This window comes from Glycine soja, chromosome 16 (assembly GCF_004193775.1).
Source record: "Glycine soja cultivar W05 chromosome 16, ASM419377v2, whole genome shotgun sequence".
Lineage (NCBI taxonomy): Eukaryota > Viridiplantae > Streptophyta > Magnoliopsida > Fabales > Fabaceae > Glycine > Glycine soja.
Genome location: NC_041017.1, coordinates 21,266,154 through 21,328,258, shown reverse-complemented (window position 1 = coordinate 21,328,258; position 62,105 = coordinate 21,266,154). Strand labels below are relative to the sequence as shown.

The 62,105-nt window shown below is 31.8% G+C and overlaps 3 protein-coding genes, 1 long non-coding RNA gene and 1 other non-coding gene across 5 annotated transcripts; 4 read left to right on the top strand and 1 right to left on the bottom strand.

The window, feature by feature from the left end:
* The first annotated feature begins 10,307 nt into the window (after nucleotides 1-10,307).
* LOC114389852 lies at nucleotides 10,308-12,629 on the top strand. The gene is made up of 2 exons (XM_028350578.1): nucleotides 10,308-10,445; nucleotides 12,156-12,629. The coding sequence occupies exons 1-2, from the start codon at nucleotides 10,308-10,310 to the stop codon at nucleotides 12,627-12,629; spliced, it is 612 nt and encodes a 203-aa protein (XP_028206379.1).
* Nucleotides 12,630-17,791: 5,162 nt separating this feature from the next.
* Nucleotides 17,792-19,977, top strand: LOC114390192 (probable polyamine transporter At1g31830). The gene has a single exon (XM_028350888.1). It carries the CDS (start codon nucleotides 18,308-18,310, stop codon nucleotides 19,727-19,729), a length of 1,422 nt encoding a protein of 473 aa, XP_028206689.1. The 5' UTR covers nucleotides 17,792-18,307; the 3' UTR covers nucleotides 19,730-19,977.
* A 6,590-nt stretch (nucleotides 19,978-26,567) lies between these two features.
* LOC114389505 (protein NPG1-like) lies at nucleotides 26,568-33,370 on the top strand. The gene is made up of 6 exons (XM_028350192.1): nucleotides 26,568-26,837; nucleotides 27,182-27,352; nucleotides 28,345-28,597; nucleotides 28,821-30,031; nucleotides 31,828-31,975; nucleotides 32,587-33,370. Exons 2-6 carry the CDS (start codon nucleotides 27,200-27,202, stop codon nucleotides 32,904-32,906), a joined length of 2,085 nt encoding a protein of 694 aa, XP_028205993.1. The 5' UTR covers nucleotides 26,568-26,837; nucleotides 27,182-27,199; the 3' UTR covers nucleotides 32,907-33,370.
* A 19,304-nt stretch (nucleotides 33,371-52,674) lies between these two features.
* On the top strand, nucleotides 52,675-52,846 carry LOC114391316. The gene has a single exon (XR_003662108.1). It is a non-coding gene; the product is annotated as a small nucleolar RNA snoR143 (small nucleolar RNA).
* A 655-nt stretch (nucleotides 52,847-53,501) lies between these two features.
* Nucleotides 53,502-54,761, bottom strand: LOC114390468. The gene is made up of 2 exons (XR_003661918.1): nucleotides 54,529-54,761; nucleotides 53,502-54,001 (listed from the first exon to the last, which is right to left on the bottom strand). It is a non-coding gene; the product is annotated as an uncharacterized LOC114390468 (long non-coding RNA).
* Nucleotides 54,762-62,105: the final 7,344 nt, after the last annotated feature.

Below are 62,105 nucleotides of genomic sequence, written 5' to 3'. Positions count from 1 at the left end.
GAGAAGCTTGGTTCAAATTTAATTGCGACTTGCGTAGTAGGTACGTTTTTTATGTTCATATTATCCTACTTTTGTGTTATTTGTTATTTTAATTTGTAATTTGATTTTATTATTTGAATTACAGGCATGATCAGAGAAGATCCATCAATAAAAATTTCTTTGATTCAAGAAAGGATAAATAGTGAATTTTCCTATAAGGTTTCATACAGAAAAGCATGAATGGCCAAACAAAAGGCGATTGCAATTGAATATGGCGATTGGGAAGAGTCGTATGCGAAACTCTCGTCATGGCTAACACACATGCAAAATCATTCTCCTGGGTCTTACTTTCAAATACTACATGACGATTTTATTGTTGGTAATAGGGTAAGTCGCGAACATCGTCAGTTTCATCGAGTATTTTGGACATTTGGTCAATGCAAAGAGGCTTTTAAGTACTGTAAGCCAATCATACAAGTTGACGGCACACATTTATACGGCAAATACCGTGGGACCCTGTTAATGGCCACATCGCAAGATGGAAATGGTGGTGTTCTTCCTCTAGCATTCGCCGTGGTCGAAGACGAGACGCTAACAGCATGGTCATGGTTTTTTGCCCACTTGCGTGAACACGTCACAGATAAGAATGGAATTTGTCTAATATCTGATCGTCACGCGAGTATAAAGTCTGTTGTCGCTAACGAACATCTTGGTTGGCAACCTCCCCACGGTTATCATGTGTACTGCGTCCGACACATAGCCAGCAATTTCAATCGCAAATTCAACAACGCGAAAAAGAAAGAGATGTTCAAGAAATTGGGTAAGGTTTATTTTATACATTAATTTAATTTGAGTTTGATGTCTACGTACAACTTTTGATGATAACAAATTTGATGCAGCGTACACTCCTTGCAAGCATGTGTTTGATCAAAACTTAGAAAAATTTCGTCAACTGAGTCCAGCCATAGCAAGATGGATTGATCGCATTTCAAAGGAAAAATGGAGCATGGCTTACGATACATCTGGACGACGATATGGTCACATGACAACCAACCTATCAGAATGTGTGAATAAGGTGTTGAAAGATTGTCGCAGCATTCCAATAACAGTGTTGGTCAATTCAACATATAGTAGGTGCCGAAAGTACTTTGTTGATCGTGGTCGCCAAGCCCAAAGACAATTAAGAGAAGGCCAAGTTTATTGTTCTAAGCTTGTTACAGAACTTAGGAAAAATCAAGAACAAGCTTGTTTGCACATCGTTCGCGTGTATGATATCCACTCGACAAGGTTTGAAGTAGAGGAGACCTTCAATCCTATAACGCAACGTGGCGGACAAAAATGGGCAGTTAACTTGAATGGCCATTATTGTCAATGCGGAAGGTATTCTGCGCTTCACTATCCATGTTCACACATTATTGCAGCTTGTGGTTACGTGAGCATGAACTACTACAAATATATAGATGTTGTTTACACCAATGAACACATCTTAAAAGCATACTCCGCACAATGGTGGCCTCTTGGGAATGAAGCGGCAATTCCTCCTTCTGATGAGGCATGGACACTAATCCCTGACCCAACTACAATTCGTGCGAAAGGTCGGCCAAAATCAACAAGGATAAGGAATGAGATGGATTGGGTCGAACCATCTGACCACCGACAAAAATGTAGTAGATGTGGAGCTGAAGGGCACAATAGGCGTCGATGTCCAATGCAATCTGACCGTGGGAGTAATTCATTTAATTGATTTATGTATGTTACATGACTGACTTGTATTGCTTTAGGTTTTGTTCAATGTATTTACTTGTTGGTCTTCAATGAAATCGTCAGTTACTTTTTGTTGAATGTGTGCTTCTAATGAAATAAAATTACATTTAGAAGTTGAAATAAATAGAGTGGATCAATCGAGGTTGAGTGACATTGGTGTTGATCGTTAGTTAGAAACGTTAGTGTCTAAGTATTTTGTCTACCTTAGTTTTTTTTAACTATCTACAATGACAAACTATGGACTTAGTCATTATGGTTTAGTGTCTAAGTATTTTGGTTTAGTGTTTAGGGTCTAAGCCTTAGGTTTTAGTGTTTAGAACTATGGGATTAGGGTTTATGCTTTATGTTTTAAGTGTTAAGGTTTAGTTTTTTTATTTTAAGGGTTAGGGTTTAGTTTTTTTATTTTAGGGGTATGGGTAGGGCTAAGTTTTTTTATTTGAAGGGTTAGGGTTAGTTCTTATTTTTTAGGGGTTAGGGGTTAGTTCTTATTTGTTAGGGGTTAGGGCTAAGTTTTTTTTTATTTTAGGGTTGGGGTTAATTTTTTTATTTGAAGGGTTAGGGTTAGTTCTTATTTTTTTAGGGGTTAGGGGTTAGTTCTTATTTTTTAGGGGTTAGGGCTAAGTTTTTTTTATTTAAGGATTGGGGTTAATTTTTTTATTTGAAGGGTTAGGGTTAGTTCTTATGTTTTTTTAGGGGTTAGGGGTTAGTTCTTATTTGTTAGGGGTTAGGGCTAAGTTTTTTTTATTTTAGGGTTGGGGTTAATTTTTTTATTTGAAGGGTTAGGGTTAATTCTTATTTTTTTAGGGGTTAGGGGTTATTTCTTATTTGTTAGGGGTTAGGGCTAAGTTTTTTTTATTTTAGGGTTGGGGTTAATTTTGTTATTTGAAGGGTTAGGGTTAGTTCTTATTTTTTTAGGGGTTAGGGGTTAGTTCTTATTTGTTAGGGGTTAGGGCTAAGTTTTTTAGGGGTTAGGGTTTAGTTCTTATTTTTTATTTTAGGGTTTAGTGCTTATTTTTTAGGGGTTAGTGTTAAGTTCTTTTTATTTTAGGGTTTAGGGTTACTGCTTTTTATTTTAGTGGTTAGGGCTAACGTTTTTATAAGTGTTAGGGTTTAGTTCTTAATTTTGAGGGGTTAGGGTTGTGTGCTTATTTTGTAAGGGTTAGGGCTAAGTTTTTTAGTTGAAGTGGTAGGGTTTAGTTCTTAATTTTGAGGGGTTAGGGTTTAGTTCTTAATTATTAGGGGTTAGGGTTGAGTGCTTATTTTGTAGGGGTTAGGGCTAAGTTTTTTTATTTTAGGGTTTAGGGGTAATTTTTTTATTTTAGGGGTTAGGGTTAAGTTTTTTATTTGAAGGGTTAGGGTTAGTTCTTATTTTTTAGGGGTTAGGGTTAGTTCTTATTTGTTAGGGGTTGGGGCTATGTTTTTTTATTTTAGGGGTTAGGGTTAAGTTTTTAATTTGAAGGGTTGGGGTTAGTTCTTATTTTTTACGGGTTAGGGTTTAGTTCTTATTTTTTAGGGGTTGGGGCTATGTTTTTTTTATTTTAGGGTTAGGGTTAATTTTTTTATTTAGGGGTTAGGGTTAGGTTTTTTATTTTAAGGGTTAGGGTTTAGTTCTTATTTTTTAGGGAAATAAAATTACATTTAGAAGTTGAAATAAAATTACTTTTTTTTGAATGTGTACTTCTAATGAAATAAAATTACATTTAGAAGTTGAAATAAAATTACTTTTTTTAAGGGTAAGGGTTTAGTTCTTATTTTTTAGGGTTAGGCTTAGTTTTTTATTTTAGGGTTAGGGTTTACTTATGAAAATTTTAGGGGTTAGGGTTAGGTTTTTTATTTTAGGGTTTAGGGTTTAGTTCTGAACATTTTTGGCTTAGGTCTAATGTTTAGGGGTTAGGGTTAGGTTTTTCTATCTTACGGTTAGGGTTTAGCTTTGAACATTTTAGGGGTATGGCTAATTTTTAAGGGTTAGGGTTAGGTTTTTCTATTTTAGGGTTAGGGTTTAGGGCTGAACATTTTAGGGTCAGGGCTAATTTTTAGGGGTTAGGGTTATGTTTTTTATTTTAGGGTTAGGGTTTAGTTCGGAACAGTTTAGGGCTAAGTGCTTATATTTTACAGCTTAGGGTTAGTGTTTCTATTTTAAGGGTTATGGGTTACTTGTTATGTTTTATGGGTTAGGGTTTAGTTCACATTGAAGTTCATCGTTACTTAGAAACATTAGTTTTTTCCTTTTGGCTACCTTTGTTATTTGGTTTAGGGTTCATTGATTATTATAGTTTGATACGCGACATAAATTCTATCCATAAGTAAGCCTTAATAAACTGAATATCATACATTACGCCATGAATGTCAAATTACAAAGATACAACAAAGCCTTAATAAACGGAGACATGCAAATCATTCATTTTGGTGTCCGTGATGCCGTGAGGATGTGTCACATGGCTGATCCCATCTTCGTGCTTGGCGATCAGGATTTCTTCTGCCCCGATGCCTCCCCGCTTCTTCTTCGTCAGCCTCCGCAGAAAATGCGTGATGCAAATCAACACCGAATAAGTCACCCGTATTAGGTATTTGTCCCGGTACATTCCATTGTGTTCCTAACGGGGCATTAGGTGTTGGAATTGGGCCATGATATTGCTGTGAAGGGGTCATTGTGGGCCATGAAAAATGAGCTTGTGTTTCCGCAAAACCACCGAACAATTGCTGGCTTGCAGAAGTATCAGTGTGATGACCCTGAAAAGGATACTGATACATCTGTGTCGGATACTCAGCAAATGTTTGTGGCGTGTAATACATTCCATGGCCACGCTCCGCCATTTGTTGGGAATATTCTTCCGCTTCAACAGTGTCCCTTCTTCTGTCTATCCCCTGAGTTTCAATACTTGACTGAAGCATGTGAAACTGTTGTGCGGGAAATTGATGCTCTGATGTGGGACCATGTGACACTGGCTCAGTGACTCTCTCTTGCTCTTCGGATAAAATTGTAATTTTTTCCACATAAGGCACGAGATCATCAATTGTCCATGTATTCCTCCCTTGAGGAGACACCATGTATTGTAATGTCTCCGCAACTTCAGCCTGCATTTATAAGGGTAAGAAAATTAATGGCCATCATTAAATAAAAGTTCAAGTTAAAATTTGAAAAAAATTAAAAAATATCAATGTAGCCGTCTTTGCATTTTCTGAACATCTTTGTCTTTCGCCTATACCAGACCATGTAGTCCGAGTTAAAACTCAATAGGCCTTCTTGTCGGGGATAAGCATCGACCCTAAATGCATGGCGATTATTCCACTGCTGAATCATTGGGGCGAACAATTGCCCCCAATTTTTGTCATGTTTCCCTTTTAATGTTATGCCATGAATGTTTAAGGGTTGTGAAGGAGACTCTGGAACTGGTTGTTGCATCCCAAATTGTCTCAACACTCTGTCCGGTTGGTGCCACTCAATAACTTGGAAACAAATTAGTGGCACCACCGCATACCACGCGAGACTTCCGACTAAACAAACGGGAGGCAACAATGATATAACGGTTGATGGGTAAGGCTCCCACACAAACTGCATATAACAACATAGTTGTGAACATTGTAGTAAAATAAGACATATAATTTTGTATTTTACAAATACAGTAGCATGGTTCTTACCTCATGACGTTTCATAATATCCAACTTGCGACGAAAAACTTTCACAGCATCATTGCCGATATGTTGGTTTCCACGTCGCAGCCACCTACAAAGAATAAAATTTAATATACCCTAAAACCATTTATTCTATTGAAATGAAAGACGCTGTTAAAAATGACTGACCTGTGCCCTAGTGGTATATTTTCTATTTGGGAAGGAGTCCTCTTTGGAGCCAAGGTTGGACATCGTTCCCATGCCCACAATTGTAGTAAGATGCACATACCTCCGATTAATTTAGTTTTATAATCGGTGGCACTGCACATCTCTCTGTATAGAAAACCAAGTACAGCAGCTCCCCATGCATATTTGCTACATTCTTCAAAGTCACGTAAAAATTGAAGGTACCTTAGCGAAACTCTGTTACTGGTTTTGTCAACGAACAAGACACCTCCAATAAATCTCAGTATCCATGCACGGGCAAACCTTCGTACTTGTTCTTCATCGTCGTCATTATTAATTTGATCAAAATGGTGAGCCAACCAACTTAATTTAACCACACTACCTTTAATTTCACCTTCTTGTGGTCTGACTCCCAATAATTCCTCACATAAATCAGCCCAATCAAGATTTGTTGGACCGATTAATGGTAAATCATTTCACTTATACCTAACAACACAGAGACGTCTTGTAGAGTGATAGTACACTCTCCGCATCTCATGTGAAACGTATGTGTTTCTGGCCTCCATCTTTCTATCAGAGCACTAATTAGTGAGACATTTATTTTTAAGTATCCCATCTTGATAATCCACCCGAAACCAGATTATTGAAGAAAAGGAAAAATTTGTTCTGGAATTTGTTCTTCCCCTTGATACGTGGGGACAGCTCGTCTGATATGTAATTTCCTTTCTTCTTCCCCGTTCCATTCCAAACATGTTCTGAAACATGCTTAGGTTGCATCCATAATACATCAGTATCGATGGTGCCAGATTTAATGTTAATATGTGATGAAGATCATGATGAAGATGTCATTGCTACTGCAAAATAAAATATAATACATGTGAAGCTTTAATTTATTAGTAAACTTTAAATATATAACAATAAATTTGTAAAAAATCAAACTGGACAATTTTTAATATATTCTATACATAAATTAAAATACATGTGAAGAAAACTTTAATTTATTAGTAATTTTTTTTCTACAATTAGCAAATAAATAATTGAATAAAATATGGACTAACAAATTATTTATAATACAAACAAATATTGAAATGCAAAAAATCATTTCAATAATATATATACAAAAATAATAATAATGTACAATGTATCATATATTTAATCACTTAAATTTTGTAAAACAAATAATATTAACGTACAAATTAAAACTAACAAATAATATATATACCATTCTAACTAAAAAATAATTAACTCAAATAATATTAAATTATCAACTCATTTATTTAAAATACAAAATTATAATACTAAAAAGATAAATTTACATGTGTCAAGTGTCTAATATTACAATTATTTATTTAAGTGTCAAATATTTAATATTACAAAAACTAAAAATTTACGTGTGTCTAAAATTTATAAATATATATCTAAAGCTAATATTAACTTGTGCCTAATACTAAAAAATCTAATATTACTTATGTCATCCTAAAGTATCATGCATGTATATATATTTATTAGACTAAACTATCATCCGTCTAAATATATACCTAATACTACAAAAGCTAATATCACATATATAAAATTTAAGAATATACACAACAACTAAATATATATACACGTAATATTTTTATACTAACTAAACAAATATATAATATTCTTTTCAATTATACTTACTCATACAATTTTTTTGACGAGAGATTAAGTTATAAAATAATTTCTTATTTAAAACTCATAAGAATAATTAGTTTGTCAACCCCCCTACAAAAGTACATCATATATTTTAATTCTACGAATAATTAAGAATACAATTAATTTAGATTCTATACAACATATGTAGTATACAAATAAAATAAATTTAGAAAAATAATTGAAACAAGTTGATAAGAAAGAATAATTATTTTAGAAAACTTTATATTTCTTGAGTTAGAATATATTTTATTTTACAGATATTTCTAGAATTCATAATAAAATTCTCATTCTTTGATAAAAAAATTAATAATAATATTCTATGCTATGCTGTAATTACTACTAATACTAAAATATTATATACAATAACCAAATAACATCTAACAATATATACAATAACAATAACTAAATAAAATTTTAATTCTAACTAACCAAATAATATTTTCATACTAACTAACCTAACCAAATAATATTTTCATACTAACTAACCTAACATTGGAATATCTATTAATAAGTAAAAAATAATAACACAATAGCTACTCATACGAACTAATTTAAACTTAGAACTTTTGTTAATAATAACTAACCTACTATTTACATACTAACTAACTTAGAATATTTGTTAATACTAATACTAACTAACTTAAACTTATAATATATATTAACATATTTACTTTGAAAATACTTACCAGGAATTTAAGGGCACTTGAAGGATGAAAGCACAACACAAACACAATAATCTCTCACACTCAAGAAGAAAGAAAGAAAGAGAAAGCAAACTCAGTAAGCTGTGTAAGCGTAAAGAATGAGTTCAACATTTTTTTTTATAGCTGAAAACTTAAACCCCAACGTTCAAAATTTTTTAACGTTCACATGCTATATAGTATAGGCTTTTCAGAACTGAAAACTAAACATTGCAAGGTGCAGACCGTGAAAGCCTTCAACGTGAACCCTAGGTGCTGGCTTAGGCTTTTCAGAACTGAAACACAGACGTGAAAGCCTGAACACGTGAACCTTAGGTGCAGTCCCATCAAGCCTATCCCGCAGAAGCCAGTGGCGGTACCTCTCTCTCCCCCTATCCGGCAGAAGCAACTAGCGGTACCCCCTCTCTCCCCCTATCCCGCAGAAGCTACTGGCGGTACCCCCTCTCTCCCCCTATCCCGCCATTGCTGTTGGCGGTACCCCCTCTCCCCCTCTCTCCTAGTCAGCCTATCCCGCCATTGCCACTGGCGGTTCAAGCTTCCCGCCATTGCCACTGGCGGTTCAAGCTTCCCGCCAGTGTCGATGGCGGCACCCACGTCCAGAAGTGACCCCCCCCCCCGTAATATGTTTTAAAAGAAACCCTCATCCGTAAATAGTTTTCAAAAGCAACCCCCTTGTGTAAATTTGCCTGACCTACAATATATTTAGTTTTAAATGGATACGTCAACAATTTCCTAAATTTGACATATTGATTAAACATTACAAAGATTTAAATGTAACGTTAACATGAAATTGAAAATAAATAGATTTAAAACTTAATTGAAATTTTTGCGCATTCCTCACAGCCCATGCATTCGCACAAAATATTCAATAACTCATTCAACATTAAAAAAAATAGAAAAAGAAAAGGAAGTGACTTCAGCTCGAAAATGGAAAAACCAAAATAAATAATGGAGATACATTAGCATAAGGACTTACTCTCTCCCTCCCTACCCCCCCTCTCTCTCTCTCTTTCTCTCTCTCTCTCTCTCTCTCTCTCTCTCTCTCTCTCTCTCTCTCTCTATATATATATATATATATATATATATATATAACTCACTCTCCAACTCACATACATGCATTATGTTCATCTAAGTACCAACTCTCTTCCCTTGCACTCTTTCGTTTCCAACCCACTTATGTTTTCTTAGCACTTTAGCAATCCAAAAAGATACAAACCCAAAACTTTAGGGTGTGTTGGGTTTGTATTTCCATTTTTTGTTTTCATTTTTTGTTTTTATTTTTTGAAAATTATTTTCATTTTTAAAATATTAAAATTCTTAAAATATGTTTAGTTTGACTTCTTATTTTCTGCTTTCAAGAAATAAAAACAATAAAAATGCATTTTCAAAAGGAAATATATTTTTAGATTTGCTTAAAATTACATTCTCTGTCATCGCGTTTTCATTTTACCCAAAATGAGGTTTCTGGTTTCAACTGAAAATACTGAAAACGAGATTTTATTGTCTCTAGTTCTTGGTTTGATTGGAAAAATATTTTTACTGAAAATGAAAACAGAAATCCAACTAAACACATTTTCATCACCATTTTTCTATTTCCAGTAAAAATGAAAACAAAAAACAACCAAACCAAACACCCCCTTAATTTCTTTTTCAAACACAAAAACTTCCCGTGCAATACAACATTTATTAACGCGTTGCCGAGGGATAAACACATCTAAAGTAAGGTGTTAGATTATATGATAATATATTCTGATTTTATATAATTGTTATATCTATTAGATTTATCTTTAGTCATATCTTTAGCTATTAGGTTTATCTTTAGTTTTATAGTTGTTATATCTATTCGATTTATCTTTAGCCATTCCATTAGATTTATCTTTAGCCATATCTTTAGCTTATATATCTTTAGCTTGTAACCTTATATATAAGAGAATGGTGCTTAATGAATTATTCAAGGAAACAATTTCTTTCATGGTATCAGATTGCTTAGGGAAATATTTTTGAACCTTCCTCAGCCTTCCGCACACAGGCCCTAGCGTCGTTTAGCCCCTTTCTTCTTCTTCTCCCCTTCTTCTCCATCACCATGCCTGACTCAAAATCTACCTTTCACCTTGCTCTTGTTATATCCAACATCAAGAGTCATGTCCTAATCATTCTTGAGATGGTGTCCAATACGCGACATGGGCTGAACTTTTCAAAATTCACACACGATCCCATAGGGTAATTGATCATATAATTCCTCCGCAGGATGGCAAGCAGAAGGCGTCACCAATGGAAGAGGAGACAGAACTCTAGTTGACACTAGACGCCACCGTTCTACGATGGATTTATGCCACCATTTCTCATGATCTTTTACATACTATTCTTGAACCCAACACCACAACAATGGAGGCTTGGAATAGGTTGCGTGATATATTCCAAGATAACAAACACTCTCGTGCCGTTACACTTGAGTATGATTTCACCCACACAACCATGGAGGCCTTTTCAAGTGTCTCTACTTACTGTCAATTGTTGGATCAAGTGGCCTCGGAATAACTAAGAAGGGAGGAGGTTGAATTAATTATTAATGTGCCTTGACTAATTAAAATTTATCCTTCTTAATGTTACTAGATTCAATTAGGCTTTTACTATTAAGTTAAGAAAGTAAAGAACAATAACTTAACCAAAAGTAAAGCGCAATTAAAAGTACGCAGTGAAAATTAAAAAGTGTAGGGAAGAAGAAGACAAACACAAAATTTATACCGGTTCGGCCACAAGCCGTGCCTACGTCCAGTCCCCAAGCAACCACTGGTTCTTGAGATTTCCAATAACCTTGTAAAATCCTTTACAAGCAAAGATCCACAAGGGATGTACCCTCCCTTGTTCTCTTTGAACAACCAAGTAGATGTAACCTTCACTTGAACTGATCCACAAGAGATGTACCCTCTCTTGTTCTCAGTATTACAACCCAAGTAGATGTACCCTCTACTTGTACCACAAAGGATGTACCCTCCAATGTGTTAAGACAAAGAATTTTTAGGCTGTTAGTCCCTTGAATCTTTGTAAGGGGAAACAAAAGATATCTCAGGCGGTTAGTCCTTTGAAATCTTTTGCTTAAAGGGAAGAGGAAGAATCAAAAGAATTCTCAGACGGTTAGTCCTTTGAAACTTTTGGCAAGAGGGAGAAGGAAGAAACAAAAGAATTCTCAAGCGATTAGTCCTTTGAATTCTTCTTGCAAGAGAGAGAAGGAATGAAGAAGAAGAATAGCACAAGTTTTTGGCCAATGAACTTTTCTTAAATAAAGAAAGTTTTGAACAAAAACTCTTAGAAGAATACTTTGAATGAATGTAAGAAATCTGAAAGTTGTTACTCTAAAATTTGTGCCATGATCACATATTTATAGTCATTTGATGACTCTTGAAAAAACAAGTTAAAAGTTGTGACTCTTGGCAATTTCTTCAAAATTAGTCACTTTTTAAAAGTTGTGACTCTTTTGAAAACTAGTCACTTACAGGTTGTGACTTTTGAAAAAATCTTCAGAAACAAGTCACTTTAAGAATTGTGACTTTTGGTAATTTATTTTTCAAAATAAGTTACTGGTAATCGATTACCATTATAGTGTAATCAATTACACATCAACAGATGTGACTCTTCATGTTTAAATTTGAAAATCAAAATGTTTAAAGACACTGGTAATCGATTACAAGTATTGTGTAATCGATTACACAAGTTTGAAATGATTTGAAAATGTTTTATCACAAGTTGTGACTCTTGAAATTTGACATCTAACGTATTAAAACATTGGTAATCGATTACATGATTATACTAATCGATTACAGCTTTTTAAATTAGTTTGAAAAAATTGTTGGCTACTGGTAATCGATTACTGCCTTCTGGTAATCGATTACCAGAGAATAAAACTCTTTGGTAAAAGATTTTTCTTTTTGAAAAATTCTCTTGAACAAAATTGTGCTATTCAGTAGTTTTTGAAAAACTCTTTTAATACTTATCTTGATTGAGTCTTCTCTTGATTCTGGAATCTTGAGTCTTGATTCTTTACATGAATCTTGAATCTTGAATCTTGAATCTTGAATCATGAATCTTGAATCTTGAATCTTGAATCTTGAATCTTGAATCTTGAATCTTGAATCTTGAATCTTGATCTTGATTTTTGAAACTTGTTTGACTCTTGATTCTTTGGCATCATCAAAATAATCTTGGAAGGCATTGCTTCCACATCAACATCTCAAGTCACTGTCGGATCAACTCAAGAACGTCGGCTTTCCGGTCGATAACAGTAGGTTGGTTCTGCAATTGGTCTCCGGTCTCACTGAACCCTACAAGGGAGTGTCCACACTCATCCGTCAAAGTGATCCCTTGCCTCAGTTTTATCAAGCACAGTCGATGTTTGTTCTCAAAGAATCCGGCCTCAAGAAGGCGGCTCAGACCTCGTCCTCCGCCATGATGGCTCATGACTCGGATGAATCTCAAGAGATGTCTGATCATTCATTAGCACACCGCACAAATAATGGTGGAAAACAGTATTCAAATTGTGGCAATTCTAGAAAGAATCGCAACAACACTAGTGGTCGTGATAACTTAGGCACTTGCAAGGGAGGCTCTGGTGGCGGGGGTAAAGGTGGCGGTGGCAACAATCGCGGGGGTGGACAACAGCAGCCCCAGAACAACCCCTGGCCTGCAGGACAACAATGGCCTTGGCCATAGATGCAGTGGGTTGTTCCTCCTTGTTCGTACCCAGCTGCTTCATGGGCTAGGCCCAATTATCAGCAACCTCCACGCCAACAGCCCGGTATTTTTGGGTCCAGACCTCAGCAGGCATACACACCCATAGCTCCTACTCCAACAAACATTGAGGCTACAATGCACACCCTCAGTATTACTTCTCCGGATTAGAATTGGTATATGGACATTGGTGCCACCTCTTATATGACGTCCACCTCAAGTAATCTCACGTCTTATTTTAATATGAGCAATCATCATGTTATCACTGTTGGTAATGGTCAATCAATTCCTATTCATGGTTATGGTCAAACTAACTTGCCTTCCCCACATCCTCCTTTAGCCTTGAAAAATGTCCTTCATGCTCCTAAACTAATCAAAAACTTAGTGTCGGTTAGAAAATTTACCACTGATAACTCTGTGACTATTGAATTTGATCCCTTTGGGTTTTCTGTGAAGGATTTTTCAGACAGGGATGCCTCTAATGAGGTGTGAGAATCGAGGCGCGCTTTATCCTATCACCAAGTCCACCACTCCAACCACTTCTTTCTCTACTTTTGTTGTCTTAGCTCCTTCTCTTTGGCATGAGCGATTGGGACACCTGGGAGTATCTATCTTGCATACTCTTAGGAAGAATAAATTTATTGAATGTAATCAAATTAGAGATTCTCATATTTGTCATTCATGTTCTCTTGGAAAACATATTAAGTTACCTTTTGTTTTGTCACATTCTCATACTCTTATGCCATTTGATATTGTTCACACTGATCTTTGGACATCACCTGTTTTGAGTTCCTCAGGGCACCGATATTATATCTTGTTGTTAGATGATTATTCTAAATTTTTGTGAACTTTTCCTTTGTCAAACAAATCAAATGCTTATTCCACATTCATAAATTTTTGAACTTTCATCCGAACTCAATTCAAACGGGAAGTAAAGAATATACAATGTGATAATGGTAAAGAGTTTGATAATAATCCTTTTTGAGATTTTTGTAAAGTGAATGGTATTTCTTTCCGATTGTCTTGTCCTCATACTTCTCCTCAAAATGGGAAAGCCGAAAGGACAATTCGTACAATTAACAATATTGTTCGTACTTCACTTGCCCATGCGTCATTACCTCCTTTCTTTTGGCATCATGCCTTGCAAATGGTGACTTACCTTCTCAATATTCTTCCTCATAAGTTATTGAACTATAAATCTCCTCTTAGGGTTCTTTATCATAAGGATCCGACCTATTCTCTCATCTTCGGGTTTTTGGGTGTTTATGTTATCCTCTATTTCCTTCCACTACCATAAATAAACTTCAACCCCGCTCTACTCCATGTGTTTTTTTGGGATATCCTTCGAATCACCGTGGTTATAAATGCTATGACTTATCATCTGGGAAAATAATTATATGTCGTCATGTCATTTTCGATGAGACACAATTTCCATTTGCTAAATTACATACTCCTCATATTCAGACTTATGATTTCTTAGATGATGGCCCAAACTCATACGTGGTTCACCATTTAGTGTCTCAATCCACTACTCCTAATGCTCAAACTCCTGGTCTAGTTCCATTCGGGGCCAACTCCCCTAATATTGCAATCGGCCCAACCATTGAGCCAAAGAAGAATATTGTTAATTGTACGAATTGTCCAACGACTGCTTCCCCTCCTCCTAGTCCATCCCCTTCTTCACGTCCCAGCCTACCTCCTCGGGCTGTTACACGCAGCCAACATGGGATAGTTAAGCCAAAGAAGATCTTTAATCTTCATACCATTGTTGCTAAATCCCCTCTGCCACGTAACCCCGCGTCGACCCTTCGGGACCCGAATTGGAAAAAGGCTATGGATGATGAATTTGATGCTCTTATTAAAAATAAGACGTGGGAGTTGGTGTCTTATCCACCTGATGTTAATGTAATTCAATCATTGTGGATTTTTGCTCATAAAGAAAAATCTGATGGTTCTTTTGAGAGGCGTAAAGCTCGTCTTGTAGGTGATGGCAAAACTCGACAGGTTGGCGTAAATTGTGGTGACACATTTAGTCCGGTGGTCAAACCAACAACTATTTGCACAGTTCTAAGTCTGGCTTTGTTTAAGGCATGACCCATTCATCAACTTGACGTCAAAAATGCTTTCTTACATGGTGAACTTAATGAGACTATCTACATGCATCAGCCTATGGGTTTTAGGGACCCGCAAAAACCTAATCATGTTTGTCTGTTAAAGAAGTCTCTATACAGGCTTAAACAGGCACCGTGGGCTTGGTATAAGAGATTTGCTGATTTTGTTCATACACTTGGGTTCTCTCATAGCACTTCGGATCATTCTCTTTTCATCTATCGACAAGGTACTTCTATGGCTTATATTTTGTTATATGTGGATGACATCATTTTGACTGCTTCCTCTGATGAGCTTCGTAAGTCCATTATTACCTTTCTTAGCTCGGAATTTGCTATGAAGGACTTGGGACAGTTGAGCTATTTTTTGGGCATTGTTATAACTCATCATGCAGGTGGTTTGTTTTTATCTCAAAAAGAAATATGCCATGGAGATTATTGATCGTGTTGGCATGTCTTCTTGTAAGTCATCACCTACCCCTGTTGATACTAAACCAAAGCTTAGTGCTACATCAAGCACTCCATTTGAGGATCCAACTCTCTACAGGAGCCTTGCTGGTGCTCTACAATACCTTACTTTTACCATACCTGACATTACATATGCAGTGCAACAGGTGTGCTTATTCATGCATGACCCAAAGGATGAGCACATGCACGCTCTCAAGCACATATTATGCTACATTCGGGGTACTATAGACCATGGTCTTCATCTTTATCCATCATTTACATCCACTCTTGTTTCTTATACGGATGTTGATTGGGGTGGATGCCCAGATAGGAGACGGTCTACTTCTGGGTATTATGTATTTCTTGGTGATAATTTGATCTCTTGGTCAGCTAAACGACAGGCTACTTTGTCCAAGTCTAGTGGAGAGGCTGAATACCGAGGGGTTGCCAATGTAGTTTCAGAGTCATGTTGGTTGCGAAATCTTCTTTTGGAGCTTCATTGTCCAATCCAAAAGGCTACATTGATTTATTGTGATAATGTAAGTGCGATATATCTTGCGGGTAATCCGGTTCAACATCAACGCACTAAACACATTGAGATGGATATACATTTTGTTCATGAAAAGGTTGCTCGTGGTCAAGTTCGAGTTTTACATGTCTCGTCTTGTTATCAGATTGCAGACATATTTATCAAAGGACTTTCTTTGGTGTTATTTGAGGATTTTTGAGACAGTCTTAGTGTCCGTCGACCTCCCGCTTCGACTGTGGGAGTGTGTTAGAATATATGATAATATATTTTGATTTTATATAGTTGTTATATCTATTAGATTTATTTTTAGTCATATCTTTAGCTATTAGGTTTATCTTTAGTTTTATAGTTGTTATATCTATTAGATTTATCTTTAACCATTCTATTAGATTTATCTTTAGCCATATCTTTAGCTTATAATCTTGTATATAAGCAAATGGTGCTTAATGAATTATTTAAGGAAACAATTTCTTTCATAAGGTAATTAACGAGTATGTTGGTCTTCAACTATTGCCTTTCAATTTGAAATTGGATTTTCTGTAAAGCTATGCTTATTCCATTATTTCGTCTTTATTTATTCATAAATGTTTTTGTTTTTATTTTGTTATGTTGAGATGTGAAATACCTACGTACCAGGAAAAGATGTTGAGATGTGAAATAAGTTGTGTTTTTTTAGATTGAGTTCAATGTACAAAGTTTTATCTGTTTAGCTTCTCTCTCTTTCTCTTCTTTTTGAATTTTGACTATGATATTGAAAATTATTTTATTTTTATATAATTTTATATTCAATTTTTCTTTTAATATTTATATAAAATATAAAAAGGATTTTATGCACCTCTAAAGATGAGGTCCTTGGCCATCGTCCACCTAGACCGCCAGAAACCACCACTGAAAATATAGGCTTTTTTACCAATCAGGGATAAAAAAAATTCCATTTTCTGATTGGGTGTATATTTTAAAAAATTATCCAAAAGGGGGTAAGTCGTAATAGCTGTTACGACTTCTAACTCAAGTCCTAACACCTGTTACGATTTTTTATTTTTTTTTATTTTTTAATTGAAGTCGCAAAAACATTTACGACTTCAGTATAAATCTAATTTTTTTTACAACTTCAAAGTCATAATTTTCTTTTTTATAAAAATAGCGAAAGTCGTAAAATTTTATATGACTTTAAAGTTGTAAACTGTATTTTAATTTTTTTAAAAAATTTTTTAAAGGTTTACGACTTCAAAATCATAAACCTATTTTTATTTTTATAAAAACTGCTATTTTGCTATTTGAGGCCCCATTTTTGCTTTATTCACCTATTTTCTTTTCGTAAATCTGCTTTTTTAATTTAATAGTGTTTACGGTTTTATTTTTATTTTAAATAAAAAATTTAAAATAAAATATAATTTAAATATATAATAAATAATATTAAGTTATATACTAATAAAATCAACTTAAAACTATTTATTTTATATTTAAATTTTATTTTATTTTAACTTTTTTACTTAAAATAAAAATAAAACCATAAACACTATTAAATTAAAAAAAAAAGATTTATGAAAACAAAATAGGTGAACAAAACAAAAATGGGGCTGTAAATAGCAAACCAACAGTTATTTTTATAAAAACAAAATAGGTTTAGGAAGTCCTAAACCTTTAAAAAAATTAAAAATTAAATAAATTAAATACTTACGACTATGAAGTTGTGTAAAATTTAACGATTTTTACTATTTTAAAAAAAATGAAATTTAAACTGAAGAAATCATAAATATTTTTACGACTTCAGTTAAAAAAATTAAAAATAAAAAATAAAAAGTCGTAACATGTGTTAATGTTTGAGTCAAAAGTCATAACAACTGTTACGACTTATCTTCTTTTCGATAATTTTTTAAAATATATCCCAAATCGGAAAATGGAAATTTTTTTTACCCTGATTGGTAAAAAAGCAGAAAATATAGATACATTAAATAACAGACATTTCTCCTCAATTTTTTCACCTATAACACAACTAAACCATGACTAAAGTGGCTCAGTACACCAAATGGGTCCGAGTCTCATAACAATGCTACAAAGTGCAAAAGATGAAAAAGCACGGAACAATTCGTACCAGTGCATTTTGTCCATCTCCGCATGAATTATCCAAAAGCAGTCTTTGTTTTCGTGCCCTGCGCCTCTACGTTGTACTTAAGCTTTACGTTGGATTCCAAATTCAACAACGAGAGCTACGTCATCTATTCCATTTCCACCGTATAACGAAATAGACATCTTTCGTGTATTGTTCTTTAACTCACTCATCTTCTGCCTCTCATTTTTTGTTATCATCTCTTTGTCTTCTCTCTCTTTTGATTCTTAGACAATTCAATTCATATCTCATCTCCTCCATGCTCAGAATTTAGAGAATGACCCGTCTCCCTGATTCATGTTTTCCCTTCACCTTCTGATTTTGTGAATGAAAAAGAGCAATTTTTGCTGGCAAGTTTAACAAAGCTAGTGTCTTATCTGGTTTGTTATTTCATTGCCTCCAAAGTTTACGATACCTTGGTGCTGTGTTTGGTTTAAACTTTGATATTTGGATTTTACATTTCTTAATGGGGATGTTCAGTGGTGCCGAGTATGTGCCTATTGGTAATGATGAGTTACCTTCTCCAAGAGAAAATCACATGAGGAGAGTTTCTGTTCTTCCTCTGGTATTTCTCATCTTCTATGAGGTTTCTGGGGGACCCTTTGGTGTTGAGGACACAGTGCATGCAGCAGGTCCTCTATTAGCCCTTATGGGGTTCTTGGTTTTCCCATTCATATGGAGTGTTCCTGAGGCTCTGATCACTGCAGAGATGAGCACCATGTTCCCTGAGAACAGTGGCTATGTGGTTTGGGTCTCTTCTGCTTTGGGTCCCTATTGGGGGTTTCAGCAAGGTTGGATGAAATGGCTAAGTGGGGTGATTGACAATGCTTTGTATCCAGTTCTGTTTCTTGACTATTTGAAATCAGGTATCCCTGCATTGGGTGGTGGGGTTCCCAGAACTGTTTCAACTTGGGCCTTAACTGTGGCTCTCACTTGCTTGAACTATAGGGGTTTAACCATTGTGGGAATGGTTGCAGTTCTGTTAGGTGTTTTCTCACTCCTTCCTTTTGTTGTCATGGGACTCTTGTCAATTCCAGACCTGAAACCTTCAAGATGGTGTGTGATGAATCTGGATGATGTTGATTGGAATCTGTATTTGAATACTTTGTTTTGGAACCTCAATTATTGGGACTCTATTAGTACTCTTGCTGGGGAAGTGGATAATCCAAGGAGAACTCTTCCCAAGGCTCTATTTTATGCTTTGATCCTTGTGGTTTTGGGCTATTTTTTCCCTCTTTTGATTGGCACTGGTGCTGTTCCTCTCAATAGGGACTTGTGGACTGATGGGTACTTCTCAATTATTGCTGAGATTGTTGGAGGAGTGTGGTTGAGGTGGTGGCTTCAAGCTGCTGCTGCAATGTCTAACATGGGAATGTTTGTTGCTGAAATGAGCAGTGACTCATTCCAGCTTCTAGGGATGGCAGAGAGGGGCATGCTACCCGAGTTCTTCAGCAAGAGGTCCCGTTTCGGAACCCCTCTTGTAGGAATACTCTTTTCGGCCTCTGGTGTGATCTTACTGTCATGGCTGAGTTTTCAGGAGATTGTGGCTGCTGAAAACTTCTTGTACTGCTTTGGCATGATTTTGGAGTTTGTTGCATTCATATTGTTGAGGATCAGACACCCCAATGCGTCTAGGCCTTACAAGGTTCCAGGGGGAACAGCTGGAGCAATTACTATCTGCATTCCTCCCACAGTTTTGATTTTTGTGGTGCTCGCTTTCTCCTCCAACAAAGTGCTGGTTATAAGCCTCATCGCTATGGCGATTGGCCTTGTAATGCAACCTTGTCTTAAAATTATGGAGGAAAGGAGATGGATGAAGTTCTCTGTTAGATCTGAGCTCCAGGATCTTGACAATAATGAGGAGAGCATTCACTCTTTTGTGGGTTAAGCTTATCCTGTTTGAAGAGTTGTGTAGAGAAAATTACACTTAATATGTACAGAACTTTGAAATTGAAATGCGTTTTGTCTAGTTAGAACTTAGGCTGCATATCAATTTTGTGAGTTTGTTGATAGATAGGATAGGTTGGTCATTGGACACCTCTAAAGAAGAGAATTAGAATGTTTTAAGAAATGAGTTTATTTGGTTTCTATGCATCTTTTTTTTTCTTTTAAATTATAAAATTTTGAATTTCTTAATCTAGTTATATATACTGCTTCCATGTGAAAATGCCTCAACTACTCTGGTCGTGAAGGGTAATAGTTGGGTTGAAAAATAATATATATTGTTTTCCATACATTGATCATTCTTATTGAGTGAAATTCATCAGTTTTATTAACTATGTTGTAACTCTCAATGTATACCAGTCACAATCTTCTGAATAGGAGCTGCACTGTTCGCATATCTCACATTCAAAGAGAAACCAAAGAGGTGGCAAACTCGTTAGCTAAAAAGGTTCATAGCCTCTCTCTCATGATCTAAACGTTTCTCTCTCCGCAGTTTCTCTTCTTAGGCTATCTCCAACGATATGCTTATGATGATTTTGCTTATTAAAGCATTGGTGTTTAATATTAAGACCATGCCATATTGGAGCTTATTAAAGCATTGGTGTTTATTAAGTATCCTCAAGTACCACGTGCTTAACTACAAAGTAAAAAATAAAATAGAGATTTTGGGTTGAAAATGCTCTTGACTACTTTCATAACGTGAGGATATATATGAAAGTTAACCACAAATAAAAGCAACTTTGTTAAACACAGGATAGACTGATTAGGTTTTGAAAGTTTGGTCCAGCGAAATAATTACGACAAGTGTTCAGAGTAAATAAGAATGGTCATCTAGTACTTCATTATCTTTTCATTCATTAGGTTCTTCTCTTCAAATCTTTCTTATATAGGCTTCTTGATGCATATGTTGGTTGTGAGTATGAGTCTTTTCAATCTTTCCATTTTGAGTCTTCATTGCATTTAAAAGCTTAATGTTTTTTTTTTCTTTTGACGTGTCTACTTTTGTAGATGAGAGAAAAGAGAAAGTTGTGCTCTTTTTTTTTCCCAAAAAGGTATTGCAAAGCGTCAGCTTCTAAAGAGTAGTGTATTACTTCTCTGGCCATTCCTACTTTACCTTCTCCTCAGTACTCTACCTCAACGTTCGATTTACTGTTGATCAAAACCTGTACTTATACTCGAAAAACCTAATTTCATAAAATGCTTCAAATTCAAACATTAAAGCATATTCGAAAAACCAAATGAATAACAGCATAAGGTTTATACTAGGAAGAATATAATACCAATTAAACCTTAACACTACGAACGTTATAGAGAAAAGAGCCTTAGGCACAAGTTCAGTTGGACGGAGAAAAATTTAGAGAGACATAAAACATGTGTTTAAGTTTTCTCATTAGAAAGCATTGGACGAAGACAACACGTTGGTCACTGACTTTTCAAAAAGTCTATGAAACCATTTTTTTTTTTTACAACAATCGCTTTGGACATTGGTTTCTTATGAAAAAAACTTTGGAGACATATATGCTAGAGCGTCGAACGCGACAAATATAACAGAAAAGAACAAACAAAATGAAATGATTGGAATAAATTTCTATGTATTCAGCAAATCAATTATTACAACTTATATATGAAAAAATACAAAGAATAACCTAAAAGGATAAGATAGCATAACTAAAAGAGAGAGGGAGAGAGAGGGATAACATATTCATGTACTATTTATAGCTCATTCGTTCTAGAATGTATATCCTGTACAATTGATAAAACAAAAAATAGAATTATGATTAGCTACTGCATTATGTTGTGCTTAGGCTTCAGCTTGGATGAATTGACAGTGAAGAGGCGAGGTGGGAGGCCTTTGGTGAAAATATTTGCCAATTGATTTGAAGAGGGAATTGGAAGCAGCCACATAAGTCATGCTTGAGATTTTTCTCTAACAAGGTGAAAATCAATATCCAAGTGCTTCTTCCGTTCATGAAAAACGGGGTTGACAGCTATGTGTAAAGTGCTTTGATTATCACAATAGATAATAGATTGAATTGAGCGAGGAACCCGCAGGTCTCTAAGGAGATAAGTAAGCCATTACAGCTACCAAAGCTCGATATTCGGCTTTGAAAGAGGATCGGGACGGTATTTTGTTTCTTCGTTTTCCATGAAACAAGAGAATTACCAATGAAGAAGCAGTAGCTAGTTATAAATCGTCTAGAATCCACACAGGTTGCCCAATCGACATCACTAAAACCTCGAATTTGAGTGTTGCAATTTCTTGGAAAGACTAAGCCTTTTCCGGGATAGCTTTTGAGATAACGGAGGACTTTTATCCTTGCATTGTGATGAGCTTTTATGGGGTTGGACATGAACTAACTCAATTGTTGTGTGGCAAAAACTATGTCAGGCCTAGTGCTTGTGAGGTAAATTAAGCGACCAACCAGTCTTTGATATGGAAGTGGATCAGTAAGAAGGACGGAGGAATCAACATGAAGTCGAAGAGTACTATCCAAGGGTGTAGAAGATGGTTTGCATCCAAGCATGCCTGAATCCTTGAGAAGGTCAAGACAATACTTCCTTTGGCATAGAGAAATCCCTTGATCAGAATGTGTCACTTCAATTCCCAAAAAATATTTCAATGTCCCCAAATCCTTAATGTGAAAATTAGAGCGGAGGATCTGTTTGACGCTATTGATTTCTCAGGCAGAATTACCAATTAAAACAATATTGTCAACATAAATGATAAGAGCAATAAATTCAAAATGATTAGCCTTGATAAAAAGACTATGGTCAACATGGACATGTCAATATCCATAGGTCAAGAGCAAATTAGACAATTTTTCATACCATTTGCGACTTGCCTGTTTCAACTTGTAGAGAGATTTGTGAAGTTTGCAACTCTGAGAGGGACTGAATCCATGTAGTCTAGGAGGGATCACCATGTAAACATCTTCAGATAAGTCCCCATGGAGGAACGCATTGTTGACATCCAATTGTTGAGGAGTCCAACAATTGATGGAGGCAAGGGCAAGGACTACACGGATTGTTGACATTTTAACCACAGGGGAGAAGGTTTTGAAGTAGTACACACCTTCAATTTGAGAAAAGCCATTTGCAACGAGGCGGGCTTTGTACCACTCAACACTACCATTGGGTAACCTCTTGATTTTGTAAACCCATTTGCATCCAATGGGACAAACATAAGGAGGGGTATGAACAATATCCCAAGTCTAGTTCATTATTAAAGCCTCAATTTCATGATTCATGGCTTCTCTCCAACAAGGGTGTTTGACGGCGTCGTCAAATCTGGTGGGTTCAAACTCAGAAGACAAAGACATGATGTAACGATGATGAGAGGGAGAAATTTGATCATATGTGAGGGAGGCTTAAATTGGATATGAGCAGGTAGAAGATGATTGAACCAATTTAAGAGGAGGGAGATCACACTTGTACTCAGAAATATAAGGTGGTGGTTGGCTAGGTCCACTTGATCGACGAGGTGGAGGATTGATAGGTTGTGGAAAATTGGGTGGAGAAGATGAAGTCGAAAGAGAGGAAGGAGATGGATTTGAGAATTTTGGAGTTAAGGACAGAGGAGAGATATTGTTTGTTGGAGGTGGCATGGGAGGGTTAGTTTTAGTGGATATGGTGGATCCGTCCAGGGGGTTAGAAGTAGTCTAGTCAAAGATGTGGCTTGGCCTAAGGGTGGTGTAGGTAGGAAGTTCGTATCTGGGCTAATGGGGGTAGTCTGTGGGCTGGTTTTATCAAAGAGAAATTGCATTTCATGAAATAAGACATTTCTGGAAACAAAAATTTCTTTGTTGCTTGTATCAAGAATAACATACCATTTTGTCCCATTTTCATAACCCAAAAAGGCCCATTTTTTAGATCTGGCATCAAATTTGTGTTGTGGGGTGTGTTTTGTAGCAAAGCATAAACAACCAAAAACTTTAAGCATTGAAAAATCAGGTTTTTGTTTGTATAAAAGCTCAAACGGGGTTTTATTTAAAATGATGGGAGAAGGAATGCGATTAATTAAGAAATCAACATGTTTGATAGCATACGACCAAAAATTGCTAGGAATTTTTTATTGAAACATAAGAGCCCTAACAACATTAAGGATATGTTGATGTTTGCGTTCAACTCTCCCATTTTGTTGTGGTGTGTAAACACAACTGGTTTGATGGATTATGCCCTTTGAAGAGAAAAAATCTTTTATAAAAAATTTCGGTCCATTAACGGAGCGTATACACTTGATGCTTGTTTCAAATTGATTTTTAACTAAAGCAAGAAAATTTTCTATATGTATTTTGACTTCAGCCTTAGAATTTAATAAAACCACCCAAGTGTATCTACTATGATCATCCAAAATGGTCAAGAAATATTTGTGACCATGGATAGAATTTTTAGAAAAAGGGCCCCAAATATCCATATGGATTAAGTCAAAGATTTTAGAACTTCAGTTAGTACTAAGCAAGTAAGGTAATTTTCTTTGTTTTGCTAGATGGCAAATATCACAAATTTCATTAAATTTGCTAGAAATAAAAGGGTACTCTTGATGTAAAACATTGAGACGATTTTCAGATAAATGTCCTAGTCTAAAATGCCAAAGGGTAGAATCATTGGTATGGTTGATGCTTGCATTGATGATAAAAAGGTAGTTGTGAGGATGATTCTTTCTCTTTAATTTCCAAGTGATATAATCCCTCTTTTAATTTAGTCGAACCAATAATCTTCAACGTGTTCATTTCCTGAATTTGACAAGAGTAATGAGAAAAGGTTATAGAATATTTAAGATTAGAAATTAACTTAGAAATGGATAATAGATTAAATGTAAATTCAAGGACATATAAGACATCATGGATGGCAAAAGTAGGTGAAAAATAAATTGTGCCCGAAATGTGAGCTTTAACAACATGTCCATTTGTTAAATTAATATTCACTAATCTTATTTTAGAATGAGTGTGAAAATAATGTAAGGAACAAGTGATATGGTCTGTGGCCCCCGAATCTATAATCCAGGGTTTGTTGTGTGATTTAGTGGTGCTAAGTGTGTGTGTGGTGTTGACAAAAAAAATGAAAGAGGTACCAAACATATCAAAAAGAGCATTTGGGCTAGAGTGACTAAGGTTGGCCCGAATGGGAATTTCATTTGTATTCGCACCACCAGTTGAGGTCTTTTGGAGTAAAGCCATCAGTTGTTGAAATTGGGCCTGTGTAATGTTGGGACTAGGTGTTGGTACATACCCTTCCTTGCGTTCTTCACCAGATGGGTTTCTACTGCTTCCATTGCTTGCAACGTTGTTGATGGCGCCACCTCTGCTACTGTTAGAATTCCCACTTTTGTTGGGAAGGCAAGGTCGACCGAATATTTTGGGTGACCAGGTGGGTATCCAAATTTTGCATAGCAGACGTCCATCGTATGGCTAAAACGTGTGCAATGTCGCCACAGGGGTCACACTTTTGAGTTAAAGAGGTCGATCTGCCGCTCCCCCCCCCCCCCTCCCCCCCGCCGACTGTGGAGCGCCGCGGCCTTTGCCTTAAATGGCGTAGCAAATGGATTGGTGTCGAGGGAAGTCGAGGTGGTAGCGGAATGTTGTTGTTCATGCTGAATAATCATCTAAAAGACCCTATTTGCAGAGGGTAAGGGATCCAGGAGAAGGATCTGTGAGCGTACCATGGCGAAGCGCTCATCCAGGCCTTTGAGAAAGCAGATGATGAAATCTTGTTGGTGAAATTCCTTGGCAGAGCACATGCAAGGAACTAGAGGGCGGAAGTTGTCTAGTTCTTCCCATAGTGATTTGAGGTTGGTGTAGTAATCTGTAACTGAACCAAAACCTTGCTTGAGAGAGTAGATTTCTTCTTGCAACTCAGCCACATGTAGCAAATCTCCTTGAGAGAACCTTTCTTTAAGGTCAGTCCAGATTGCAGCAACATTTTCAAAGAAAATGATGCTTTGGGCAATAAAGGGAGAAGCAGAGTTGAGTATCCATGACATGAGAAGCGTATTGCAACGCTCCCAATTAGGAAACAAAGGGTTAGTCGATGCTGGCACAGGGATAGAACCATTGAGGAAACCCATTTTTGTTTTTGGAAATCAAGGTCATCCGAATGGATTTGGACCAAGATTAATAGTTGTTTCCTGTAAGAGGAGGAGAGACAATGATTAAGGTGGGACTTTCACTAGGGTGGATGTGAAATGGGCTTGAAGATGTCTGACTTGGGTCAGTGAAAAAGGGAGGTGGAGGAGTCTCCTCATGATCAGAATCGAAGCTCCTAGCCATGGAACCTTAAAAGGCTATTGACACCATAACAAAAAAGAACATACTAAAATGAAATGATTGGAATAAATTTCTATGTATGCAACAAATCAATGATTACAACTTATATATGAAAGAATACAAAGAATGACCTAAAAGGATAAGATGAATAACTAAAAGAGAGAAGGAGAACATATTCATGTACTATTTACCGCTCATATTCTTGTACTATTTACAACTCATTGCAAATATCCAATCAATATTTTTCTAGCATTTACTACAGCTCTATAATAAATATCTTTTTCTCTAATAAAATTTATTATTTTTAGATATTTAAAAGAGTTAAATGATAATATATTAATAATATAGCTGTTAACTAATAATAAATTATTGTTGATAAAATTTTTAAGATATTTATAATAAAAATTAATAAATTTATCGTATAAAATTATTTTACAGAATTCAATTTTTCCATCGTAAAATGAAACGCATCAACATTTTAACTCGCAACTTTCTTTCTTGCTTTCTTTCTTTTCGTGGATCCCCCGATCCAAATGGCACTGCCAGATTCATTTGTAGAGTAGCGGTTGACTCGCCCTCGTTCTTTTCTTTTCGTGTCTTTTATTTGTTTTTATGTTTTTACGACACAACCAGAAAAGAAAATAAAGACAAAAAAAAATAATAATCAAACTGACTCATATGCGGGATCTCCAAACTGCATTTGAAACCATTTCTCGCGACAAAAAACAAAACCTCCCCAGAGATCGATCGTTGTTCGGAGCCACATACATTGTTTCCACCACGCATAAGGTCCTGTTCCTTACTCACTCTTCTTGCTTTTCTGGATCCACTGTTTTATTTTTTATTAATCTCTGTTCACAACGACGACGTTTTTCTTACTTTCCGTTATTTACGCGCAACTAATGAGAAACACATGAATCTCGAACGGCATTGTTTGGATCCGTTAATGTTAACGCGCGCGTACCAACAATGTTGGTAGGTAGCTAGGTTCCTTTTAAGCATGGGTTTGATTAACTGGCTGTCTATGGAAAAGGCTTTATCGAAAGAGACAAAATCTACTTCGGTAATCTTCACTTGTCGGAAAGAGGCAAAAAAAAAAAAAATGTTAACGCGCGTGCTTTGTGGGTGTGCAGGTGGCGAGGAAATGATTGATGGAGTCCGGTAAGAACGAGCGTGTGACGATTCGCGAGTTCTGCGCGAATGGAAGTTGCATGGAAGCGAAGGAACTTGAGGCCAAGCTTGATGAAGGAAACATTCAAGAAGCAGAATCGGCATTGCGTGAAGGGTTGTCACTAAATTTTGAGGTTCGTTTTTTTTTTCCTTCTTAAATGTGTAATATTCTATCTTTTTTAACAACGGAAAACCATGTAACAATGCTGTTATTATTCGTCATCCTAACTAATTAACTGAGCTTCATTATGTGTCTTGCTATTACCATTTAGTGTTGGAGTGGATTTTTTGAATATGATTGGATTTGCAATTTTCAGTAAAATATTTTGGTTTTTGGTCTCTAGCATTCATTATATTTATTTATTTGGTTCCCTTTTTCCTTAAATTTCAATCAAATATTACTCTGGTCCCAGCTCTCAACCTTCTGTTGCAATGTGTTAATACTTTTCAATCATCAACATCTTTATTAGAATTGTTAAAAATGTCTTCTTGGGCTCTGAGATTTGTGATTGCTTTTTGACAAAAGAATTTTTTATGGGTATTATGAGGAATTTGTTTGATGGTAAAGTTTTTTTTTTTGATTAGGGTATGAAGAAAGAATCATTGAGCAAAATAGAAATTAAGTTCTTCTGAATAAAAATTTGCAATGCCTCATCTAGCTAATTGTAGCTTTTTTTCCCCTTCATTTTTAACAAACGTTCAACAACTATGGAGTTCATTTTCTTGTAACTGAGTCAAACCTAAGAATATTTCCTTCTCACAAAATAAAATTTCTTACATGAGGCAGCATAATTTTTGTTTTTCTATATGATCAGTATCGAGAATTCGATATTACACTTGTATATGAACATTACACATATATTGGATTACAATTTATATGCATGAATTGCATTATGCATTGCATGTAATTGGATTCATGTAAGACCAGATAAATATGCCAACACGAAAATAACATGAAAAATTGATGCAATATGTGAATTTGACACATGTAACCCATTAAGTTTCTTCTATATATAGAGATATGGCATACCTTGTTTCTTATTGGAATTGAATTGGAGAACCATTTTTGGAGATAAATCAATCATATGTTTGAGTTATGCTCCTTGGTCAATTTATACCTTAACAGGAAGCAAGGGCTCTTCTTGGAAAGTTAGAGTATCAGAGAGGTAATGTTGAAGGTGCACTTCGTGTGTTTGATGGGATTGATCTTGAAGCAGCCATACAGCGATTGCAAAGTTCCCTTTCTGAAAAAACACCTGTTAAGAAAGGCCCCACTCGCAGTGAATCACCTTCCTCCGTCTCTCAGCATGCTGCAACTTTGGTGCTTGAAGCCATCTACTTGAAAGCCAAGTCTCTACAAAAACTGGACAAATTTACTGGTATTGTTTTGACTATTGAAAGTTATTCTCTACCTGTTGTTTACGTTTTCTTTCTTCTCTTTCTGAATGGGAATGAATCCTCCATTCCTCCTACATCTTTAATATTCAATATTTACAAAAACAATATCCCACTACATGGATTACATGACACTATTGCTTCTTTAAAAACCAAATTCTAAGGAATATCGATACATTGAAATGCGTGTTTCATGGATTTATGCAGAAGCTGCTAAAGAATGCAAGCGTGTTCTTGATGCCGTTGAGAAGATATTTGGTCAGGGTATACCTGATACACAAGTGGACAACAAATTGCAGGAGATAGTCAGCCATGCAGTAGAGCTCCTTCCAGAGCTTTGGAAACAGACTGGTTGCTATAATGAGGCATTGTCTGCTTATAGGAATGCCCTTCTTAGTCAATGGAACCTTGATAATGATTGCTGTGCAAGAATTCAGATGGCATTTGCTGTGTTTATGCTGTACAGTGGGGTGGAGGCAAGTCCACCTAGTTTAGCCGTTCAGATTGATGGGTCCTATGTACCCAAAAATAATCTGGAAGAGGCAATTCTGCTTCTAATGATTCTTTTGAGAAAGTTTAGCCTTGGTAAGATAAATTGGGATCCTTCTATTATGGAACACCTGACTTTTGCACTTTCAGCATGTGGTCAAACTTCTATTTTGGCAAAGCAATTTGAAGAGTTGGCACCTGGTGTATATCACCGTATTGACCGATGGAATTTTTTAGCTCTATGTAATAGTGGAGCTGGAGAAAATGAAAGTGCTTTGAATCTGCTAAGGATGTCATTGCATAAACATGAAAGACCAGATGACCTTATATCATTATTATTGGCTGCGAAGATTTGCAGTGAGGATCCTCATCATGCTGCTGAGGGAGCAGGATATGCACAGAGAGCAATCAATATTGCTCAGGGCTTAGATGGGCATTTGAAAGGTGTGGGTCTTCGGATGTTGGGGCTTTGCCTGGGAAAACAAGCTAAGGTTTCTTCTTCCGACTTTGAGAGGTCTATGCTTCAATCCAAAGCTCTGCAATCATTGGAGGAGGCAGTTAGACTGGAGCGAAACAATTATGATCTAATTTTTGAGCTGGCTATTCAATATGCTGAGCACCGAAATTTAACTGCTGCTTTATCCTGTGCCAAGCAGTTCTTTGACAAAACTGGTGGCTCTAAATTAAAAGGTTGGAGATTGCTTGCTCTGGTTTTGTCTGCACAAAAAAGATTTTCAGAGGCTGAAGTGGTGACTGATGCTGCTTTAGATGAGACTGCAAAATGGGAGCAGGGGCCACTACTCAGGCTGAAAGCCAAGCTGAAGATCTCCCAATTACGACCCATGGATGCTATTGAAATTTACCGTTACCTTCTTGCATTGGTTCAAGCCCAGAGGAAATCGTCTGGGCCTCTCAAACTTAGTTCACAGGTATGATTATGCAATCTTCTTTTCTTCAATAGATCTTGTGTTTAAATTTGATGATGATGATATAACTTTGATGTGAGTGTGTTAGATTATAATTGCAATATGATTAAATTATTTCAATTACATCCTATGGTGAAGGATTTGGCTTTACATTTTCGTACTAGCTGGATAACGTGTGATGAGGGAACTGGATTTTCTCTAATATTGCTGTTAATCTAATGCTCTTTGCTAGAATAATGTGCAGGTCTTGTATCACATGTTTAATGAGTTTATGCACCACATGTTAAATGCATTTAGTTTTTGTAGAAAATAGTATTTAGGAAGTAGCACCCATTTAGTCTTTGCCTTGGAAATAATTCCTACTTAGTCTACTAAGAGTCTATAAATATAGATGTTCAGCACAACCTAAGTAAAGCACATTTAATCAATTTCACTTAAACAATTTCATCCATTCTTTCTCTCCCTCCCTCCCTCTCTCTCTCTCTCTCTCTCTCTCTCTCTCTCTTTGAACTAAACATGGTATCAGAGTGTTATCATCCACCGTAACATGTCTTGTCACAGTTTTGCTGCAATGTTCCTAAACATGCATCTATTTTGTCAATCTCCAGCTTCTGTTAGAGTGTTTAGTGGTTTTTTTATGGTCTAATCAAGCCCTATGTTGCCTTTCCAATTCAGTTTAGTGGACCCATATTTATTTAAAGAAAAGGGAGATTTATTTGTTACAGGCTTAAAAAGCTTAATAAGCTTTAGCTTGAGGGGTAGAGTTAAAAATTAGAATAATGTGCAGTTCGTGTATCAGATGTTAAATGAATTCAAGCGTCACATGTTAAATGCATTTAGTTTTCAATTTTCATTGGAATTAGTAATTAGGAAGTAGCACCCATTTACTCTTTGCCAAAGAAATAATCCCCACTTAGTCTATTAAGAGTCTATATAGACGTTCTACCTAACCTAAGGATAAGTAAAACACGTACAATCTATTTCTTTCAAGAAATTCCATTCTCTCTCTCTCTCTCCCCTCTAGATTTAACACTCTTAATAAGATTCCAATTATGTGTGCCTTTTTGGTTGCCTAGTTGTTTCCTCCATTTAATTGGTAAAGAAGCAGATATTTCAATCTTTAGAAGAAACCTAAGCATGAAGTTTATACCAAACAAAAATAACAGAAGTGGAAAAGGTTGAAAATTTTGTTTATAAAGGTGTCTGTTATTTAGGGAGCTTTATCTTTATCTTGTAAAAATGAGTTCTTCATAGGTGTTCCATAATCTTCAGAGAAAAGATCACTGGAATTTAAGAGATTTTTTCTTAGTATGATGTTCTCATTTATGGTTCTTATGGTGGTTGCTTTTCATTGCCATTGTTTACATTGAAGTAAGAATGCTTGATTCTCCTTTTATTTTGGTTTTATAATGTTGAGATTATAGGTTTTATTTTGACAAAGGAAATGGAGAGAACAGAGACTAAATACTCTGAAATTGATATTAACATAATGTAATTTGGTGGTAAAACATAAAGCACATCCCTATTTACATTAATAATCCTTAATAAGGTAATGGAAACCAAGGAAATTGGGAAACTAGTCCTAAGAAATAATCTTAAGTCCTAAGATACTCTAAAATGTTCCGAGATATTTTTCACGCATTCTAACATACGGAAAGGATGTTTTTGTTTAACAAGGATGAAGAACAGAGGAGAGAAGGTTTTTTCCCAAGAGATTTTTCATTACTTCACGGGACTCTTCTTTTATAAACTGCTGATTCCAAAACTAATCTTACTTTTACCTTATGAACTCTTTGCAGGTTGAGGATTATACAATAAATGAATTTGAAGTTTGGCATGGTCTGGCAAATTTATATGCAAGCCTTTCTCACTGGAAGGATGCTGAAATCTGTTTGCAAAAGGCCAGAGAATTGAAGGAATATTCAGCAGCAACAATTCACACTGAAGGCAAGAACTGAACCTTTATGCTGTTAAAAATTTCTACTTTAGCTTATTCAACATGTGTTTTCCCTCTTTTTTAATCAAATTGATATCAAGGGGGAAGCAGGATCATGGATTCAATCCCTTGCCTGCAAAACTCTTACCTAAGGGGATTTGGAGTGCACTTATGGATGTGATCATTGGTGAAAGGGATGTTAGCTTGTTTGGATTTGCGATTGTTTCCCAAGTCCTTGCATCAAACTCCCATGTCCAAGTAAAAGCAACTCTGTAGCTTCTAATTATCAAGTCATTTATACATGCTCTCGGTTTTTAACATGCAACCAAACACCCACACATTTAGCAATGGAGGGGAAAATGTCTCCAATCAACTATTAAAGTTTCTTATTACCATAGTTGTGTCTTTGAAACGTTTCCACCATTGCTTAAATGAATGAATAAATTTCACCATGTTAATTGGTGGCCAAAAGCCTGAGCAGGATCCATGCATATAAACTTATATATAATAAAGGCAAGTGGTGGAAGAGCACAAGCTGGAATGAGGCAAAAATTAAGAATTATCTGCTTTCATGGCTGTACCTCATCATTGACATTTTATATTTTGCAATATGTTGTACCAGGTATTATGTTCGATGGTCGTGGAGAATATCAAGAAGCTCTTATTGGTACTTTCAATGCGGTCCTATTTGAACCAAACTATGTGCCAAGCAAGATCTTGATGGCTTCTTTGATACTGAAAATGGGTTTTAAAGCTTCACCTGTTGCTAGAAGCTTACTTTCTGATGCACTTAGAATAGAACCCACTAACCGTATGGCTTGGTATTACTTGGGATTAACTCACAAGGCTGACGGCCGATTAGTGGATGCTGCAGATTGCTTCCAGGCAGCTTCCATGCTTGAAGAATCCGATCCCATTGAAAATTTCAGCTGTATGCTTTGACTAGATTCCATTCTCAAACAGTTAACTCTGCAGTCAGATTCATATCATTTTGTCAGGGTTTTTTGATACGAGACCCCAGATGTTTCATGGAAGGCAATTCTACTCGAGACAAGTAGGGTTCTGTTGTCAGTTTTGAAAATGTGTCTTTTTTTTTCTTTCTTTTTTTCATTTTAATGTCCTATCTTAAGAAACTAGGCACGAAAAATAAGAGTTGGGTTAAATCATAAAGTAGGAAATAAGATAACAAGGGGGTTGATGCTAGTCTGGTGGTAGGGGGGGATGAATTGTAAAGAACGTGAGAGTTTTTATTGTGGTTCGGTTCCTCTTTTGCCTTGTAAATGTGAGATGCTTACTCGTTAACTATCATTCAGAGAAAGTAAACTGTAAAAATTCAATTTTCTTCTTTTTTATTTGCCTAGATTTAGAAGGTTCTATCCATGAAGGATACAGTTTTTGTTCACTTATGATGCTATGTATGTACATTTGTGTCGAACAAGGAGGTTGCTTCTCGTGTAGTTAGCTCAAAAATGTTGCCACCTTAATAGGTGATATATACTCAGTAGTGTGTTACATACAATAATCTTTTACTTAATGAAAGTAAACATGATTTTTCTGTGTTCTGTTTCACGAGAAGAGGAAACTCAGGATCCTCGAGTTTTGCTCATACGTGCTAGTCAAAATTAATTGACCGTATTGTTGTTTCTTGGCTGAAGCACCTACTTAAAAGTTTTCCCTTTGACGTGTGTACATGCTGTAATCCGTGCGGTTCAGTGTATCTTTAGATTAGATGCGCATTCGTAAAATTGATTCGAAATTATATTTATTTTACAAAATTAATTTTAAATTGATGTGATTTATTTTTGTATATTTTTATTATAAAGGTAAGTTAAGCATAAAATTTAATATAAATTTTTTTATCTAGCACAAGTTATCTTATGTTCAAATTCTGGATTATTTTTTACATAAAAGTAAACGGGTTCATCTAAAATCAATTTTGAATTTGGACATAAAACCAAACATGCACTTATTATTAGTGTAAAAAATGTAGACAAACCATTTTTTCTCCAATGTTGATTCATGAATAAATATGAAATTAATGAGTAATTTTTTTATTGACTATTGTGTTGAAGTTATATTTGAAATTACATAAGAGTGCGTCATAATAATTGTTTTTTACTTCTTATTTTTTAACTTTTAGGATATTAGTTAGCATTTTTCTATATCTATATTATTTCTTTGATTATTTAATAAAAGGTTTAGGTGAGTTGAATCTCAAATATTTATTAAAGTCATGACAGACCTTAAGATTCAAAGAATGCTTACAAAGATATTTATAAATTATCCACTAATAAAGTTGACACATTCTTAAAAAGAGAATAAAACACTGTCCTTCCTGTTATTGACTACTAATATTTATTGATTATATCTATATCTATATTATAGATCAAGTAAAATATTTTATAAAAGGAAACCGCCATGTGTCAATTTTGGAGCATGTTTACAAAGAATAATATCTTATAGCACCACCAGATGCTTTTCATGCAAAATAATTTATGAACAACTTTAACATGCAAAATTAGAAAATCATTTTTTTTATCTTCTTATTTGTCACAATTTCACAATCATCCTTATATTTAGTATGAATATTTATTTTTTCCACAATTATCATTGATTTCTTTCATTTTTTATTTGATTTTATATTTATCTCTCCTAGTATTTCTCCCGTGTCAATTTTTTTTTGTTACATGTTCTGAACAATCAATCCCATTTTTCCTCCTTTTCTTTTTTTGTTTTTGCACTTTCTCTATTTGAGAGGTTTCTATTTTTTTTGTCACTTTTATGTTTTCTACAGTCTATAGTGGTATGTGATCTTCTCCAACTTCCTGTAATAACATCTTCAAAGAATTCGAAAAATGAGAGTCGGGAAGAAGATGATCTTCTAAACAAGATTTTTTTTGTCTTGGGGGTTATTTGATTCAGTGTTGTTTAGGGATAATTTGATTTGATGCCATGTAATTTTTCCTAAAAAACAAAAACTAACATATAATTATTTCATATAATTTATAAGATTGGAATGCCCATTTAAATTATTTATTTATCGTCACCCTGTTTATGTATTTATTACTATACATGTTTTTAATCCTAAATAATTCAATAACATCTTAATGAATCATAAATTAAAATTGATTATTAATTTAAAATTGACGATTACTTTGACCTTAAAATGTAATGTCCATTTTGTTTAAATTGATTTTTCCTTCAAATTCACCTGAACATGCATATCCACTTAAATAATTATAATAGTTTAAACCGATATATATATATATATAAATATATATATATATATAAATTAATTAAGATAATTACACCACCTATATTTTTTAGTATAGAAAAGTAAAAATATTGTATATCAAAGTAAATATAGTATTTTAAAATAATTTTGTAATTATTAATTATACTTGTTATATGTAATTTAATTTTTATTAAATATATTTATTAAATATTGCTGAAAAATACTTTTTTATATGTTAAAATATATAATTTTTAAATATGTTAATTAAAACTTATATATTGTGGTATGATTTTTTTTATAGATCACAAGTATTCTCCAAAGGAATTCATGTTTGAGTATGTGATGTGATCTTTATTGGGAGCAGGTAGCTTGGTACAGGTCACAAAGTTTGGATGACACTACTTCCAGAGATGGAAACGCCATAAGGGTTAACCCAGAAAGAAGCTTTCACAAAAATACACACGTATTTTCTCAAAATGCCAAAAGTCCCTTTTTGAAAATGAGTTCAATAAGTGAGACGGAAAACACCAATTTTATTTAATTAAAATTACAAAAGAAATAGAAAAATATTAGACACGGGTCTTCAAATTAGTTTGGGCCTTCAGCAACAATCAAGATTCTTAGTAGTGTCTTTGGGCCTTCATCCTTCTCCACTTGGGCCTTGTCAAGTATGGTTGATACCATTTGTTGGAGGGTATCCCCTGACTATTTGGTCCTACTCCTCATCATAGGTCTCTGTATTTGGGCAGCTTTGGGATTCTAATCATTTCCTCCTTCTTGGAAAGCATTTGCCCTCAAATCTTCAGAATCATCACCTACAATAAATGGAGTCAAGTCAACAACATTAAATGAATAACTTATTCCATAGTTACCTGGAATATCGATCTTGTAAGGATTGTCACTGATCCTCTCTAGTACTTGGAAAGGTCTGTCTCCTCAGTTTGGACTTCCTTTGTTCAGGGAACCTCTCCTTCCTCATGTGTACCCAAACTCAATCATCTAGTTCAAGTAGCACTTTTTTCCTGTTCTTGTTGGTTTGCTTGGCATAACTTTCATTCTTCTTTGTAATTTGAGTTTTCACTTGCTCATGCAATCTTTTCTCATATTCAACTTTAGCCTACTAAGAGTCAGCGTAAAATTGATTTGAAATGATATTCATTTTACAAAATTAATTTTAAATTTATGTGATTTATTTTTGGATATTTTCATTATAAAGGTAAGTTAAGCATATAATTTAATATAATTTTTTTTATCTAGCACAAGTTATCTTATGTTGTTTTAATTCTAGATTTTTTTCTTACATAAAAGTAAACCGGTGAAAATTCATCTAAAATCAACTTTGAATTTGGAATGAATTATCTAATATAAAACCAAACATGCATTTATTAGTGTGGAAAATGTAGGCAAACCATTTTTTTCTCCAATGTTAGACTCATGAATAAATGTGAAATTAATGAGTGATTTTTTTTATTAAATATTGTGTTAAAGCTATATTAAAAATTACATAAAAGTGCATCATAATATATATATATATATATATATATATATATATATATATATATATGATTTTTTAACTTTTAGAATATTAATTTGCATTTTTCTAAATATATATTAAGATACGTATATCTATATCTATATTATTTCTTTGGTTGTTTAATAAAAAGTTTAGATGAGTTGGATCTCAATGATTCACTGACGTCAAGATAGATCTTAAGATTCAAGATAGATCTTAAGATTCAAAGAACGCTTACAAAAAATACTTATAGATTACTAACAAATAAAATTTCTACATCGTCAAAGAAAAAATCAAACATGATCCTTTTGAGATATGAGTCAATTTGTTACCCACCACAAATCTTTATCGATTATATTTATATCTATATTATAGATAAAGTAAAATGTTTTATAAAAAACGTCATGTGTCAATTTTGGAGCAAGTTTACAAAGAATCATATCTTATAGTGCCACACGACCAGCAGATGTTTTTTATACAAAATAATTTATGAACAACTTTGACATGCAAAATTAGAAAATCATTTTTTATTTCTTATCTTCTTATTTGTCACAATTTCACAATCATCCATATATTTAGTATGAATATTTATTTTTTTCCACAATTATCATTGATTTCTTTCATTTTTTTATTTGATTTTATATTTATCTCTCCTATTATTTCTCCAATATCAATTTTTTTTGTTACATGTTCTGAACAATCAATCCCATTTTTCCTCTTTTTCTTTTTTGTTTTCGCACTTTCTCTTTTTGAGAGGTTTCTATTTTTTTTTTTTTGTGACTTTTATGTTTTCTACCGTCTATAGTCGTATGTGATCTTCCCCAACTTCCTATAATAACATCTTCAAAGAATTAGAAAAATGAGAGTCTAGAAGAAGATGATCTTCTAAACAAGATTTTTTTTTTTTGTCATCAATTGGGGGTTATTTGATTCAGTGTTGTTTAGGGATAATTTGATTTGATGCCATGTAATTTTTCCTAAAAAAAAAAAACTAACATATAATTATTTCATATAATTTATAAGATTGGAATGCCCATTTAAATTATTTATTTATCGTCACCCTGTTTATGTATTTATTACTATACATGTTTTTAATCCTAAATAATTCAATAACATCATAATGAATCATAAATTAAAATTGATTATTAATTTAAAATTGACGATTACTTTGACCTTAAAATGTAATGCCCATTTTGTTTAAATGAAAAAAAGAATTATTGACTTTTTCTTATAAATAACATTTTAAATAGAAATAAATTGATTTTTCCTTCAAATTCACTTGAGCTGAACATCCATATCCACTTAAATAATTATAATAGTTTCAAACTGATATATATATATATATATATATATATATATATATATATATATATATATATATATATATATATTTAAATTAATTAAGATAATTACACCATATATATTTTTTTAGTATAGAAAAGTAAAAATATTTTATATCAAAGTAAATATAGTATTTTAAAATAATTTTTTAATTATTAAGTATATTTGTTATGTGTAATTTAATTTCTATTAAATATTTCTGAAAAATACTTTTTTTTATACCACAAGTATTCTCCATGGAAGGAATTCATGTTTGAGCCTATTATGAATACTAAAATTTTCCATCTAAGTATTTAATGCATCTAACTTAGTAGCACGTATTCTACATGGATATTAAATTCACATTTTATAATTTATAAGAGTAATTTTTATATTATATAATGTATTGTTAATTATTTAGTTTCAATTTTAATACATGTATCTTAATATATATGTCAAGAAATAGTTAAATATATTTTTATATATACACATGCTTTAGAAAATTATTATTATTGGGGTGTTTTATGTAGGATTTCCTTCATTTTGACAATTTTTTGTATGTTCTTTTTTGACTTTCTTTTTTAAAAAATGATTTAATTTTTTTTATATATTTTTTTGTAACTGTATTACTTGTACAAAGTATCCAATGGCTTTGCTGATTAGACTGATCATAAAGTAACATCTGTCCGCATGGCAAAATTTTCTTTAATAATTCGTTTTTAAATTAAACTAATTAAGTAAATATGTTAAAGTTATCATATATACAAAAATATTATAAGAAGTAAGATTAATTTATTGGAAATAATGATAAAAATTAAAAGAATCATTTGGATATATTGTAGGTATGTTGTAGTTAATTTATTTTTTGTTTGATTTAAGTATTAATAATATAACTAATAATTTGTAAATTGATTAAAATAAATGTTTATTTAATTTTTTAAATAATAATATATTATTTATAATATTAAATTAAATTTTTTAAAATTTAAAAAATATATTTTCAGAAGAAAAAATGTATCAAACTGCAAAATTTTATATAGGCGAGTAATTATATACTGTGTTGGAAAAAATGTATCAAAATTTTTAATAACAATATATAATTTTATTACATTAAATACTAATAGAATAATTATATTAAATATTGATAAATAATACAATGTACACCAGAATCCATAAAATGTAAAAAAAAAAATATTTGTACCTCACAAAAAAAAAGAAATATATAATCGGTAAATTAATTATACGTGCAAATTATATAAAATTATGATAACTAATAAAATTTTTCATAATTATAATAAATTAAATATCATATAATATAAATTTTTCAAAATCAATTCAGTGTTGATTATTAATTCTTTAATCTCATACATCATTTAAATTATAATTATTTTTAAATAGAAGAAATGTCTCATTTAATAGTATCATAATCAATTAATGAAATAACAATCATTAAAATAAATTAATTAAATTGAATAATATTATTAATAATTTTTGAGAGAATTAATATGAGATTGTTAGGTGATATTAACTCATAAAAGCAAAACTATATATATATATATATATATATATATATATATATATATATATATATATGACTTATTTTATATATACAAATATTTTAAAAAAATATAAATTGTTTTAAATATAAATAGCGTAGTAACTCGTACCTTGTATGGGTGTTATATTAAGGTTATAATTAATATTTTTTATATATTATTATATATTTTATTATATTTCTAAATAATTTTTTGATTTTACAAAAATATATATTATTAGATATTTATATAAGTAATTTTATATAAAAAAAATATTTTTAATATTTAAATGTGTATCTATTTTAAGTAAATATATATTCACATGTATATTTTATCTAGAGGTGAGCATAATTCACTTCAGTCCACAAACCTGACCCGATCTGAAATTTATTTGGATAGGTTCGTTTTTTAAGATTAGATCCATTGTATTTTTTTACAATAGGTTATAATTACATTTCAGGTCGTTCCAACCCGGTTTATTATCTAATATTCTGTTAAAAAGTATATTTTCTTAAAATAATTGTGTATTAATAATTTTTTTATTTGATAGTTAATATTTTGTATATAATGATGTTATATTTATAATGAAATTTTTATTTTAATATATATATATATATATATATATATATATTATAAAATATACCTTAATTTAAGTTTTATACTTTTTTAGATAATGTTAAAATTAGTATTTTGCATCTAAAAATTAGGTGGACCAATGATGTCTCACGTATTTTGGGTCATAATTTGGGATGAAAATGAACTGAGCCACTTGTCAAGGGCCTATGGCTCGGTATATTTAAGACTCGGCTCGACTTGTTTACTATAAAAGTCAAATTCAAGCTTTTTTAAAAAAAAATTAGATAAAAAAGCAAGAGTCAAACTATAACAAAAACTTGTTAAGCTTGACAAGCTGGCTTGTTTAAGTAATAATAATAATAATAATAATAACTATTATCTATACCATTTTTATGACATTATGAATTAGAGGATGAAGTGACATAAAGTGTTAGAGAGTTCACTTGCATGGAAAAAAATTTCAAAAAGAAAAAGACTCAAGTTAAAAGGATAATGCAACCAGATTAATACTTCCAAAGAAAAGAATGTTTTGCAAAAAGATTTTCAGACAATTTAAATATTTTTATTTGGCTATAGTAGTATAAATCATCTCTAATCCATATATTTTTTAATATTATGCTCTCTTTTTTCATTTTCTTTTGATATACTTTGTGTTTTAATAACTTGAATTCAATATGATTTTGTTTATCAATTATTTTTGGATTTATAGGTTAGTTATACGAAATTTTATAAGTTTATCTTTTTTAGTTAGTATTTCATAAGTTTTAAAACAATTAATTGGTTAAAGACATCTTTAGGCAGACTTTTTAAATAGACTCGTAAGCCAAGCTAGACTTTTGTACATCGAGCCGAGCCTTCAAAAAAAGCCTAGTAATGAGTCAAGCTCAAGTCTTGCGTATTTCGAACTAAGCCTAATAAAATTTAGCTTGGTTCGACTCATTTTCACCCTCATGCATCAAGTAAGGTTTAGATTTTAAAAGATGACCCTTTCATATCAGATAAAAGCAAGGTTTAACCCATCATATGTTCAAGCCTGATTTGGTAAACATTTTATTTGACCACGAACATTTATTTTGTAAATTTTGATTCTATGTCAAACATTTTCATTAAATTAAATGACATTATTAATTCAAAAAATGTTTTTTTTGTCGGTATTAAACAAATGTATATAGACAATAATGTTGATCATGATTTTTATTAAATAAATAATTCCTGTTAATTAATATTAATTTATTATCAGATTTCTAATCAATAAGTTTATATTGGGTAAGTTTTTAAATTTATTTTAATTATTATTACAAATTATACTCACATTTAATATTTTAAATTCTTATTTATCATTTTTTAAAATTATTTATTTACTTCAGGAAATTATTAAATTACAAATGAAAATCATAATACATTTATTTTGGAGATATTAAATATTAAAATCATAATAATAAATGTGTTGTGGCATAATTGGTTGAACCACTCCATCTTTTTTGTCACCAAAGTATTAAATTGGCTCTTAATTATAAATTGATTTTCTATCATAAAAATATTATATTGTTTCCATTATGGACATTCTCATTAAAATCATAATTATTCTCAAATAAAAAATGCTATTTTCTTTTCAAATTTACATAAGTATGATTTTTATCAAAATCTATTTTTATATTTTTCATATGTTAATCAATATTATTTCAAAAATGGAAGTCAATACATATTTATAGTTTGTGTATTTCGTTCATATGATTTTCAAACGAATAGTAATGTCGTTCTCAAATAAACATGCACAATCACACACACACACACATTTTCTGCTATTTATAAGGATAAAAAAGTATTTTTTTATCCTAAAAAAGAAACATTTACCAGCTTATGTTTTTGTTGTTAAAATAGTAATTTTAACTTTTCTTGCACCTTTTAAGGATAAAAACAGTAATTGTAAAAGTACTTTTTATATTAGAATAACTATTATAATTATAACTTTATATTTAAAAAAAATTATATTTTATTTAAAGGTATTATATTTTTATTTAAATCGTGATATGTAAATTTAAATAAATAATAAATTAAATACCTTTTTTATTTTACATTTCCAGTTTATAATTAAACAGATAATAATTTTATATCAAAAAATATTATTGTATAAAATTTTAACACTTAATTTTAAAATAAAAATAAATTAATGAAAATTGGAAATTATTTTAAATTTAAAAATGATAGACCTTTGTTTTTTCCCATTTAATTAATTAAAATTAACTAAAACTATTATTTCCTAATTACAAATTAGTATTAAATCGCATCTTGATTATATGCATCCAAATTAAAATCACGTTAACTTAACAATTATTTATTAACCATGAATTACAAATTGTTAATTGTATTTAATATCTTGAAATTTCATTTAATATTTTTATACTCTTTATATAAGATGAATTTAACAAGAAGAATTTATAATTAAATAAATAAATCTGATATTTAAAATTTTATATTTTTGTATTTCAGTTTTCCAGTTTATAATTAAATAGATAATAATTCTATTTTTTAAAAAAATTAAACATGATTTCAACGTTTAATTGTAAAAATCCAAAAAATTTACGGAAATAAAATATTATTTTATAATTAAAAATGGTAGACTCTGGGAATATTTTTCAATCAAAAAATTAATTTAAAAATCGGACAAATGTTTTTTTATATTTCATAATTTATTTTTCTATCAAAAAATTAATTTGAAAACGGGAAAAATATTTATTTTTTATTTTATAATTGAAGGTGATATAGTAATAGTAATAATTTATGTATCAGAATTTAATTTATTTGATTTTGTTTCAAAATATCATTATGGTTCCTAATCAAATCATGTTCAATACCATTAAAGTATTTTTGACAAAAATTTCAGAAATTCTCCAATTAGTGTAAATTAAATTGAACCAATTTTTTTATGAAAATATCTTTTACCACTTAAGTTGAATCAATTGAAGAATGTTCGTGCCAATTAATATTAATTAAGAATTTGAATCAATTAAATAATATTTTTGTCAATTAATTATATGTCTTATGTTTTTTACTATTAAACAAAAAAAAGTTCTCCTGTTTCACTATATTTAATGTTTTTTTGAATTATTTCAAAATTTGGTTTAGATCTAACTACTACGCTTGATTTGTGGGATGTATTTGTTTAATTATTTCCAAATTTCAACAACTGCACAGTATTTTCCGTATTAAAAAATTCTTGATTTGAAGAATTGAATGAATAAATTGGAGTGTGATTGAATACGAAATTGTTTTTATTTTTATTTAAACTGCAATATGTAATGTTTAAGGACTTTGTGTGTTTGCTAGCTGATTAGAGAGGTATCAGTTATATTAGTTGTGTTCTTGATTTTCCTATGAAACTTCCAACTTTCATTCATTGTATTTGGAAAAGGGCACCAAGCCCATAAAATTGCAAACACATTCAGATAAGTAGGAGAGCCACAATTGCTATACTAGAAAATAAGACTTTACTATTAATTGATTCTATTCATTACATTGATTTTTTTTTTTTTGCATTTTTAATTCTCGATATTCAAAATCTGATATTATTATTTTTTGTTTATTTTCACTATCGTAACCTATAACACATATGGAATATTACATTGTCATGCATTTCCAAGTTTACCATCCAATCAACTTTAAGCTTTTTTATTTTCATCATTTAATTTATTTAATTTTAAAATAACTATCTAATTTATTTTTAGTTTATTTATTTTACATGTTTTTCAGGTTCTTTGCTTAACCTTTGGATATGTTCTTTTTTTAGACACGATATTTTACGCATACTTTCTATTAATCGTCTCTCTTTTTTTTTTCCTTCCTGATGTTTTATGTGCATTTTAGATTTAATATATTTTCATAATTTCCAAAAGTTTCTTGAAGCTTTTTGTTAAACATCAAATCCAAAAGAATTCAGCAGATTTTGAGATAATTTTGCTTTTAAAAAATTTATTTATATTCATGTATTCTTTTTATCTTTTTCTCTCTCAATCTTACCTTTTTTAATTTACTTCTTCTTTATATTTTATATTATTTCTCTCAATCATATATACCATCCTTTTATTTGTGCCGTCAATTCACTACAAAACTCCCTATTATTGTGACACTGACACAACTATAAACTACATAATAACATTAAGACCATTGATTTGGACAAATGCAAATTTAAAAGGTCTTGGCACAACAAAAATCTTTAATTTAATACATTTGAAATATTTATCTTTTTTATCTTTTTTTAATTTTTAAAAAGTCAACAATCAAGAGAACAACAAAGGGAGAAAAATTAAAGAATACAAGGCACATAAAATATTTGCATTGCATTTCATTGTGCATTTGTTGTTGTTATTTTGGGTTTCTTTTTATCATCTTTGTATTTGCAAAGAACTTCAATTAATCAAAGGGGATTGTCATGGTTTTTTTAACTGTCAATAGATTTTTTTTATGGGTTTTCATTTTTGTGTTTTGGACTTTATTCAATTATGTAGATTATTGATTTTATATATTTATGTTAATTATTTTTTTTATAATCTTTGAAATGTATTTAATCCTTGCAAAAGTTTAATTTTGAAAATTCAATTAAAATCTAACAAATTATCTTTAAAATATTTGTATTATCTATTGAGATGAGATTGAACCAAAAACATTATTAGGAAATATAATATGATGGTTAAGGGAGAGGATCTTCTCCAAACCATATAGAACCAAAACATTATTTAAATATTTTAGCACTCGAATTTTGTAGAAAGAACGTGAATAACCTGTTTTTTTCATTACTTTTGATTAGCTTCAATCTCTTTTTTTTTTCATAATCCTGCATAAAATAGGAAACTAAATAATTTGATTGATATCCAATTTTTGTTGGATAGTTGCATCGTACAATGGATAAATAATATATGTTTCACATGTTTTGTAGTTTAATTCTTTATCATGGTTGTGTTATGATAAGTCCTTAAGTATTTGATAGAAAAGTAAAATTTGTTTTCCATAGTTGTTAAATATATATATATATATATATATATATATATATATATATATATATATATATATAATTTGTGTTATAGAAGAAAACTTTTGGTGTCATGTCATAGAGCTTACTACATCTAATGTTTAAAACATCTTTGTATATATTCACACTAAATCAACTCACATTATGTACAAAATAAAAATCAAATAAAAAATTTCAAATGTTTTGTTAACCCGGTGCAACGCACGGATAAAAATCTAGTTTATATAATAGATAATGTAGATATTTTATTATCATATTTATATTTTTTATGAACAAATAATCAAAAAGAGCAAAATTAATATGTGCAGTCTTTGAGATTGAAAAGGGGGTAATACGTGTTTTTGTATACTTTTCTCATATGGATGAGAGAACGATTACTACTATCACAACATAGAATTCATGTGTTATCAACAAAATATGAGTGATTATTTGAAGGAAATAATATGAATGAAAAAGTAAAAGAAAAAAATATAATATGAGTAATATTGTGAAACATTTAAAAAATCATGAGAAAAAAAACTCACCACAAAACTGTTAAATCATCTATAGCCATAATCACCTTTTTTTGTTTTATGCACACTCATTGCATAAGTGGGTGACAAACGAAAAGGAGAGAAATTATCACATAAAGATTGTATAAAAATACCTTCTGTCACACCTGTGAAACTAAAAAAAATAGAAACATTGTCATGCAAATAATACCTAAAGAATGTATAAGAACACCCCCTGCCACACTCGTGAAATTGAAAAAAAAACACATTAGATATATTGTTATGCAAATAATGCAAAAAGAAGAAAAATGTAAAATGGAAGAGACAAAACAAATGGAGAAAAAAAAAGTCAGATAGTAAAAAGAGGAAAAAGAACATTTGTTATATGTTTTATAAATACTTGTTATTATTATTTGTATGTTATTGGTTTTGTCCTGACCATCGGACTATGTTGTGATTGTGTGTATTTGTGTGTTACTATGCACGTACCTAATTTGTTGTTATTGTTGTTGTTGGTATGTTATATTATATTGTATTTGGTGTTATTATTATACAATTATGTAAGTGTTGTAGTTATTATATTTGATGTTAGATTAAGTTCTTATAATTAGAATAATAGAAAAATTTCCCATGTAACATGATATTTTTTATAATGTCTAATTAAGTGGTTTTAATTATATCATAAAAGTAATTAAATTTAATTTAAATGCATGTATATAATTAATTACGAGGTGACGTTTTGTGATACATGTATATATGATTATGATTACGTATGTGAAAATCTTGTTTTAGGTGTGAATAGTTTTAGAGTGGTTGGGTCGAGATAAGTGGACCTTGAGGAATGAGAATGGGGTGGGTGAGTTTAGTGAGTTGTGGGGTACAAAGAGAGGAAATGGAAAGAGTCATAAACATTCCCAAAACTCTTGCATAATTTGAAACACAATACAAAAGTTCTTCTACTATCTTCTTTCTCTCCTAGAAAACTAATTCCTTGAGGATTTGAGAACATAGTTGTCTTGCTCAAAGAATATCTTTTTCTCCTCTCTTTAGTGTTCATTGGTTGTCCCTTGGTGTGGTAAGCACCTCCACTCCCTCTTTTATAGTCCATTTTCATTTTTCCTAGGGCACCCATGGGAATTCCATGGAAGAGGCTTAGTTTTTGGATTTAGGTCTGACTTTGGGTTGCTTTTGGGTATGGGTGATGCCCTTCTAGTGTGGATTGCTAGTGGAGTTTAGGAAAGCTTCCTCCTTAGACCAAAAGTTCCTTCCTTTCCTCTTCCCCTTCACAAAGTCATCTTTTGAGATTAAATAGGTAAGGGAAGTTGACCTTGTTGTTTTCTGTTGCCTTGTGATGTATTAGAATGGTTATTATGTATTTGTGCTAGTGGTTTGATGTTGATATACGTGATTTTGATATTTAGTTGTTGATTTGACGATATGAATGGATATAAATGATATTTGATGGTTGAGAATGTCTTATGCATGCTTGAAATCATTGCGGTGATGTTCACATAGTGTGGGATGGTAATAAATCTGAAAAAGATGAGTTTGTTTGAAAAAATTCATATTCCTAGCTTCTTTGATCATTTTAGTAGATTATATTGTTCTATAATTGATTAAAATGAGCTTTAGGGGTTGAATTTTGGTTTAACTCACTCAAATAGTCAATTATGTGGCATGATAATCGACTATTTTAAGTACCATGGGTTGTGTTTTAATACAAGTTTGCAAACAATCAATTATTAATATCAGTAAAAGTCCCATGGTATAACTCTGTTATAATTAATCGACTATAATGAGACATAATCGATTAAATGGACCAAACGTCAATCCTAGAGTGATAATATGGGAGCATGCCCTTCATGAAAGTTGTAGTCTTGAGTGTTAGCTAATTAATGGCTTTGGTCTCACTTAAAAATATTGCGTATAACTCTAGAAATGATCAAATTAGTGAACAAAGGTCAAGTTGTTGGTAATAAGTAAAAGTTTCATATAGATGGTATTTTTAGGCATAATATGCTTCCAAACAAGTCTTTGAGTAAACATAAAAGTTAGATATAATCTTTTTAACTTTCAAATGAGACAATAACCAACTTAACTGAGTTAGTATATATTTATTTATCCTATTTATAAGTTATGAAGGCCATAGGTACATAATAGAAAACAAAGAAGATAGTAGTCCAAAACTTATGAGATGTTTTAATAACCTCAAACATGAAGTATAGAGTTGTTATGAATAGTCAAGTGGTTCATATTTATGATGTGTGGTATGGTCTATGATTTTATTGTTGCTAATTTATCTTGTTGTTGTTGGGAACATTATATTGATTATGAAATAATTATGTTAATTGATGAATGTCTTTAGTTGTATTGATTTATTTCTTAATGATCATATGAAGTGTGGTTGAGATAATGTTGTTTTATGATTAAATTTGACTTTATGTTGAGATCATAGATTCATATTCATATGAGTTTTTGGTGAGTTATTTGCAAGAATTCAAGGTGTTGGAATATTTTGCTATGCTTATTGAACTATTGGTGGATTCATGAGCGTGATTAGATTATGAATGGTGAATCTATGATATTATAAGCTCTTATGATATTGAGATTGTTGAATGAATGTGTGATTGTGTATGATATTGATTTGAATGATCATAATATGCATACATTGATGAATAACATTGCATGTGAGTATGCACGTAAGTTGGGGGTGCTAAAAAGGTCATCAACCTAGTACTAGAGGTTGTCGATGGTGGCTAACAATGAAAGGACCTATAGCATGGATGGGTGAGCGAATCCCTAAATAGGTTAAGGTCATTGCAAGCCTCATTGGAGGTAAGCCACTATGCTCATTCATTTTCGATAAAACCACACTTCCTCTATAAGGTTAATTAAAGTCTCTGAATGGTCAAGGTGTGACTATGTTAAGGGATGTACTTGGGTTAATCGCTCAAGTGTGAAATCTTCCAGGAGTAAAGAGTCAACATGGTATAACATGATAATTAGACATGTGCATTAATAATTATGACTTGAGAATGATATGTTACTTGATGAGTCATGGAAATACTTTGATGTCTAGTGATTCATAGATTGATGATGAAGATGGTGCATGACTATTGGACCTTTATGAAATGGTTGATAAACTAATGATTATTATGAGATTCCTTGTTATGAGAATTCTAAGACTTATGCTTTATGTATGATTTCTACATATCATGTTATATATGTGATGGTAGTGGATCATGTTTTAATTGTTAAGTTGCATTTTGTTTTAGTATGCTTGTTTTTTATAAGTTTACCCATGTATTGTTGTATGCATGGTTTGTGCCTTTGATGATTTTGTATATGATGTATGTGGAAAGCAGATGGCTAGGAGGTAGCCTCGTGTCTTTCGGAGACTTCATAGATATGTGTACCTAAATGTCAAGATGTGTTTCCATTGGTTGCTTCTTTCTTAGCATCTTGTATAGTGTTGACCGACTCAAAGTCTAGGAAGTTTATCTTCATAGAGTTGTCATGTCTATATGTGTGTTTTGAGTTACTTTCATATTGTATAAGTTCATGTTATGCTGGAGTACCATCAAACTCATGGTATCTTCAGTTGTATATATATATGTATATATCTTGTGATGTTTTATCTTGATATCTTACATTTTGGTTTTTAGTCTTTGAAACGGAAACATTTACAAGTATTTTTATAATTAAATTAATCTAAGAGTTTTAAATAAATCTAAATAAAGTCTTCCGCTTGAGATAGTTCATAGTTTCATGTAACTGCGGTGGGTCGTTATGGTCTAAGTCTAAGAAGTGTTGTTTATGTTGTTGGAAAGCTTGATGGAAAAGCTACAATTCATGCCTACATCTTAAAAATCAAAATCAGCTTCCATCTTAGAGAAAATCAACTCCAAAGTAAGCCACTTGATCATGAAAAACACTATAAGTCCTACATTGGGCAAAATAACCTCATGAACCCTTTTTTTCCCTATATATAGAGGAGACCACAAAACCTTAAGAGCACCAAAGAATAAAGTGGGCTTAGCATTAAGCGTGAAGCCCCTCATAGTTAATATTTTTAACTTTCCCTTAGAGTTTCCAAACTTGAATTATATAGGCGACATAGGATTGTGTTTTAAGTCACCCATGTTTTAGCCATAGTAAGAGTTGGAGGGATCGTAGTGGACAAAGCCACCAAGTTTGTGTGGTTTATATGGAGTTTGTCTCCATGTCGTCTTTAGTTGTCAGTGTATGTTTTTGCTCTTCCCATTTATACTTTAAATGGACGTGGTTTTAATGTGTAAAATGAGTTTTAAATATGACCAAACTAGGCTTAGGTGTATTCATAAGAAATGTATCCCTAGATATTAGCTAACAAATGGTTTTGGTTTCAGTTAATTTGGACTTCTAGAACTCTATATATAGAACAATTATTGAACAAAGGTCAAGCTATCAGGATCGTTCAATTAGTTCATGTTTTTCCTAATTTTAGGCATAGTAAACGATTGAACTAGCTTTATAGGTAAACATAAAAGTTATAGATAATTATATTGCCTTTAAAATTCAATGTGATAGGATTAGTATAACTATATATATTTACACCTCAAAGAGGTCATAGAAACACAACACAAAATGATAGAAGTAATACTCAAAACGTAAAGGATGTTTTACCAATCATAATACAAAGTAGGTAGATGTTATAATTGATGTGTGACATAGAGTTAAGATGTATTTTAGGTACATGATTGATTGAGTGATGATACTGAATACATGTGTATTGATGCTATAACTTGAATGATGATTTATGAGTGTTGTGGAATCATTGAATGTTTTGCTTTATCTCTAAAGTGTGAATTGTAATGTATGATGTTCATGTGTACATGGTGAATCAAGTGATTTCATAACAATGTTTTAAAAATATTTGTATGTGACCTGAATTATGTGGAGTATGGACCACCATGTTATGAAGAGTTATGGTTAGATGCCATTGAGATGAGTGACCTAGCCCATGTGGGGCAAGGATGGGGTCGGGTGTATCCAGTTTGGAGTCTTCGTGTGGCTCATGTTGATCTCATGGGTTGGAGTATCCTTGCAAGACTTGGTAACCTTGACGCGCTGTCGACAGTCTCATCTCGATCAAAGTGTAGTAATGGGATCATATAGGTTCGTTACTACATGTCCTTTCAAGCTTCTTTCACAAATGTTTTTCTAGTACCACATGCATATGATAAAAGAGAAAAGAACATTGCCTAGCATAGTGCATTATTGTGAGTTGGTCTGACTTGTGTGATTTATGATATGGATACCATGAATGCCTTGGGTTGTACTTGTGTTATGTGTGAATGATTTTATCCATAGTCATGATATATTGTGATGTGAAACTGTTATGATGGCTTGGAATGGGATGATATATGACTCCTTAAGGGCATAGAGAGATGTATTTAGAATGGCATGTGAGAATAGGCTAGAAAGTATATTGCTTTTGAGCATAGAAGCCCAAGTAAGAAAAGTGGAGTTTCGCAAGAAGGAAAGCTATAAAATAGCTTACTATTTAAAGAATAAATCCCAAGATATTATTGAAGATTTTTTTTATGCTTAAGATATTGTTGAAGATGAACTAGTGCAATAAGTGACTATAAAGGATGAACTCGAGGCAATAATTTATGATTCGATGGATGTCGACCTAATCATAAAAGTAATAAAGTTTGATAAATACCCAATGAGGGTAAAGCAGTGAGAGAAAAATGAATTGTGAGTTGTTCGGGTAGAAGAGTCTAACCCAATTGTAGAGTTCTTAGAGCACTCATTGAGACATTATGTCTCACCCCTTTAAGTCTCATTGTTTTCAGGAAACAGGTGATGGCATATGTCATTGGAGCATGAAGTCTTGTTATGTTTTATAATTCAATGTAATTCCTTTTATATGATGTATCAAAGCCTTGTTACAAAGGAGAAATTTTATTTATCAATATTGTAATTAAATTCTAATTTATATATTTACTGGTTAGCTTTCGCATGATGACGCATATATATGTTTCTAATTCTTATGTCTCTAGAAATCTTTAACATGGTTAAGGTGATATCCTTAAGGTGTTACATAGGCTACTATTTCGATAGACAAAAAAAATCTCACTTTACTTAGAAATTAAAATTAAGTGTAGTTTATAAACACTCTTTTCCCTTACTTAACAATAGGCTTTTTAAGGATACAATTTAGAGGCCCATCCAAATAAAAACATACACTTTAAATGTGATAATCCTAACAATCCAACAAACTTGAAGTTGGAACATCTTTATTGTCTATAAAATGAATTTGACTTGAGAAAATTTAAATAAAAACATTTAATATGTTAAACCATACTTTTTTAGGGTTGTTTAGCCTACGAAAATAGTTTCTAATTTTAATTGTAATTATGAAAATATTATCTTTTTTTGTTTTTAAAAAATTGTATTAGAAACAATTAAACAACTTTTAATGTTTTTAATTTTCTAATTCTTTGAAAAAAATTTAGAAACTGTAAAATAAAAATAAAATAATATCTTTATAATTAAAAATTAAAAATAGAATACATCATTTAAAATTTAAAATTAAATAATCCGTATTTTTTTCTTCTTAAAAAGTAAAGTAAACGCCCATTGATAACTAGGGTTTCCTAAAGAAAAGGGCGAAAGTGTAAACCCCGGATGCGGCTCCACTCACTATATATATATATATTCTCAAATCTCAACCCTACCATTTCCAACCCTAGCCCTCAGCAGCAACCGAATTCAGAATAGCTCTGAATCCTCACCACCGAGTTTTTTGCTCCTCTCCCATTTCACACTTTTGTGCAATTTTTCGCTCTGGGTTCCCCTTGCCAAAACCCAACCTTTTCGTTTACATTTTTATTATTCGTTCGATGAACCCATTTCGTTTTCTTATTCATGTTTTGATTTAATAAGATGAACTTGCAAATGTTGGTATTATTAAGGTTTTTAGTTTTGTATCGGAGAAATTGGTTATTATTGGTAAAAGATGCATTGCACTATGTAGTATCGTAGGTCTCTCTGATTATGTGGAGCGGCCTTTGAGCAATGGTGCATAAAGTGAGAGCTGATTAGTCAGCAGGCAGCCAGACAACTGCCGAGGTGGATCCACAGATGAACGGCTCATTTGTTAATGCTGTTTGTCTACTAATTCCACCTTACATTTTCATTGTTCCATAACCAAAATTTTAATTCCACTTTTTTTTTTATTATAAGTCTGAGATTAATTGGTTTAGTTGGTCCAAATTGAATGCTCAAATGGATGTTTAGAAGCTTTCTAATGATAATCCGAACATACAGTAAGTTGTTGAACCGATTTGATTTTGAACTTTTGATGCACCGATTTAGCTTTATGTTTTGTTTAAATTGTGCCTATCTGTTTTAAATTTTAATACAATCTAAGGGAAATACGACCTAAGAATAATGAAGAAAGGGATGAAAAGAATTTGATCACCAAGAATGTTTTTCTGTCCAACATTTGTTCAAGACACCAGTCCCAAAGCAAACATGACCCAATAGATTTTACCAGAAAATTTTACACTTCAATTGATATCTTCGTTACATAGAAAAAAAATTATAGTTGAGGTCTTAACAGTTAAAATATGCACTTTATCCTGCAAATGTTTCCACTAGAAGTAGAAGAGTTAGATCCTTTTTTAATACCAGGCAATTTTCTGCTGTGTTTTGTCACACTCTCACACGACTGTCAATCAGATTAGGAATAATATCATTTCCTAAACCATGATTTGTTTACAGACATTTGTCTACCACACACAAACACATCACAGAGAGAGAGAGAGAGAGATAAAGGCATACCCACATATAGAGGTATCATAATTTTCTTTTACAAATGCGTTGTTCTTCTGTCTCATTGATTATGCTACAATTCTTCAAACCAAAAAAGCAAAGAAAAAAAACTGAAAATACAAATTCCTTAGACAATGCTACATTTATCAGAGTTTCTTCCACTGGAGAGCCTTAGGCATTAGTGCATTGCACAAAATAGTTGTACACTGCTACTCTCATAAGGGAAATGTTAACATGAAAAGATGAAAGTACTTGATCCCTGTCATTTTCATTCTCAGTTCTCAAATAATTGGTTATTCTGAATTTCAGTTTTGAGAACTAGTTAGAGTAAGAATCATTGACTCCAACTAGCAATATAGTATATTCCTAAAAGTCAGTTTAACTTTCCAGCAGTTCGATCGTTAGAAATCGGAGTTGCAGAGGGACCAATCAACAATAAATGGATGTACTGAAGTGTTTGTGATGCTGAAGCTGATGCTGCCAAAGAAAGCTTCAAGCTAAGCACAGGTGCCACCTGCCAAAATAGAAAATAAATTAAGAGCTCTGCATATAGAAAAATTCTAATATATTAACATAAAGATATATCAGCCAAAAATATGGATACCAACTAGTACATTTGAAGGTGCAGGCACAATCACAAAGTCCAACATAAAAATGCATTAAATTAATTTTGGAAAGAAAACATTCATAGTTATCAATCCCAAATAGTGACATGGAGCAGCCAGATCCCAAAATCACTATAGCTGTAAAGTGAACAGAAAGTGAATAATTTATAGATACAAATAAAATAATTTATATTATACCTATATAAATTCTATAAAAAAAAAAAACCCAAAATAAAGGCAAATTGATACTTATTTATCAAAGGTCATAATATTAAGCTACCTAACACAGAAGTGAATAATAGCAAAAGTCAAGTAACATTGAGAAAAGTATAGCATGAAAGAACAATGTAATCTGTATATCCCAATCTCACAACTCAACGACAGTGTTTATTTTTTAAAAGCAGAAAGGCAATAGTGAAAGTTATACAAGACAAACCTGATTGCGCTCTACATAGTCATCCAGGAAATCTTTGATATCACTAACCTGCTCTGGAGTCTGGACTTAATTCATCATTATCGAGTAGCCTCAAGATAAATTCGCATTTCTTTATATGAGCCTTGTGCCGAGTATTTGATGTTTCTAGATGTGTCTGACAAACAAAAAGAAACATTTGAATAGTGATGACTTAGATTGATGATCTTATCGTCTGCAGGTGAATTTTAATTACTCATTTTCTCCAAATAAGAGTAAATAATTAATACCTCAGAAATACTTAAAATTACGAAAACAAATAAAATGAATTTAATTAATTTAAGAAAAATGTAAGATTGGATTTCATCATTCATATTCTTAGTATCCAAATAATATTAATAAGTATGAATCATTTTCTAACATCATTGATGCACACATTAAATCACCCCGAACTTATCTCTCGCATTACGAAGTCGATCATTGTATAGAGCACAAGATCGACAGCAGAAATGATGAATGATGCAATCCACAGTCATTTCTCTGCCGCTCCAACTCCACTTTTTCTCTCTTTTCTCTCCTTGCTCGTTGTTCTTCCTCTGGTTCTTGCACTGCTTCCCCTGGTTTGTGATTTTGCATGGCTTTTAAATGAAATGGTCCAAGAGGTGTCAGACCAACTCACCCAAGCGAGTTGGTTCCTTCAAGCTGAAGTAATCTCAGTAGCCTAGGCGAGTTGATTGCTAACCTGAGCCAGTGACACTCTGAAATTCTTCAAAAATGACCCTTTTGCTCTTCATCTTGGCTTGACTTTTGGATCCAACAAACAACTATTACTTACTTCGTACCCCATTGTCCGGAGGCTCTTCGCTATGCGAAGGTATGGGGGAGGGATGTTGTACGCAGCCTTACCCTTGCATATGCAAAGATGCTGTTTCCGGATTCGAACCCATGACCAACAAGATCCAACAAACAACTATCAAAACATAAAAAATGCATGTATGTATCTTCCATATTTAAACAAAAATATTATAAATGTACAATATATAAAACAACTAAAATTAAGGAAAATTATAAAAAAAAACTATTAAAATCAAAAGATAAGTGATAACATTCTAATCCCAAAAATAACTAAAATATGACATTTATCACACATGAACACAGAGACACTCCATGCTTTAATATAAGGCAAACTTACTTTTGAGAGCCATGTTGCTTGAGCTGACATAATAATCCCAAGAATAGCCGAAGCATGCAAACAACAATCTTAATTACATGAATCTTCACAGAAGTTAAATAGAAGCTTTCTTAATTTCATACAACTTCCATTTCATGCAACAAGGCATATTTTAGATAGCATTTTCCTATGTTTGGTGTAACAGTTCAAAGGAGATTATTTTTTTGGTTGATTATTACACCTTACAATAAATCCGGATCCCCTTTGAACAAAGCCACAAAAGTGAAATCTATAATATAAGTCTATAACCAAACCTTATATGGTTAACCAAAATCCTATGTGGTAATAAGAGAGCAGAGCAAAGAGCACTAGAGCAGTTACGCACAATCGAAAAGGAAAACAACCAAAATTTTCCAACAACAAAACTTTTAAGCAAATAAAACTACGTCTAATTTCGAGAGATTGGTGTTACCTCCTTTTAATTTCAAGAAATATACTGACTGATATCAAAACTAGAAAACAATAATATTGATAGTTAGTACCTTGACATCCAGAAGCCCATAGAACAAATATGCATCTTGTATCTTGGACTATTTTTTTATTCCTTACATTAACTGATCTTATAAGTATTCCTAATTAATAAAAATTTAACATATAAACATGCATGCATGGGCCATAATATAAAACTCTAGTTCATACTATTCAGCAGGTACTTTCTTTTTCATAGTATAGAGTAGTAACAACTCAATTTTACTAATGAAGTAGGAATCATGCCATGGACCAAAGAACAAATAATCATATTGGCATCTCATCAAGTAACAAGTAGATAATTTGGTGAAGTTATGAGTTTCAAATTGAACAAAAACAATACATAAGGTACACTTTGAAAACCAATTAGCAATAAAACCAGTACTTGGAGATTATAGAAACAAGTCAATGAAGTAAAAGAAATAGATCAAGGAAAACTTAAGTTGAAGATTCACTCAAGGCTTTGACAGCTTAAGTACTTTAAATCCAAAATTATTAGAGAAACATTACCCAATCACAACATCTTAGAAAATCAAAATCTATATCAACATTCAAAGACTGATAGATTCATCCATACTCATCCATCACTGTGACTCCCATTGTTGATTAAAATGAAAAAAAAAATAGTGATAAGGATATTGATTAAAATAGATATATTTAAGCTAAATTCTAATTATTGATAAGGATATTGACTCACACTACGAAGCTTTCACAAAACTTTATTGGGAATATTGGAAACACAGCCTCCTATCAATATTGAAATTACCTCATCTACAGTGAGGAGATCCAGGTTACTTTTGATGTGCTCTTTGGCTATTTTACTGGTTAATTTGATTATTCAAAAAAATTTGCACCTACAGTTAAACTCTAAGATACAAAATAGTTATTATATAGCTGAGTTCAGAAACCAGTACTGCTCTATTAAATCAATTACAGGAAATCATATAATTTAGGCTAAAGCACACTTAAGCTTAGTTTACCCAATAACAAAATATCATCAATGGCACACTCAACATCTCCATCCAACTTTTTCCAAAAATATATCCAGTTGCATAGTAGTAAAGATAACAATATCTGAAAACATATAAACACATGGATACATTGCTCATAATGTTAAATAAAGATTAAGATGACTAAAATATTTCTAAATCATTTGTCATAAAATATACTTAGCATTGGCAGCTTGAAACAACACATGATTAATATTACAGTTACCAATTTCACACCTAACTAAAATGCACAATTACAATAAAAGTAATATATAATTTATTTATATTTCTACTCCAAGTCCAACATTGTTAATCATTTTTCAACAAGAAAAAGAGATAAACATCCCATATGCTGATAAGCCTCCAAGGACTTCTATCAAGAGCTCCCCCAATCCAATGTTTGAAGCTTTAACCTATTCTTCAAGTTCAAGAAGACCATCAAACTCCACCACCACTTCAACAACCTACCACATGTTGGCTATAATAGGATATGAAATTTAACATGATGCATTTTATTTGTTCTATTTAATACACTATTTTTTCTCCCTCGTATTTAAGGGTTTTGAAGAAATCAATCGATATTAACATGTCAAAATGTAATAATTTCAAATATCTTTTGCAATGGATAGAAAATCCATTCACTAAAGCAAGATTCGGAAGAATTTAAAATGTTTTTCTAAACTTAGTCATGGAGATGAAAACTAAAGAGGGTTTGGCTAAAATAGAGCCCAATTCAAGAATGGTTACATTTATATATTTATGATTTAAAGATAAATCCAACCAACTTAAAGACAAACAATTTGGAAGGCACAATGAGTCCAACACTTACTACTCAAGATGTATTTGTAGGCTAGAATTTACTTTGATGGATTACTTAATTTTTGGATTGAATAATTAATTAAGCTCATTTTTTTATTTTTCATATAATTTTCGTATTTATTCTTGGTGGATTAACTTCATATGTCTTTTGATATTATATAGGTCAGTTTTTAGTATTTTTAGGCTTTCTAGATCATTATCATGGTTCATAAAAAAAAACATTGTGATGATTAATGGGGTTTAATGAACTATTGTGATAGTGGGTTGTGACAGTGGATGCCAAGTAATTTTTAGCGGAAAGTTTAGTGAGAAGTTATTTTTAGTGGGAATTTATTACTTAGTAGATTGTTTAATAGGAACTCAATTCTGGTGGAAATTAAATGATAAGTGGAATGTTTAGTAGAGATTTACCTGTACTTCAAGGATTGCTTAGCTTAGCTTATTAATAAAAACCTCTTATAAGCAATCAAGAAAAAATTATAAAGAATTTGAAAAATTTTAGAAAATTCAAATACACAACATTTTAATTGTCTTGATTTAAATTTCTTTCATTTTATAAATATTTTTTTTGGATAAAGTAATTCAATTTCTTGTATTTTAAATTCCTAGTTTGGATAAAGTAATTCAATTTTAATGAAATTCAAAATTTTATTTTAAAATATTTATTTAAAACTTAAAATTTTAATATTAAATAAAAATAAATATTAGTAATTTTTAAATATTTAAATGTTTAAAATAATTTTAATGCTAGACTATATTTAATAATAAAAAAGTAAATGAACTTCAACGCGGAGTTGATATTTAATAGCAAAAAAATAAATGACCTTCAACACCTCTTTCTTCATCACTGTGGTCACGACGACGGTCCTCCCTCCTTCAACCATCGTTGTGTCCCCACCCACCACAAATCAAGGTTGATATCTCCTTGTAGCAAATCGTTGGAGCCAACATCGTGGTTTCAAATCTGGTGCTTGTCAATGACTCTGTGGGTCTCTTCATCCCACCGCAAACATTCATCGTCTTCGTCGGAGCAACAACACTTCCCTGCATGACTCCTAGTTCGCTTAAAATGGGTCAGGGTTCGGGTGGTTCAGGCTTAAGGTTGGGCTTTGGATTTGATTCCCGATTAGGGTTCAACATGAATGTTCGAGATGGCGACGGCGTGAAGAGGTTTCCGACGCCATAAGGGTCGCGAAACGTGTGAGAGAGAAAACAAAGGGCTACTGTGTGAGAGAAGAGAATTTGAAATTCTTACCAATTAGGTGAAATTTCAATTCTTACTATTTTAATCTATTAAAATTCTTTTAAAAATTGATGTAAATTTAAATTCTTTAATATCTTATATCCAAACAACTGAATTATGATAGAAGTATTTCAAATTCACTAAAAAAATGAATTGTCTTGTTTAAATACCACATCCAAACACATTGTAAGTGTTTATTTGTTTGAAAATAAAAACCTCTTAAGTCAAATCTTATCATTAGTCTATTTTATTTATTTTCTATTTCTTCTTAAAAATATTGAAATAAATAATAAATATGATTTGCAAACTTTTTTGTAAGCCTACATAATTATATCGAGTTTTTGAGCACGGCCGGTTAGCTCATGGACCTAGCAAATTTTATTAGTAAACTCATAGACTATCCATTTAATCCACCTAAGTCTAATGTGCGAGTATTATTACTTTGTTATCTTAAGATTTTTATCTTTAAGTTATTATTATTAATTTGTTATGTTTAAAATGTTGACATGTTTTATTATGATAGATTTTAACTTAAAAATGAAATCAATTTTTTTCTTCTATTTTGTACATTTTTCACTTTTATAAAATGTTTTTTTTTATAAAAATATTTTTTTCAAAATACTATTTGAACCTGCTTATTAGTCGATTTATCTGTGGACTTTTACAAATCAAATATAGACCTTAAAAAAATTCATTTTTTCATGAATCAGAGTTATGTGATTCATCTAAAATATGTATTTTGTGTATCAATCAGTATTCTCACCCCTAATTCTAGTAACCATCTTATGTTCAAACATAACTCTGCATGAACGTCACACCTTTGATATTAATCAATTACAATTTTCTTTTTCTACTTCCTCTGTCATTTATGATGTTCATTACTTCTTTCATGGCAAATTTAATATTTTACAGATATCAAACTCGTTTTTCAAACCAAGGAATTTTTTTCTTAGATTTTTTTTCATAAGTTTTTATTACTTCTCCGAGTCTTGCCTGCCTGGCCTCTAGCAATTATAGCATAAATGTCTTCTGCGTGACATCGACGAGCTCAACCAAATGTTGACGGTAGTAATAGAATAAGGAGATAGGATTCGGTGCGGTAGCTAGGTGTTTTGACTGGTTCACAAATCTAACGACAAGAAATACGGCAATAATAACTCAAAAAAGTCAATAAAGAGAAGAGCCACTTTTTTGCTTTTTCGTTTTTAAGATTTATTAATCTCTCCTCCCAAGTTGCTAAACTATTGAGCAAATTACATATATTTCTTTCTTGATTTTTCTAATATTTAAAGAAATTAGATATGTCTTTTCTTCTTCCAAAAACATGCCCAGGTTTTCCTTAAAAGTTAACAAAATTATATATCTCTTTCATGATGGTTAAAAAAATTACATACTTTTCCATTTTATTTTTAAAAACCTAAATAAACCTTTTAAATGTCGTCTAAGTGTTTCCCAACAATAAATCATCTTTATTGACATTTTTATTAAAAAAAAAGACTAAAAAAGCAATGAAAAAAAGTTAAAAACCTAATACTTTCTACAACAATATACATATAAGTTCGAATGTATCTGAATCTAATCTTAAATAAAAATAATAAATTTAAATTTTACGAGTATAAAAAGTAGATAATTTTTTTTGCAATAGCAGATTCTAAACATTTTCATATACATAAAGACAAAAAATATATTTTAATCTTTTTTTAATCAAAATTATGAAGACATATAAATTGTTACCATCAAATATTTAAACAACATTTAGAAGATTTGTATAAATTTTTTAACTTAAACTTAAAAAAATATATAATTTTCTTAAACCTCATATAAAATACGGGTAATTTACTTTAAATGATTTTGTTACGTATACTATGTAAAAAATAGCATGTTTGGCTAATAAAATGTAAGAAGAAATAGTAAAGCCGTACACCTACCTACCTCAACAAACTCAACAAGAAAGACATGATGGCAATGAAGAGAGGTTAGGGAATATGTGCCTATTTATAATTTTCACTCAGTACTCACCGTCTCAAGAGAGGTTTAATTATTCCCATTCCTATTCCTGCAAATAGAAAGACGGAGGCAGAAAAATAAAATCCAAACATATTTCTATTGGATTTTATCGGATTCAAACCCACGGAAAATCGATCATCTAATTTTTTTTTTAAGATTTATTTGTTAGTTATATTTTAAATAAATTATGCATTAAGTTATTAATTATATTTTGATTCGATCAACATATATAAAAATTAATAAAAAATAAATAACATATATATATATATATATATATATATATTTAAGAATTAAATGATATTTTTAATTAGATGTATACTATCTTATTTTATTATTTAATTAATTATTATTATAATCTTATTTATTTAACTATCAAAATAATTATTCTAAATTTTAAATAATTATAAAAAAATAAGAAAATAATTACATAATTACATATTTTATATAATAATAAAATTATATATAAATGTATCCTTATATTATAAATATATACATAATAAGTATAAGGGTGAGGGTAGGAAGTGACAATCATAAACACGAATTTAACCCCAATTAAAGTGGATTTTTCCTTCAAAGTTGAAATGGGATTGAACGTGTATCCATAAGTTTGATTTTTATTGTCATGTTTAGTTCTTAGGCCACTCAAAAATAAAATAATTAAAGTTTAAACTTTAAGTTTATAAAAAAATATTTATTATTAGTTTTTTTAAAGCAAAACTTACCATATATATTAACAAAAAGTTAGATATGTTGTCAAAAAATTAAACATATAGTTTTCTCATTTAAATTAAAAAAATCTATTTAAATTTATTTTAGGTCTTAGCACTGTTGGATCGATCTCATT

What these genes read in the sequence shown, in the direction of transcription:
- LOC114390192 (XM_028350888.1), top strand. Translation starts at nt 18,308, where the DNA reads ATGGGGATGTTCAGTGGTGCCGAGTATGTGCCTATTGGTAATGATGAG.
- LOC114389852 (XM_028350578.1), top strand. Translation starts at nt 10,308, where the DNA reads ATGGAGGCTTGGAATAGGTTGCGTGATATATTCCAAGATAACAAACAC. An exon ending in ACTGTCAATTGTTGGATCAA is followed by an intron (nt 10,446 to 12,155) that starts GTGGCCTCGGAA and finishes CAACATCTCAAG; the next exon opens with TCACTGTCGGATCAACTCAA.
- LOC114389505 (XM_028350192.1), top strand. Translation starts at nt 27,200, where the DNA reads ATGGAGTCCGGTAAGAACGAGCGTGTGACGATTCGCGAGTTCTGCGCG. An exon ending in GGTTGTCACTAAATTTTGAG is followed by an intron (nt 27,353 to 28,344) that starts GTTCGTTTTTTT and finishes ATACCTTAACAG; the next exon opens with GAAGCAAGGGCTCTTCTTGG. An exon ending in AAAACTGGACAAATTTACTG is followed by an intron (nt 28,598 to 28,820) that starts GTATTGTTTTGA and finishes GGATTTATGCAG; the next exon opens with AAGCTGCTAAAGAATGCAAG.